The sequence below is a fragment of the Spinacia oleracea genome, chromosome 6, assembly GCF_020520425.1.
Source record: "Spinacia oleracea cultivar Varoflay chromosome 6, BTI_SOV_V1, whole genome shotgun sequence".
NCBI classification, from domain to species: Eukaryota; Viridiplantae; Streptophyta; class Magnoliopsida; order Caryophyllales; family Amaranthaceae; genus Spinacia; species Spinacia oleracea.
In genome coordinates, this window is record NC_079492.1 from 99,038,872 (window position 1) to 99,110,960 (window position 72,089).

General features: G+C 39.4%; 1 protein-coding gene across 31 annotated transcripts; it reads left to right on the forward strand.

Moving 5' to 3' along the window:
* Positions 1-26,605: 26,605 nt before the first annotated feature.
* On the forward strand, positions 26,606-55,504 carry LOC110804527 (uncharacterized). Of its 31 annotated transcripts, XR_008923348.1 has the most exons (9): positions 26,606-27,803; positions 30,443-34,311; positions 36,962-37,012; positions 53,114-53,954; positions 54,038-54,196; positions 54,282-54,599; positions 54,682-54,823; positions 54,898-55,005; positions 55,088-55,504. XR_008923348.1 is itself a non-coding variant. In XM_056831470.1 (5 exons), exons 1-5 carry the CDS (start codon positions 27,008-27,010, stop codon positions 44,695-44,697), a joined length of 561 nt encoding a protein of 186 aa, XP_056687448.1. In that variant the 5' UTR covers positions 26,606-27,007; the 3' UTR covers positions 44,698-45,462. The 31 variants fall into 31 exon arrangements, 12 of the variants coding, with proteins under 12 accessions (XP_056687448.1, XP_056687446.1, XP_056687451.1 ...); XR_008923350.1 differs by lacking the exon at positions 36,962-37,012; XM_056831470.1 differs by lacking the exons at positions 53,114-53,954; positions 54,038-54,196; positions 54,282-54,599; ... (1 more) ...; positions 54,898-55,005; positions 55,088-55,504 and adding an exon at positions 44,657-45,462 and having other exon boundaries at positions 26,606-27,254; positions 27,693-27,803; positions 34,201-34,311.
* The last annotated feature ends 16,585 nt before the right edge of the window (positions 55,505-72,089 follow it).

A 72,089-nucleotide genomic window follows, 5' to 3' on the forward strand; every position in this document is an offset into this window, starting at 1 on the left:
GGTTCATTTAATCCGGTGATCTATTACATGTCATTGGTGTGACCTTATAGGTTCAGTCAAGAGTAAGTTGTGAGCCTAATATAGATTAGAACTCACTGATCGGAAGCATTGCTCCAGCTAGCTGTTCCGATCACTTGATCTTACTGAATTAATTGTTCGCAATTAATCCGAACCTTGGTATTAGACTTAATGCACCTTGGGTAAAGGATACATTTCCTTCAGTCTCCCACTTGTCATTCAGACAAGTGTGCATCCACATTCCTTTGTCGCTTAGTGTTACTTGCTGAACATAAGGTAAGATCCAAACCATCCTTATTAGGTCCAGAAGTGTTTCTCGGATTACAGAGCTCAACTGTTAAACTTTTACAGAAGGTTAAGCCTTAACCATTCTGAGCACGGCCATGCATTTTCACAGTATCTAACTCTCCAAGAGGCCTTGTTACACAACAACACCATATCCTATCAAAGATAGGAGGACAATCCATTCTTGCAATCTATGAACACTCACTTTGATTCATAGTACGCCCAATAATTGCTTTTATAGCCTCCTTTTACGGTGCGACGTTTTGCTAGCATTAGAGAGAACTAATTCTCAAACGAGAAGACATAATCACTCATGTTCTGAGGAATGGTGCTAATCCCCATTAATGAGAACTACTTATGACATGACTTTAATCTCTTAAAGTGTTCTCATGGTCAATCCGACACAAGATCCAATAAGTATCTATGCAAAAGATTCTGACATCCACTTAATCTAGTTCAAGAAACCGAACTACAAATCTACTTGCAATCTAATCCTTCATAAGTCATTGGTCGTCAATCTTTCAATGACCTATAGGGATCCTTTGCGACTTCAATATTCAAGTTCACTTATGGGTGTTTATTTGTTGAAGAATGCATCTTGACATCCCATTTGAATGTTTTGAATCACATTGACTTATCATTTAATACTAAACCAAATTAATTGATATGAAATAATAAATTTCATAAATATGAAATGGTTAAACCAATTGTTTTAAACACAACCATTCTACAATATTCTTGATTCCCATGGTGTCTACATGTGCATTGTGCTTCGCTTGTGGCAACGGTTTAGTCAATGGATCCGCAACGTTGTCGTCAGTTCCAACCTTGCAAAACTCGATTTCTTTCCTTTCAACGATTTCTCGAAGTATATGAAATCGCCGCAGTAAGTGCTTGGACTTCTGGTGGCTCCTAGGCTCCTTTGCCTGGGCAATGGCTCCGCTATTGTCGCAATACAAAGCCATTGGTCCTTTAAATGAGGGGACAACCCCAAGTTCTTCGATGAACTTCCGAATCCAAAGAGCTTCCTTTGCTGCTTCTGAGGCAGCAATGTACTCGGCTTCAGTTGTAGAATCCACAACAGTGCTTTGCTTAGCACTTTTCCAGCTTACTGCTCCGCCATTAAGGCAGAACACAAAACCAGACTGTGATCTGAAATCATCTCTGTCGGTTTGAAATCTTGCGTCCGCATAACCCTTAACAATCAACTTATCTGTACCACCATAGACCAGAAACTGATCCTTAGTCCTTTTCAGGTGCTTTAGGATATTCTTGGCAGCAGTCCAATGCACCTCACCTGGTTCTGACTAGTACCTACTCGTTGCACTGAGTGCGAACGAAACATCTGGCCTTGTATAAATCATAGCATACATGATGGATCCAATAGCCGAAACGTGTGGAATTCCACTCATCTTTCTACACTCATCAGATGTCTTGGGACACTGAGTCTTGCTTAAAATGTGCCTTGTGTCAAGGGTAGATGGCCTCTCTTGGCTTCCATCATATTGAACCTAGCTAGCACTTTGTCAATGTAAGTGCTTTGGCGTAGTCCAATCATCCTCTTAGATCTATCTCTATAGATATTGAAGCCCAATATGTATTGTGCCTCTCCTAAGTCCTTCATTGAGAAACACTTTCCAAGCCAACCCTTTACAGACTCCAACATAGGAATGTCGTTTCAAATAAGTAGTATGTCATCTACATACAAGACTAGGAATGCAATTTTACTCCCACTGACCTTCTTGTATACACAAGATTCGTCCTGATTCTTGATGAAGCCAAACTTATTGACTGCTTCATCAAATCGTTCAAACTCCTTAATACCTGCTTTAATCCATAAATGGATTTCTTAAGCTTGCATACCTTTCCTTGGTTCTTTTGATCGACAAAACCCTCCGACTGTGTCATAAACATAGTCTCTTCAAGAACACCATTCAAGAAGGAAGTTTTGACATCCATTTGCCATATTTCATAGTCATGAAACGCGACAATCGCAAGGATTATCCAAATAGACTTAAGCATAGCGACTGGAGAAAAGGTTTCATCGTAGTCAACGCCGTGAACTTGCCTGTAACCTTTTTCTACCAATCTATCCTTGTATTTGTATACAATTCCATCTTTGACTTTCTTCAATTTGAAGACCCATTTGCATCAGATAGGTGTAAACGCATCCAGCAAATCTACCAAATCCCAGACTTGATTTTCAGACATGGAGTCTATCTCGGATTTCATGGCCTCTAACCATTTAGTGGAGCTTGGGCTCGTCATAGATTTCTTGTAAGTCATAGGTTCATCACTATCTAATATGAGAACGTCTAAGTTTTCAGTGAAGAAGACGCCTGTCCATCTGTCCGCCCGAACCTTAGTTCTATTTGACTTACGAGGGGCAACAACGTTTTGAGGAACTACTCCCACTGGCTCTTCTAAAAGCCTTGGAGGTTCTTCACTTTGAACTGCTTCTAAAGAGTTCTTAGTTCGTTGTTCGTCTCGAATCTCTTCGAGGTCTATTATTCTCCCACTTGTCAATTTGGAAATATGATTTCTTTCCAAAAAGACACCGTCACGAGCAACGAATACTTTGTTGTGTGACTTGTTGTAGAAGTAATACCCCTTTTTGTATTTTAGATACCCAACGAAGAAACATTTGTCAGATTTTGGTTCGAGCTTGTCCGAAATTAATCGCTTGACATATGCTTCGTAACCCCAAATCTTTAGAAAAGACAACTTTGGAAGTCTCCCAGTCCATAATTTGTATGGAGTCTTTTCAACAGCTTTTATCGGAGCACGATTCAGTGTGAGTGCTGCTGTTTGCAACGCATGTCCCCAAAATTGTAAAGGAAGTTCGGCTTGACCCATCATTAACCTGACCATATCGAGTAAGGTCCTGTTTCTCCGTTTCGACACTCCATTCCATTGAGGTGTCCCCTGAGAAGTCAATTCAGAAAGAATACCACATTCTTTTAGATGGTCATCAAACTCGTGGGTAAGATATTCACCTCCTCGATCTGATTTTAGAGCTTTGATTTTCTTGTCATGTTGATTCTCTACTTCATTTTGAAATTCTCGGAATTTCTCAAACAATTCAGACTTGTGTTTCATTAAGTAAATATAGCCATATCTACTGAAATCGTCCGTAAACGTTATGAAATAGCTGAACTCACCTCTAGCTATCGTACTCATAGGCCCACATACGTCCGTATGTATTAGCCCTAGTAGTTCGTTTGCTCTTTCTCCCACCTTTGAGAAAGGTCACTTTGTCATTTTGCCAAGTAAACAAGATTCGCATTGATCAATCTTCTCTAAGTCGAATGATTCTAGAATTCCCTTCCGTTGAAGTAATTCCATATGCTTTGTGTTTATATGTCCTAATCGACAATGCCACAGATATGTGAGATTGGAATCACCAGTTTTAGCCTTGTTAGTATTTATGTTATAAATCTGTTTGCTCGTATCTAGCACATATAGACCATTTTCTTGTTGTGCTGAACCATAAAACATTCCATTCAAAGCAAAAGAACAACTATTGTCTTTAAATTGAAAACTAAAACCTTTAGAATCCAAACTTGAAACGGAAATGATGTTTCTGGTGATACTAGCTAGGAACATAGTAACAGTTTTCTAGTTTCAAAACAAAACCACTAGGTAAAGAAATAAAATAAGATCCTACGGCTAATGCAGCAATCTGTGCTCCATTTCCCATGCGTAGATCCATCTCGCCTTTATCAAGCCTTCTACTTCTCCTTAGTCCCTGCGAATTGGAACATAAGTGTGAGCCACAACCAGTATCTAATACCCAAGAAGTAGAACTAGTAAGATTACAATGTATAACATACATACCTGAAGTAGAAGGAACGTTCCCGTTCTTCTCATCTTCCTTTCTCTTCAAGCAATCCTTCTTCCAATGCCCCTTCTTCTTGCAGTAGAAGCATTCAAAGTCGGCAGGAGAACGAGTCACCCTCTTCTGTTTACCAGAACTTGTGCCGTTAGACTTAGGTGAGGGCGTAGCCTTGCCCTTACCTTTCTTGCCCTTTCCCTTGCCAGATTTCTTGAAGCCCTTGCCCTTACGCACCATAAGCACGTCGTGCTTATTCTCTTGCTTGAGAGTCTTTTCAACGGTCTTCAGTATACCGTGAAGCTCAGTAAGAGTTTTCTCCATGCTGTTCATGTTGTAATTCAACTTGAACTGATCATATCCACTATGAAGCGAATGGAGAATGATGTCAATAGCCATCTCATTTGAGACGTCAAAATCTAGAGCTCTCATGTTCTCAAAGAGTCCAATCATTTTAAGAACATGTGGGCTCACTGGTTCTCCTTTCTTGAGCTTAGTCTCAAGGATCAACCTCTGAATCTCGAATCTTTTGATTCTGGCTTGGTCCTGAAACATGTTCTTCAACTCCGAGATGATTTGGTAAGCATCCGAGTTAATGAACGTTTTCTGTAGTTCAGGATTCATGGATGCAAGCATCACACATTTGACATCCCTGTTGGCCTGGATCCAACGGTTAAGGGCGGCTTGAGTCACCTCCGGCCCAGCGGCCTCATGTAACTCTTCCTCGAGGATATATTCTTTTTCCTCATGCATTAGAACTATTTGTAAGTTCCTTTCCCAGTTGAGGAAATTGTTGCCTTTCAACTTCTCTTTGTCGAGAATTGAACGCAGGTTGAACGAGTTGTTATTGTTTGCGGCCATTTAATTACTACATTTGAAAAGAATTTGCAATAAATAACCATTCATAACTTAATAACTTTAAAATAAGTGCTAGCATGCAATTATTAAAGCTATTAAACATTTCATTCATGCAAAAGCAAAAACATGGTCCATAAATGAATGAAACGATTCCAAGACCCTAAAAGTCCTAAATCCTTAAGCAGCTTTTGCATGTCTTAAGTCTTTTAAGATTCTAGGTAAGAAAAACCTATTGCTAGTAATCTCCAAATTACTCTTGGTTAATAAATTAATACCATAATTTATCCCATTGCCACAACATAATGCCATTGTTGTTTGAGTTGAAACCACAATCAACGTGTTCCTTTGGGATACCTTACCATCTAAGTCAACTAATATAGCACCTCGCTTTGGCATAAACCTACTACGTTAGATCCTTAGATTTTTGTAAGTGCTTGATTTGGAAGGCAACTTTTGAACTCAATATTACTTTGGACCTAGTTGTTTCTATGTTGGTTCGATTATTTAGTGAACTAAATCTAATCGAGCATACAAACAACGCATTCATGCATAATATACATTCATTCAATATATAAAAGCATAAATAAAATTGGTGAACTAGTATGACCCAAAACTCTTGTGTTGAAGCATCCAATCTTCTTCACCATCTTGTTAGCTTGGCATCGTCTTGAATCTTCATTCAATGCTAACTTAAAGTTCTAAACTAGAAATACTTGAAATAATAAAAATTACATCAAAGTTTCAATGGTTCGCATACCATATTTAAAACTTTACATTCAAAGATAGAACGTTTCGCAGACCGTATTTAACTATCCTAGATTGGCCATACTAGTCACTTGGAGTACCTGCATTACATAAAATATACATTCTATGCATTCACCCATTCGTATCCTAAAACGAATGACCCATTTAAATATGCAAGTATTTACGTGAATTATTTAAAATTCACGTTCACATAAACGCGTTCTAAAAGATCAATCAATTTCCAAATTATTAATCCTTAGAATTTAATCTAATTAAAATTTATTTTAATTAAAATAAAGCGACCTACGAAAATAATGAAAATAATTATTTCATTTTAATTTCATTAAGCGACTCGCACTCAAACCAATAATTATTCCGGATAATTAAATATTTAAATATTAAATTAAACTCACGGCCCGGCCCAAGTTAAATAAAATTATTATTAATTATCCCGTTAGCCATTTTAGTGCAAATACATATTTTAAAGCCCAACGAAACGAAAAATGCCCAAAAAATGCAATGCGGGCTAGGCTTGCGCCCAGCCCAGCACTGCCTCATGCTGTGTGGCCTACGAGGCACATGAGCACGTCGCCCATGCCCCCGCAACCATCGCACACACATACCGCAGCCTTGAGCTACTGTTGCCCTTGCTTGCTCGCAGCTCGCAAGCCAAGGCTCGCTGCCTTGCTTGCTCACTCCGCCCAGCGCGCGCAGCATGCAGCTCGCATGCTGCTGCCCGCGTTGCTGTGGCTCGGCAATGGCGATGCAGCCCGCGTGGCTACGACAAGCCACACGTCCACACACCCTTTGAGTTCGTGGCTCCGAAAAATAACGACTTTACGATTTAATTAATTTTTAACAACAATCCGATTTTGTTAATTTTATTAAATCTAGGCTAAGTTTATTCAAATTTTAAGAACGAATAATGTCAACAACAAAATTTGAACTTTTGATAATCGAATCTAAAACTTTACATCGTTCTAAACATTTAAATTTCAGATTTTACCAATTTGGTTTAAGTGTTGATTAAAATTAACGAATCTAATCAAAATTTTAATCCAATAATTTTTAAAATCTTCCACTTTACATGAAATTATATTCCCTTTCCCAATTAACCAAATTTCCAGATCTAAATTATTTAAAAAATCAATTAGCGATCTAAAATTTACGAATTCGGGGAAAGCAAAATTAGGGTTTATACTTAACATTTATGGCCGAAATTATTACCATAATTTTAACATATACTCAAAAGAATTGTGTCAAAATTTCAATCAATTCCGAGTAGTTTAGGTCGACCAATTAATTGAAGAACTTTTCGAATTTGTTAATTTTAATTCGTTAATTAACAAAAAACGCCCAAAAACACATACTTCGAGGCCTTCTTTTGCAATTTCGGTCGCATGAGTTGATCTTAGAAAATCGTTTTCAATCACATTAAGGTCGGAAAAGTCGAAATTGCGAAACTTTTTGAATTCAAAATTGATTACACGATTCATCCAATAATCCATAATAATTCAAAAAATTCAACAAAAAATCCAAAAAATTCGACAATATGCAAAAAAAAAAAAAAAACATGCTAAAAAATGCTTTGAATACATAAGGCTCGTGATACCACTGTAGGGGAATACAGTCAAACATACATAACATGTGCGGAACATCCCCAAAGCCAGAAAACATGTATAAAGCACAGATTAAACATACTTACATTTGAAGCGTGTTTTCCCGAGTATAGTATCAACGAACACAAACAAATAACTCCAATTATTGTTCCTCTATTTGGTACACCGACACGTTCAGATCCGTCTTGATGATTGTAGCTTAGACAACGTTCAAGAGTGTTTGCTTTTTCGGGAAGAACAGTTTTGAGTAGAGAGCAAAACTAAACGTACGTAATTTAGAATTAGGTTTTGGATTATGGAAAAACTGATTGGGGTGTGTGAAATATAACCTAATATTATATTTAGTGTAACCGGCCAAGACACAAGGCCTTGACCGGCCACACTCACACACACCGCACGCAAGCCCCTGCGCATAGCGCACCGCAGGCCGAAGCCCACATCGCAGCGATGGGCCATGGGCCTCGTTGCTTGCTCGCTGCTTCCTGCTGTGCTTGTGCGCGCACTCTTGGCCACACGGGATGGCTTGCTAGCGGCTTTGTGTGCGCGTATGATCGATACGATTATTCGTTTCGCCCAGCTTACAAATATTCGCGATACGATATACAATTCTGATGAAAGGTCGTATCGTATAATACGTTTTTCCGAACTAATTCCCGAAAAGCTATTAAATGAATTTCCGATTCATTTAATCCGGTGATCTGTTACATGTCATTGTTGTGACCTTATAGGTTCAGTCAAGAGTAAGCTGTGAGCCTAATATAGATTAGAACTCACTGATCGGAAGCATTTCTCCAGCTAGCTGTTCCAATCACTTGATCTTACTAAATTAATTGTTCGCAATTAATCTGAACCTTGGTATTAGACTTAATGCACCTTAGGTGAAGGACACATTTCCCTCGCACAAGACAAGCGTTAGAAATAGGACAGAGTCTTCCTCCGTGCGGCTTGACGACTCTAATCTTTGTATTGTATTGCTTTTCCGCCTTTGACTTAGAACAGAGCTTGACATCGAAATTTTTTGAATTTTGCATTTTGAATTTGGATGTTTGAATACCCGGAGTGAATCTGCTAGGCTTTTGTACTTGATTGAAACGTCGTTCGAGGCTTGAACCACCAGGGAATATACCCACTTGGGAGAAGATTTTTTTAATGACTCTTGGATTTTGAATTTATTTGATTTTCCCGGAGCTTGGGTCCACTGGTAGTAGAAAGCTTAAATCCGCATATTTTTTGGACTTTGTATGCTCAAGATATTTATTTGCAAGTGCTGATGGAACAAATGTACACACGTATTTATCGGAAAGGAGCTTGATTCGACGTTTGATGCCTGGTGCCGAAAACTGTAGCAGCAAAGTACGTACAATCCGCACGGAGGACTGCGCCAAGATTTCGCGTGCGCTGACAGCTAGGGCCGGCGCCTGGCTATATTAATTTTTCTTTTCTTCTTTCTCTCAAAGTTCGAGTGTTTCTCTCCATTCGATCTTGTGGTTTTTGCATTTCCTCTACACTTGTCCATGTAAGTATTTCAAGTTTTGCTTTTGAAAATACCTTAGGGTTGCATGTAGGGTAATTTGTTGTACGTGAAATGTTCTTGTGTTGTTGATTTTGTACTTATATCTTGAAAATGTTGAATTTTGTGGAAATGATGGCATGTTGAAATGTAGATAGTAGTAGGTTTCTTGTACTTTGTATGGAAATTTTTTGATAGCCACCTCGAACTTGAACTGTTGGAACTTTGTATAATGCACATTTGAACTTTGTACTTGGAACTTTGCATTTAGGAATTTGTAGATGATGACCTCACTGGGGCCTTTAAGTGTCTTGTATGGGAATAGGCTTGGATAGCCTAGGCGTCGGTGTAAATCTCAAATACCTGCTTCGGCACGGATAGCCTAGTTGTTGGTGTAGAACTTGAATACCTGCTTCGGCATGGATATCCTAGGCGTTGGTGTAGAACTTGAATAGTATCTTAAAATAGGATTCCCTGGCTAAGCTCGTATTGCCACTGGGGCTGTTTTGGGTTTTTCAAATTTTGTACGGGCTAGTATGAGATAGCCCCATGATTTGGATGTTGACTTTGTATTTGAATGCTTCTAGAATGCCTCGCCATACTCGGAGGAAGCTAGCTGATTGCTCGAGCAGTCGAGCAGTTACGGAGGATGCTTCTTGAAGGAAATGTGTCCTTCACCCAAGGCACATTAAGTCTAATACCAAGGTTCAGATTAATTACGAACAATTAATTCAGTGAGATCAAGTTATCGGAACAGCTAGTTGGAGCAACGCTTCCGATCAGTGAGTTCTAATCTATATTAGGCTCACAGCTTACTCTTAACTGAACCTATAAGGTCACACCAATGGCATGTAATAGATCACAGGATTAAATGAATCGGAAATTCAATTAATAGCTTTTCGGGAATTAGTTCGGAAAAATATAATATACGATATGACCTTGAATCGGAATCGTATATCGTATCGCGAATATTCGTAAGCCAGGAGAAATGAATAATCGTATCGTACGACAGTGATTCGTCGTGCACGATACGATAAATAATAGCCGTAAGGCGTTCGTCGCGAATACGAGCCACAACGGAGCTGCCGGCCCATTGAGCCAAGCGCGCATGCGCGCAAGGCCCAACGACCCAGCAAGCTCGCGTGTAGCAAGCAGCCATCCCGCAGGCACGAGTGTGGGTGCAGCGATATGGCAGCAGCGAGCAGAGCAGCGAGGCCCACGACCCACTACTGTGATGCTCGGCTGCTGGTTAAGGCCTTGTGCCTTGGCCGGTTACACACAATATTACCTAAGGTTATATTCCACACTCCAAGTTAGTTTTTCCCAACCCTAAACCTAATTCTCAAAATTACGTACGTTTAGTTTTGCTCTCTGCATTAAACTGTTCTTCCCAAAAGCAAACACTCTTGAGTATTGTCTAAGCTACGAATCTCAAGACGAGTCTGAACGTGTCGGTGAACCAAATAGAGGAACGACGGTTGGAGTTCTTTGTTCATGTTTGTGAATCATAAACTCGGGAAAACACGCTTCGAATGTAAGTTTGCTTAATCTGTACTTTATAAATGTTTCCTGGCTTTGGGGATTGTTCCGCACATATTATATGTATCAGAGCTCTATATTTATTTAATTGTATTCCTCTACAGTGGTATCATGAGCCTTATGTATGAAAGTACTTTTTAGCATGATTTTCATGTTTTTGTATGCTGTCGAATTTTTTCGGATTTTTGTTGAATTTTTCGAAATATTGTGGATTATTGGATGAATCGTATAATATGTTCTGAATTCAAAAAGTTTCGGAATGTCGATTTTTATGACCCTAATCTGATTGAAAACGATTTTCTAAGATTAACTCATGAGAACAGAATTGCAAAAACATGCCTCGAAGTATGAGTTTTTGGGCGTTTTTGTTAATTAACGAATTAAAATTAACAAATTCGGAAAGTATTTCAATTAATTGGTCGACCTAAACTACTCGGAATTGATTGAAATTTTTCCCTACTGTTCTTGGATATATTTTAAAATTATGGTAAAATTTTCGGCCATAAATGTTAAGCATAAACCCTAATTTCACTTTCCCTAAATTTGTAATTTTTAGATTGCTAATTGACTTTTTAAAATAATTTAGATCTGGAAATTTGGTTAATTGGGAAAGGGAATATAATTTCTTATAAAGTGGAAGTTTTAAAAAAACTATTGGATTAAAATTTTGACTAGATTCGTTAATTTTAATCAACACTTAAACCAAATTGATAAAAATATGAATTTTGAATGTTTAGAACGATTTAAAATTTTAGATTCGATTATCAAAAATGTTCAAATTTTTATTGACATTGTTCGTTCCTTAAATTTGAATATTGTTAGCCTAGATTTAATAAGTTTTGCAAAATTGGATTGTTGTAAAAATTAATTAAATCATAAACTTGTTATTTTCCGAAAATAAAAACGATGAATTTGTTAATTTTGTGAAAAATAACTAATGCAAATATGGTTTCGTGAAATTAACTTTTTTTAATTAGTTGGTTCGTATGGCACGAACGAAAGGCACGAACAAGGGGTGTGCGGTGCGTGTGGCTCGTCGTATCCCATGTGCGCTGCCTCCCCGCAGCACAGGCGCAACAACGCGGGCAGCCAGCAAGCGAGCTGGCGTGCCGCGCGAGCTCTCCGAGAGAGCGAGTAAGGCAGGCAGGCCTTGGCTTGCGAGCAGCAAGCAAGCAACACAATACTACGTTGCCTTGCGGGCAGCACGAGCACAACAGCAAGGCCACGAGCAGCAATGGCTGCATGGTGTGCGATGGGGCTTGCGGGCAGGGGCGATGGGCCTCGAGGCCTCGTAGGCCACGACGCACATGGCAGTGCTGGGCTGGGCGAAAGCCTAGCCAACATTGCACAATATTTGGCTATTTTGTTCGTGGGGCTTTAAAAATTAATATTTGCATTAAAATGGCTAACAGAGATAATTAATTACTTATTTTATTTAACTTAGGCCGGGACGTGAGTTTAATTAAATATTTAATTTTAAATTATACGAAATGAAATAATGGTTTGAGGGGAGCCGCTTAATGAAATTAAAATGAAATAATTATTTTAATTATTTTCGCAGGGCGCTTTATTTTAATTAAATTAAATTTTGATTAGAATAAATTCTAAGGATTAATAATTCGAAAATGATTAATTTTTTAGGACGCGTTTATGTGAACGCGATTTTTAAATAAATCACGTAAATACTTGCATATTTAATTGGGCCATTCATTTCAGGATACGAATGGATGAATGCATAGAATGAATATTTTATGTAATGCAGGTACTCAAAGTGACTAGTATGGCCAATCTAGGATAGTTAATACGGTCTGCGAACCATTTTATCTTTGAATGTAAAGTTTTAAATATGGGCTGCGTACCATTGAAATTTTGATGTAACTTTTAATTATTTCAAGTATTTCTAGTTTAGAACTTTAAGTTAGCATTGAATGAAGATTCAAGACGATGCCAAGCTAATAAGATGGTGTAGAAGATTGGATGCTTCAAGACAAGAGTTTTGGGCCATACTAGTTCACCAAGTTTTATTTATGCACTATATATTGTGATTGAATGAATATATTACGTGTGAATGTTGTTTGTATGCTCGATTAGATTTAGTTCACTAAATAATCGAACCAACATAGAAACAACTAGGTCCAAAGTAATATTGAGTTCAAAATTACCTTCCAAATCAAGCACTTACAAAAATCTAAGGATCTAACGTAGTAGGGTTCCGCCAAAGCGAGGTGCTATTTTAGTTGACTTAGATGGTAAGGTATCCCAAAGGAACACGTTGATTGTGGTTTTAACTCAAACAACAATGGCATATGTTGTGGCAATGGGATAAATTATGCCATTAATTCATTAACCAAGAGTAATTTGGAGATTACTAGCAATAGGTTTTGCTTACCTAGAATCTTAAAAGATTTAAGACATGCCAACGCTTCTTAAGGATTTAGGACTTTTAGGGTCTTGGAATCGTTTCATTCATTTTTTGACCATATTTTGCTTTTGCATGAATGAAATGTTTAATAGCTTTAATGATTGCATGTTAGCATTTATTTCAAAGTTATTAAGTTATGAATGGTTGTTTATTGCAAATTATTTTCAAATGCAGTAATCAAATGGCCGCAATCAAAACAACACTCAAAGTAACCGAAACTCTGGATATAAAATTTAACCTATCAAACTCTCTTGATTGGGAGAGGAAGCTTCGGCAAGTCCTCATGTAACAGCCCTGATTTTAAGCAGTTCTTAACATGATATCAAGAGTAATTATCGTCTTAAATGTGTCATTAGAATTTTTCTTAAACCTAATTTGAGATTAAGATCTTGAATTTTTCTTTAAACTGGTGAATGAATTTGAAATTTTTATTAGTATATTTAAGCTAGTTTTCGAATTGATTCTCGAATTTTATCTTGAGATAAATTTTTGGAAATGTTTTTTTTAAAGAGTTTATATTTTGTTAATTCTAAATTAATTTATTTAAACTCAATAATTTAAATGGAATTATGATTTCTACTTTAAATCAAATTAGTGATAATATAATATTTTATTTTTAATTAAAGGAATATTCTCCAAATTAAATCAATTAAAGCTTGTTCAAGTTGAATTAAGTCAATTTAATATCCCCATGCCAAATGTTCCATACCCATTATAGAAAGGTGAGTCATCAAATAAAACCATCAATCTTAAACCATCAATCTTTGTAAAACCATGGGCTTAAGAAAAAGAAAGAGGAAACTAAACCTCACTCATTTCCTCTCTCCCCCTTGCCCGTGTTTTTCCTTTCCCCTTTTCTTCACCCTGACTTCCTCCTCTTCACTCGACTCTCATCTCATCCTTCTCGTCACTCTGCTGCACCACCACACCTCCACCAATGTGCTGCTACTCCTCTCCTTCCCTGTCGATTGTTGTTGGTATCCTTGTGGTTGTTGTTGATCTCGCGCTACTCCGTTGCTCTCCTCTTCTCTCGTCCTCACTCTGAGCCGCCGCCGAAATGGTGGCCACCAATCCATCACCACTCGCACCCCGTCATCGATTGGTAATCGATTTCAGTTTCTCCTTCAATTGATTTAGTTAATTTTGAATTAAAACCCCAAACCCTAACTAATTTATTTTATTATTTTCCTCTCTTTGGGCGACAATTTCATGCTCGTCGGTCCACTCGCCGGAATGTCGCTCTCCTTTGTCGTTGCCTTTGTTGTTGGTGTTAATGATCTTGTTTTGATGCTGGTGATGTTGCTTTACTCACTTTTTCCCTCTCTCTTCTGCGCTGCCAAACTCACCGGAGCACCACCTCCGTGGCTTTGCCGGAGCTGCTGCTGCTGCTTCTCCCCTCAATGTTGTTGTCATTGTTGATCTTGTTCACATTGATTGCTTCTACGCCAATATATTTCTCTAATGGTATGAATCCAAGCCCAATTTAGTTTTTTTTTTAATTGAGCCAATTCAAATTCAACGATTTTATTATAGAAATTTGATTATAATTCATTTCTCATTTTGATGATACATAAATGGTTTCAACAGTTTAATTCCAATTTGATTTTGATTAATAATGCTTCAAAGTTAGATAAATAAAATTTCTGTAACTATATAATTTCATTTGAATCTTAACTTGAAAAATCCAATTTGATTTTACCTAAAAGAAAAACAAATCATGTTTTATGATTAGATTTGAAACATACTTTGAAAATTAAGCAAAGAATTCAATAAAGTTTCTAGTTGGATTTTAGTAAGTAGTTAATTGATTTGTGTCTTTATTTGTTGAGATGAATTGTTAGAGAACGATTGAGAAGAATTGAATTAAGGAGTTAAGCAGGGATTGGTAATCAAAATCTTTAGTTCTTGGAGTCTATGTGTTGGTGATTGAAGGTACAAATCGTCCAACCAACTTCAATGTTTGAAAATATATCTTGTGTTTAAGTATTATGTATATACATATGTATAGATTGAATGTTGTTTTGCGAATTGAATGTTATTTTGCGAATTAAATTGTGTTTTGCAAAACTGAATTGTTTTTGCAAATTGATTTATTTCTTTGCAAATTGAATTTGATTGTAATGCTTTTAAGAATCATGTTTCTGTTAAAAGAATGTTTGTGTCAATGAGAACCCAAGTGAGAGATGGTTTGAGTTGAGGCATGCATTGAGCGGCTTGGGAATTGAGTTCATTGAGTATCTTGAGGTCGAACTTGGGAATCGTGAGATATGTGAAAGAGTCAAAAGGTTAAGGGAGTGTCAAGAGTTAATCATAAGTGAATGCGTTAATGATCAGGTAGAAGTCCTTGCATAATGAAAGTAGTCCTACTTGAGTTTCAAAGGAGTTAGAGGTTTTTGTGTTAAACTACATAAGAGATCCTAAAGTAAGATTTAGTGGAATCAAAGATATCACTTTTAATTTTAAATTCTTGTTTTCAACGAAGGTTTATGTTTTCTTTCAACTGGGTCATACTTTTTTTTCATTTCTTAAAGGACATATGTTTATCTTAATCAAGTGTTAATAATAAAAGAATTCTTTTAAAGTAGTAAATGAGAATCTCTAAACTATTTTAAGTATAACCAAAAATCGAGTTTTCAACGATTCTTGAATGATTCGTTTCAAGGGTTTATAATCATTCCTAACAAGCCATATTTATTTTAGAATTTCTTAAAAAGTCACATGTTTTTCCTAAAACTATATATGAATTATGGAACTTAAACTAGCTTGAACAATATTAAAGTGTTTAATGAACTTAAGAGTTGGAACTATTATACTAAAGATGTTTTCAGCTTTGTTTTAAGTTCTTTAAATACCAATAGTTTTTAAATAAGTAAATCATTATCAAGTTTTTAAAAGAGTTTATTATAAAGAATAACAATATGCTTTAAAATAAATAATCAAATTTTCATATTTTTGTAACCTAATAGTTGAAATCTATTGAGAGGACATTTCAATGAATACTAAAGATTATGTTTGAGTAATTATGTTTTATGTCAATGTCTATAGACACATTTCAGGCACACTAAGCTATTAAATAATGAATGCGGATTCGAGGAAAGTATAGCCTATTGATAACCTTGGGATCTTAAATGAGTGTCACTCACTAGCAGTCAATTATTAATCAATGGTCTAAGAGTATAACTAAGGGTATGATTCTAAGTTAAAAGGGGATAGTTGAGAAGTGTGTCCAAATTTAATTAGATCATTACAGTTTGATTAAGAGTAAGAGGAAGTGTCAGCAAGTCTAAAAGATTGATATTTAATTAGGTTGAGGATTCTTTCTGAAAAGAAATTGAGTTGAAATATAATAAGAATGAAGCTAATACATGAGTAAAGGAATGCGAATGATATTTTGAGAACGAAATTGCATAAATTGGTAATAAAATGCTTAAGTAGGGGAAAGTAGCGCTGTATGTGTTGCATAGTGCTCACATGCATCGGTGATGAAAAACATTGAAAGCGAGTTCTACAATTGTAGACTCGTAGTTCGGCGGGATAGACCCGTTAAAGCGGCTTGGCCGTAAAGCGAGTGCTACAAAAGTAGACTCGTAGAAGCGGGATAGACCCGTAGTTCGGCGGGATAAACCCGTAGTTCGGCGGGATAAACCCATTAAAGCGGCTTGGCCGTAAAGCGAGTGCTAGAAAAGTAGACTCGTAGAGGCGGGATAGACCCGTAGTTAGGGACATATCCTAGTTAAGTCTTTCAAGCGTATGTTTATCAGGAGGGTGACGACCCCCACCAAATAGAGACAGTTGGTCATAGCGACCCCTCTCTATTCGTGTTCACTTTCCCTAACAGTAAGCTAATATGTTGTGATTAAGTAAGCTATTATGTTGAGATTAAGTTGCGTGTTTTCGCATTGAGTTATAAATTTCTTATGAATATCTATATCTACATTTGTATTGTGTTATGAGAACTTAATGAAGAGAATTATATGTCTTTGGCAATGTTGTACCAATGAGTTTCGCATTGAGTTATGAACATATGTATATGTTGAGTTTCGCCATGCGACACAAAAGATGGTTGAGGAAATTTACTTTTATGGAAATACTTAGTCTATGTTATGAGTAATAGACGAGCAAGGTTATGGTTGAAAAAAAACTAAGAGTATGGTAAAAACTCGATGAATCTTAAGTTGTGAGTCTAATTAAGTGATGTGATTGTGAATTTAGAAACTATCTATGATGGTAAGTAAGGTATGAAGTTATTGCGAACATTATTATTGTATTTCTTTCCAAATTTTTGTTTGAATGGTAAAGATTTCGTGAAGTCGATTTCAATGAAGTTATAACGTTTTATCAAGTTATGTTTTCCAATTGAGTTTGATAAGCGAAGTTGCTTTTCAAGACAAAACATAAAAACGAAAACTAAAACTATTTTGAGCCACCTATCAAATGTATTTTAGGTTGGATGTGTGTACTGGGATTTCCGCTGATTTTGTTCAATGAACCTGTCTTGGTGGGGGTAGAGTTTAAATGTTTTGCAGGTAGCGAGAATCGAGTTTCAGTTCAGGTTCAAGGTGCGCAGAGTCCTCCGGATGTCTTATATGTTTCAAGGCGGGTTTATGGATTCTCCAAGTGTATTTAAGTCTTTTCAAATTTGGTAATGGATTGTATTATTCCTTTCTAGAGCTTTTTGGTTTATTATTTATGGATTATATATCCTTGTTGAGTTTGGTGACACCTTGGTGATGTCTTGAGAAATGTTATATGTTGGAATGTTGTAATTGAAGCAGGTGAAAGAAAATCTGACGTAATATCTTAGGTTGTCCATATTTAGGGGAAGTGCTGCCGAATTTTTTTTAATAACTAATTAATTTAAGGTCTTGATTAGTGTCACTGAGATAGGCTAAACCCGTGATTAAATCTTTGAAGTTGTTTGAAGAGTTAAAGTTTGTTTAGCAGGGTTTAAAGTTGAAATTACGTTCATTTTGTTTAGATTAAGTCTAAGTGTGTTTAGAAAGCAGCTCGTTAAGGGCGGGCTGTTACACCTCAGGTGGAACAACATTGAATATGTTGTTGACAATCCCATCCCCAGCTATTACTCAAAGGATATGACTCCAGAAAAGCAATGTGCGTGGGTGAGCCACATGTCGCTAGTGATGGATCTTATTCTTGGCTCAATCCCCAAGGATTGGATTGCAAGGTTCATTGCATATGAGCCATGGGCACTCCTAAGGCATCTTAGGGATATATGTCGTGGTAGATTCGAACATGGTGGTTAACATGTCGACCAAAATGTCTTTGAATTGGTACATTCATTTGGGGATCTAAAGCTTAATGCTCCACTGGGTTGTTGCTTTGACGTCGAAAGACAAAAGGCAAGGGAAAGGGTCATTGATCTTAAAATGACAGAAGGAACACCAATTAAGGCTCATACAAAGAAAATGGTTTGGCTTCTTAACCGCCTTGAGCTACTTGGTAAGCCATTCCCAGATTCTGCAGCTGCGGGAATACTTTTGAATTCTCTTCACCCTGGTTATAAGAAATTTAAGCTACTCTATTTCTCCAAGAAAAGGGAAAACACTGTTAGTGAGCTAATCTATTTGCTTAATCAATATGAATTGGACTTTGTAAGTGATAAGCAAGCGTCACTAAAAGTAAAGAGTTTGAAAATCAAGAAAAAGGTTCCGGGGAAGATACAAAGACAGGGTGCATCTCCAGCTACTCCAGGAGGGAAAGTGGCGCCCTCCAAGAGGAAAATGAAGAGGGATCGTTCTCCATCTACATCGCAATTCTTCAATTGTAATGAAATTGGTCATTACAAACGAAATTGCCCCAAACTAAAGGAAGAGAAGAAGGACGGAAACGTCGCTTCTCCTTCAGGTATGTATGTTATACATTGTAATCTTGGTAATTCTACTTCTTGGGTATTAGATAGTGGTTGTGGCTCACACTTATGTTCCAATTCGCAGGGACTAAGGAGAAGTAGAAATCTTAATAAAGGCGAGATGGATCTACGCGTGGGAAATGGAGCACGGATTGCGGCATTAGCTGTAGGATCTTATTTTATTTATTTGCCTAGTGGTTTTGTTTTGGAACTAGAAAGCTGTTACTATTTTCCTAGTATCACCAGAAACATCATTTCCGTTTCAAGTTTGGATTATAAAGGTTTTAGTTTTCAATTTAAAGACAATAGTTGTTCTTTTTCTTTAAATGGTATGTTTTATGGTTCAGCACAACAAGAAAATGGTCTATATGTGCTAGATACGAGCAAACACATTTATAACATAAATACTAAAAAGGCTAAAGCTGGTGATTTCGATCTCACATATCTGTGGCATTGTCGATTAGGCCATATAAACACAAAACGCATGGAAAGACTTCAAAGGAAGGACATTCTAGAATCATTCAACTTAGAGAATATTGATCAATGTGAATCTTGTTTACTTGGCAAAATGACAAAGCGACCTTTCTCAAAGGTAGAATAAAGAGCAAGCAAACTACTAGGGCTAATACATACGGATATATGTGGGCCTATGAGTACGAAAGCTAGAGGTGATTTCAGCTATTTCATAACGTTTACGGACACTTTCAGTAGATATGATTATATTTACTTAATGAAACACAAGTCTGAATCGTTTGAGAAATTCCGAGAATTTCAAAATGAAGTAGAGAATCAACATGGCAAGAAAATCAAAGCTCTAAGATCAGATTGAGGAGGTGAATATCTTAGCCACGAGTTTAATGACCATCTAAAAGAATGCGGTATTCTTTCTGAATTGACTGCTCCGGGGACACCTCAATGGAATGGAGTGTCAGAACGTAGAAACATGACCTTACTCGATATGGTCAGGTCAATGATGGGTCAGGCCGAACTTCCTTCACAATTTTGGGGACATGCGTTGCAAACAGCAGTACTAACACTGAATCGTGCTCCGCCAAAAGTTGTTAAAAAGACTCCATACGAATTATGGACTGGGAAACTTGCAAAGTTGTCTTTTATAAAGATTTGGGGTTGCGAAGCATATGTCAAGCGATTAATTTCAGACAAGCTCGAACCAAAATCTGACAAATATTTATCGTTGGGTATCCAAAAGAAACATAGGGTATTACTACTACAACAAGTCCGAGAACAAAGTATCCGTTGCTCGTGACGGTGTCTTTTTGGAAAGAAATCATATTTCCAAATTGACAAGTGGGAGAATCCTAGACCTCGAAGAGATTTGAGATGAACAACGAAGCAGTTCAAGGTGAAGAACCTCCAAGGCCTTTAGAAGAGCCAGTGGGAGTAGTTCCTCAAGATGTTGTTGCCCCTCGTAGGTCACATAGAACTAAGGTTCAACCGGACAGATGGACAGGCGTCCTCTTGACTGAAAACTTAGATTTTCTCATATTAGATAGTGATGAACCTATGACCTAAAAGAAAGCTATGACGAGCCCAAGCTCCACTAAATGGTTAGAGGCCATGAAATCCGAGATAGACTCCATGTCAGAAAATCAAGTCTGGGATTTGGTAGATTTTCCGGATGGGTTTACACCTATCGGATGCAAATGGGTCTTCGAATTGAAGAAAGACAAAGATGAAATTGTATACATATACAAGGCTAGATTGGTAGCAAAAGGTTACAAGCAAGTTCATGGCGTTGACTACGATGAAACCTTTTCTCCAGTCACCATGCTTAAGTCTATTCGGATAATCCTTGCGATTGTCGCGTTTCATGACTATGAAATATGGCAAATGGATGTCAAAACTGCCTTCTTGAATGGTGTTCTTGAAGAGACTGTGTTTATCACACATCCGGAGGGTTTTGTCGATTAAAAGAATCAAGGAAAGGTATGCAAGCTTAATAAATCCATTTATGGATTAAAGCAGGCATCAAGGAGCTGGAATAAACAATTTGATGAAGCAGTCAATAAGTTTGGCTTCATCAAGAATCAGGACGAATCTTGTGTATACAAGAAGGTCAGTGGGAGTAAAATTGCATTCCTAGTCTTGTATGTAGATGACATACTACTTATTGGAAACGACATTCCTATGCTGGAGTCTGTAAAGATTTGGCTTGGACAGTGTATCTCAATGAAGGACTTAGGAGAGGCACAATACATATTGGGCATCAAGATCTATAGGGATAGATCTAAGAGGATGATTGGACTAAGCAAGAGCACTTACATTGACAAAGTGCTAGCTAGGTTCAATATGATGGAAGCCAAGAGAGGCCATCTCCCCATGACACATGGCATATATCTAAGCAAGACTCAGTGTCCCAAGACATCTGATGAGCATAGAAAGATGAGTGGAATTCCAAACGCTTCGGCTATTGGATCGATCATGTATGCTATGATTTTTACAAGGATGGATGTTTCGTTCGCACTCAGTGTAACGAGCAGGTTCAAGTCAGAACCAGGTGAGGCACATTGGACTGCTGCCAAGAATATCCTAATGTACCCGAAAAGGACTAAGGATCAGTTTCTGGTCTATGGTAGTACAGATGAGTTGATTGTTAAAGGCTATAGGGACACAAGCTTTAAAACCAACAGAGATGATTTCAGATCATATTCTGGTTTTGTGTTCTGCCTCAATGGCTGGAAAAGTGCTAAGCAAAGCACTATTGGAGATTCTACAACTGAAGGCGAGTACATTGCTGCATCACAAGCAGCAAAGGAAGCTGTTTGGATTCGAAAGTTCATCGAAGAACTTGGGGTGTTCCCCTCCATTAAAGGACTAATGGCTTTATATTGCGACAATAGCGGAGCCATTGCCCAGGCAAAGGAGCCTAGGAGCCACCAAAAGTCTAAGCACGTACTGCGGCGATTTCACATACTTCGAGAAATCATTGAAAGGAAAGAAATCGATATTTACAGGTTGGAACTGATGAGAACATCACAGATCCATTGACTAAACCGTTGCCACAAGTGAAGCACAACGCACATGTAGCAACCATGGGAACCAAGCATGTTGGAGAATGGCTTTAATTTTCTAAGTTTTGTTTTAGAACATCTGTTAGATCTGTGTTTAAAACAATTGTTTTAACCATTTCATATTTTTAAAATTTTATTTTCGTATTCATTTAACTTGGTTTAGTATTAAATGAAAAGTCCAAGTGATTCAAAACATTCAAATGGGATGTCAAAATGGATTCTTCGACAAAGAAACACCATAAGTGAACTTGAATATTGAAGTCACAAAGGATCCCTAATCCAGGTCATTGAAAGGTGGACGACCAATGACTAATGAATATTAGATTGCAAGTAGATTTGTAGTTCGGTTTCTTGAACTAGATTGACTGGATGTCAGGATCTTTTGCATAGATACTTATTGGATCTTGTATCGGATTGACCATGAGAACACTTTAAGAGATTAAAGTCATTTCATAAGTTCTCATTAATGGTGATTAGAACCATTCCTACGAACATGTGTAATTATGATTGCTCGTTTGAGAATCAGTTTGCTCTAATGCTAGCAAAACGTCGCACCGTAAAAGGAGTCTATAAAAGCAGTTATTGGGCGTACTATTTATCAAAGTGAGTGTTCATAGATTGCAAGAATGGATTGTCCTCCTATCTTTGATAAAATTTGGTGTTGTTGTGTAACAAGGCCTCTCGAAGAGTTAGATACTGTGAAAATGCATGGCCGTGCTCAGAATGGTTAAGGCTTAACCTTCTGTAAATGTTTAACAGTTGAACTCAGTAATCCGAGAAACACTTATGGACCTAATAAGGATGACTTGGATCTTACCTTATGTTCGGCAAGTAACACTAAGCGACAAAGGAATGTGAATGCACACTTGTCTTAATGACAAGTGGGAGATTGAAGGAAATGTGTCCTTCACCCAAGGTGCATTAAGTCTAATACCAAGGTTCAGATTAATTACAAACAATTAATTCAGTGAGATCAAGTGATCGGAACAGCTAGCTGGAGCAATGCTTCCGATCAGTGAGTTCTAATCTATATTAGGCTCACAGCTTACTCTTGACTAAACTTATAAGGTCACACCAATGACATGTAACAGATCACCGGATTAAATGAATCGGAAATTCATTTAAAAGCTTTTCGGGAATTAGTTCGGAAAAACATAATATACGATATGACCTTGGATTGGAATCACATATCGTATCACGAATATTCGTAAGCTAGGCGAAACGAATAATCGTATCATACGACGGTGATTCGTCATGTACGATACGATAATTAATTGCCGTAAGGCGTTCGTCGCAAATACGAGCCACAACGGAGCTTCTTGCCCATCGAGCCAAGCGCGCATTCGCGCAAGGCCCAACGAGCCAGCAAGCTCGCGTGTAGCAAGCAGCCAGCTTGTAGGGACGAGTGTGCGCGCATCGATGGGGCAGCAGCGCATCGAGCAGATCAGCGAGGCCCATGGCCCATTCTTGTGATGCTTGGCTGCTTTGTGGGCTTCAGCTGCTATATGGCTTCGGTGAGTGTAAGTGTGTGGCCGGTTAAGGCCTTGAGCCTTGGCTGGTTCCACACAATATAACCTAAGGTTATATTCCACACTCCAAGTTAGTTTTTCCTAACTCTAAACCTAATTCTGAAAATTACGTACGTTCAATTTTGCTCTCTGCATTAAACTGTTCTTCCCAAAAGCAAACACTCTTGAGAATTGTCTAAGCTACGAATCTCAAGACGGATCTGAACGTGTCGGTGAACCAAATAAAGGAACAACGATTGGATTTCTTTGTTCGTGTTCGTGAATCATAAACTCGGGAAAACATGCTTCGAATGTAAGTTTGCTTAATCTGTACTTTATACATGTTTCCTGGCTTTGGGGATTGTTCCGCACATGTTATATGTATTTAACTGTATTCCCCTACACTTCTGACAATGAGGCTGTTGAGATGGAGGCGCTTCCTTCAAGCATGACCCCTCGAGGAAGGTCTACTTTCGATGTTTGTGGCTGGTGACCGACAAAGCTTGTATTCCATCTGAGACATCATTTGTCTCAGCGGCCACGAATCGGTATGGTATTCCTTGTACTCTTCTTTTGATTTTGTAAATTTGAATTGGATCCATTTATACTAACCTGCCCGTTTTATAGACCGATAGGACGGTGATTCTGGTGTTTTGGTTGCAAGAGGACCTCTTGGAGGCTTTTCAGACCATTCATGCAGCTGACGAGGATGCCCGAGGCATTTGCACGCGGGCCGGCTTCACCACCTTATTGGGAGGCGCTAAGAGGTTTTGAGGGAATGATGGGCGTCAAAGTCCGGACACATGCTCTCTTGGAGTGGTGGTGGAAACCACTAACACGTTCCAGATGTGTTGAGGGGAGATTACTATCACTCCCTTCGAGTTTGCCATGATCATTGGCCTCCCGTTTTCTGAGAGGGAGGTTGCTTTTGTCTCCAGATTGACCTCGAGATCTATTGGCGTCAGGGATTTGATAGTCCCTATCGTAGATTTGATTGCTGATAGCGACATCGCTTCTTTTGTGGGCGTGATATTGATGGGTATTGGGATGGCTGGCACCACAACGGAGCAGAAGGTTCGACTTTTTCCTTCTGGTGCTCATATGCCGGATGATCATCCCCGGCAGGAATAGTCGCGTGTTGGTGCGCCACTTGGAGTTTTTAAGGGGCTTGCAGGCTGTCTCGGGGCTCAGCTAGGGTAGCTTGGCGTATAGCCACATTTTGTACGAGATGAAGAATACTCCTAGGACTGCTTTGGAGAGCTTAGTTAGCATAACGGCCCTGTGCAGAGTGCTGGAGGTTGTTGAGGCTCCTTGAACTTGTATCTTGTACTTGTACTTTGTAGTTTGTATCTTGCACTTTGTTCGCATAAGACTGACTGGCGTCTTGTTTGCTTGAAGATTTGGGCGTATGAGCATTTCCCTGGCTTAGCGCCTTCTCGCCCTGGAGTTGTGGCTTACCTGTTTGCTACTTCTTCGAAGGGAGCGGAGCACACTAAGGTGAATGTAGCGGAATTCAGCAGAGCTTTGCGGGTCACACCTTTTGAGAAGGTACATTTGTACTTTATAGAGCCTTGAATAAGTTGTATTTTGTATATTGAATGAGCTGTCTGCTTTGTAGGTGTGTTGGCGCCCTTTTTGGGATGTGCCCATACCCGCCCCGAATGTTCGAGCCTACTCCATGTCTGAGCAACGGGTGCTGATTTTGGGGGTTTATCGCCCCATGTGGTACTTGGGTGAGCGAGTGATTCTCCAGCATAGTACTACAGATCGGCTTGTTCCTCTAGACCCTCCAGAGTCTATAATGCTGAAGGCTGCTGATGCTATTCGAGCCTACCTGGATGTTGTGAAAGCAGGTGTTGAATCTCTCCCTTGGCCGAGATTTGTAAATAGGGCTGGCAGCTACAGAGACTTCTTTCCGAGGCTTGTTGCGGCAGTTCGTTTCTTGCCACCGGTAAATTTTGAACTTGAATCTTGTATTCTTGTATTTCTTTGTATTCTTGTATGAATAAAATCTTGTATGTGTGTTGCAGGTCGAGGAGATCGACCTGGAGGACGTTCCCTATGCTGAAAGGGTCCTCCGTTATGAGGGCTCGAACGGGGAGCAGGTAGAGTTCCTTGTTCTAGGGACCCCTCCCTTAGAGCGGATGGCGGCCAATGCCCTTCCGGAGCACTATGCAGCGGTGAGTGATTTTGTATTCCTTGAAATTGTTGTATTCTTGAATATAGAAATTGACTTTGAATTTTGTATATATGCAGGCGCCTCGGGCGAGAGTGCACCGTTGGATGGTTGTAATTGATTCCCTGGAGAAGCATTGTGTCAAGCTGACCAGGAAGCTTGTTGGTCGAGACCGAGCTGTGAGTTAACTATATTGGTTTGCTTGTATTTGAAATTTGCACATGGATATCTGATATTTGAACTTTGAACTTTGTATAGGAACGTCAACGGGACCTTAGAGAGTCCGAGGATAGGTTTCCTCGGACTGGTGCTTCGACAGAGCAGACTGGGCAGACCCTGGGTCTAGGCCTTGGCTCCAATGCTGAGAATTTTTGGAGGCGTTCAGATGCTGATATGAGGGATGCTCCCTCTTCTTCTACCCAGGCTGGTACGTATTCGTACTCATTTTGAGATGCAGGCGGTTAGGTGCCTTTTGTGACTCATCCTGTTGGTAACTTTGGAGTGAGCAGTTCCCAGCCTTGCGAACCTGACTTTGGTGCATTGGCCTGGGCTCAATTCCAGGAAATGGAGCGAGTACACTTGTTCGAGGAGATGGAGAGGCGGCGCAGATTTGCTGCGGCCCAACAGTCTTATCAGTTCTTTTCCCGTCAGCAGGGACCTCAGCAGTTTCTTTGTACACTTCGCATTTCAGAGTAGGAGCGAACTACCCTGGGAGTTGTACATGAGCCAGAACAGGGGCAAGGTGTAATATCCTTGATTTTAAGCAGCTTTTAATATGCTATTAAGAGTAATTATCGTCTTAAATATGTCATTAGAATTTCTCTTAAACGTAATTTGAGATTAAGATCTTGAAATTTTGTTAAACTAGTGAATGAATTTGAGATTTTCATTAGTACATTAATCTCGTTTTCGAATTGATTCTCGAGTATTACCTTGAGATAAATTTTTGAAAATTTATTTGTTATAAGAGTTAACATTTTGTTAATTCTAAATTAATTTATTTAAAGACAATAATTTTAATGGAATTGGGATTTCTACTTTAAATCAAATTAGGGATAACATATGTATATAAAAAAAATAATAATAATAAAAATTTCATTGTTAAATTAGTTAATGAGAATTCTATTTAAATAATTAAGGTTTTTATACTTAAGCTTGTTTGTATAAATCTGAGTGTGTAAATGATTGTTTTATTATTAAATGAATCATGAACTTTTTCCTCTCCTCTCAATCTCCTTCACTTTCCTTCTCTCTCCTCACCGACATTGCCTCACCTAACCTTCGACACCCTCCTCTCTCTGTCCTGAGCCGCGCACCACCACCGCCTCCACCGTACTCCGTTCTCCCTCGTCGATGCTTCTGATGGTGTGTGTTGCCTGGTTGCTGAATTGTTTCTACCACCTTCTTTAGCTCTGCCTCCCTCTCGTGCTTTGCGTCACCGCCGCCACCGACGGTGGCGTTTCGGGATCTCCATGCTTGCTGCACTACTTGATTGGTAATCTCTTAAACTCTTGTCACTAATTTAAATGAATTCAAGTAAAACCCCCAAATTGAAGAAACCCTAACTTTCTTTTAATTTTCTCTTTCCTCTTGTTATGGTGCAACGACCACTCCATCGCCGCTGTCGTTGCTGTGTTGGTGCCTTGGTGGTGTATTGCTCTTGGTCTTGGTGTGGGGTTGCCCGACCTCCCTACCCCTCTCTTTGGCCTCGCCTCTCTGCTCACGTGAGCCGCTGTGGCCCTGCTCCTCTGCCGCCGTTGTTGTTGCTGCTTGTCGTTCTTGTTTATTGCTTCCTTGATTGTTGGTTCCTTCCTCCTTCCTGCGATTCCAACTTCCTTGAGGGTATAAATTCAAGCTCACTTAAGCCTCCATTTATTTATTAGTTGTACTAATTTTATGGAAATAAATTGTTTTGATAAATTATTTCTATTCTATAGAATTGAACTCGAGTATGTTTGGCAAGAAAAGTGAGAAACTCAAGTTAACATTTCATACTTTAAAGGATTTTCTAAATACTAATGTAATTAAGATTTCAAGTTTTGATTATATATTAACTAAATAATAATTTTAAGTATTTTAATAAATTGTCATTGAACTATAGGTTTCAAACACACGCCCTGTCAAATAATTTAATTTGGTTTTAATTAAAATCAAGCTAAGTCTAGGATTAGTTCTAAAAATGAGTTTTCACAATTTAATTAAAAGTTTTCTCAAGGAAGCTTATTAGCTTCTTGCTCGGTCTAGATTAATAAGGTATTAATTCGTGTTTTGTTTGATGAGGTGACTTGTTGAGGAAGATGAACCAGAAGGATGTAGTTGTGGAATATAAGTGGATAGGTGGGGATAGTGATCGAATGTGTAGCTCTTGGATTTTATGTGTGGTGATTCCAGGTACACATCGTCCAACCATCTTCAATGTTGAAATCATATTTTAAGTCTAAGTATTATGTGTATATATGTATATGTATAGATTCTGAATTGCGCTTTGCAAATTTAATTATGCTTTGGAAATTGAATCGTGTTTTGCAAATCGAATTGCGCTTTAAAAATTTAAGTTTGTTTTATGAATTGAACTATGTCTTGCAAATTGAATTGCGCTTTACGAATTTAAGTATGTTTTATGAATTGAACTATATATATGTCTGACAAATTGAATTGTAATGATTTAAGAATCTTTATTCTTCTAAATGAATATTGGTGCTATTGGGAATCCAAGTAAGAGATGGAAAGGTTGAGAGGTTTTGCGACTAGAATAATTGAGTTCAACAAGGGGTCTTGAGTTGAATTTGGGAATAAATTAGTGTCATGGTTAATCATGAGGTATGTGAATGAGTCAAAAGGTTAAGGGTGTCTTCAATAAGAGTTAGTCATAATTTGAATACGTTAGTGATTAAGCAAAAGTCATGCGCATAATGGACGGAGTCCTACTCAAGTCTCTAAGGAGTTAAGGTCTTAATATTAAATCGTATGGTAGATTTTGGAATAAGATTAAGTGCAATCAAAGTTATAGTTTACTAAGTTCAAAAAGATTTGTTTTCAAGGAGAGTCTAATTTTGACCCAATCGAGGTATACTTGCCTTGAGTTTCTTAAAAGATGCTTGTTTTCTTAATCAAGGATTAAAAAAAAAAAATGAGTTTCTAACATGGAATATGACAAGTTCTAAACTATTTTTAAATAAAACAAAATCGAGATTTAAATGAATCTTTAGCGAGTTATTTCAAGAGTTATGATAATTCCGAACAAGCCATCTTATTTTGAAATTTTTCTAAAATCGCATGGTTTTCCTTAATTTATGAACTATGAAATTTAAACTAGTTTTGAAAAATGTTCAAGTATTTTAGTGAACTTAAGAGTTAGAAGGGCTATAACTAAAGACGTTTTAGTTCTGTTTTGAATTCTTGAAATGAGAATAGTTTGTAAATAAATAAATCTTTAACAAGTTTTAAAACGGAGTTTACTATAAAGATTAATGATGTATCTTAGAATAAATGATCAAGTTTTCATACCTTAATAACCTATGAATTGAAGAATAACTAGTGGACATTTCTATGAATAATAAAGTTATTTTGAATAGTTGAATTTATATAAACGTTTCTAAAACACATTTCAGGCACACTAAGCTCACCTAATTGAACTTAACTATTATATTTAAATCATACTACGAGCCAAAGTAATATTATATTAGAGTCTCAAGTTGATTTATGTTTAAGGACGTTACCCTCTTAAGGTCAAATTGTGAGTTTGTTGGTTAAGAAGTTTGATCAAAAGAATAAATCAATAAGAGTGAATTCATGTGTTAACTAGATCTTACGGTGTGAGTGGTTTAAGTTCAAAGAGTCACCGAATTTGAGGATGATTTATTAATTAAGATATTCTTCTGAGAAGGGAATTTATTGAAATATAATGAGTAAGAAGCTAGTATATGTTTAAAGAGCGCAAATGATATTTTTGAGAGCGAATTCGGATAAATTGGTAATAAATGCTTTAGTAGGGGAAAGTAGCCGAGTATGTGTGGCGTAGTGCTCACATGCATCGGTGATGAAAAACATTAAAAGCGAGTGCTACAATTGTAGACTCGTAGTTCGGTGGGATAGACCCGTTAAAGCGGCTTGGCCGTAAAGCGAGTGCTACAAAAGTAGACTCGTAGAGACGAGATAGACCCGTAGTTCGGCGGGATAGACCCGTTAAAGCACCTTGGCCGTAAAGCGAGTGCTACAAAAGTAGACTCGTAGAGGCGGGATAGACCCGTAATTAGGGACATGTCCTAGTTAAGTCTTGCAAGCGTATGCTTATCAGGAGGGTGACGACCCCCACCAAATAGAGAGACAGTTGGTTGAATAACCCCTCTCTATTCGTGTTCACTTTCCCCAACAATAAGCTAATATGTTGTGATTGTGTAAGCTATTATGCTGAGTTTGAGTTGTGTGTTTTGGCAACGAGTTATAAATTTCTATGAATGTCTATATCTGCATTTGAATTGTTATGAGAACTTTATGAAGAGAATTATATTTCTAGGGAAATGTTGTACCAATGAGTTATGAATATGTGTATATGTTGAGTTTCACCATGCGACACAAAAGATGGTTGAGGAAATTTACTTTTAGGGAAATACTTAGTCTAAGTTATGAGTAATGGATGAGAAAGGTTATGGTTGAAAAAAGACCAAGAGTATGGTAAAAACCCGATGAATCTTAAGTTGTGAGTCTAATCACGTGATGTTATTGTGAATTTAGAAACTATTTGTGGTGGTAAGTAAGGTCTGAAGTTATTGCGAACATTACTATTGTATTGTTTTTCAAATTTTTGTTTGAATGATAAAGTTTTCATGAAATCGATTTGAATGAAACGTTGTATCAAGTTATGTTTTCCAATTGAGTTTTGATAAGCGAAGTTGCTTTTCGAAACAGAACATGCAAACTAAAACAAAATAAAATTATTTTGAGCCACCTATCAAATGCAGTTTTAGGTTGGATATGTGTACTCAGATTTCCGCTGATTTTGTTCGATGAACCTGTCCTGGTGTGGGCAGAGTTAAAATGTTTTGCAGGTAGCGAGAATCGAGTTTCAGTTTAGGTTCAAGGTGCGTAGAGTCCTCCGGATGTCTTATATGTTTCAAGGCGGGTTATGGATTCTCCAAGTATATTTAAGTCTTCCGATTTGTTAATGGATTGTATTATTCCTTTCTAGAGCTTTTTGGTTTATTATTTATAGAATATGTATCCTTGTTGAGTTTGGTGACACCCTGGTGATGTCTTGGGAAATGTTGTATGTTGGAATGTTGTAATTGAAGCAGGTGAAAGAAAATCTGACGTAATATCCTAAGCAATGTTTTAGGTTGTCCATATTTAGGGGAAGTGCTGCCGAAATTTTTAATAACTACTTAAGTTTAAGGGTCTTTATTAGTGTCATTGAGATAGGCTAAACCGTGATTAAATATTTGAAGTTGTCGAAGAGCTAAAGTTTGTTTAGCAGGGTTAAAGTTGAAATTACGTTCAGTTTGTTTAAATTAAGTCTAAGAGTGGTTAGAAAGCAGCTCGTTAAGGGCGGGCTGTTACAGGTGATATCAGAGCCATGGTTGATTTAGGGTGTGTCGTGATCTCCACATCACGGAAAGTAATTTGGGAATAGGTTTGGTGGTTTGATTAAGGGGTAAGGATATATGACTTATATTTGGGATGATTGGCTTGATTGTTGAATTCTTGTGGAATATTTGGTTATCAATGTACTATTGTCGAAATCGAATTAGGCCAAGATGGTCATATGCAATAATTTTGAGCTAGGAGACATAAATACGTCTTAGAAATATGTGAATAAAGAGACTTGTTGGAGAAAGTGCATAGTGGATTCATTAAGCTCGATTTAGATGTCAAGATGGAATATTGTGAGATAGTGATTGGAATAAATAACTACTTAAGGAGTTAGAGACTAAACGTTCCAGGCTACCAATTGAGGGTGTTAAATAATGAAGTTCTTAAGTTTGATTATGGGAAGTCAAATGAGTATCTAAGTGATTTGGCGTAGAAAACTATTAGGTAAGATAAGGATAAGGTTAGATAAGGATAAGGTTATAGGGAGATAATATGAGCAAAAGTTTAAAATAAGGATATTGAAAGGGGAATATAATGGCAGTAGAATTTGGAAAAATGTAGACTACTGGTTTGAGAATTATTTTGAATTGAGAAAGGTCATGTATCGAAATTCAATCTAAAGAATTCTAAATTTGTAGGGGTATCGAGGAATTTTATTAGAAACATGAGATAGAACTTGAAGATTCTAGTTAAAAGAGATGAATTTGGTTCGTGGAATGGTCCCTTGAAGGTTTAAAAATTTGATGTTAAGTCGTGTATTTTGGAACTCTCGTGGTCTTATTTGGTCTTATTGCGTATGGAGGATCAGAATTGAAAGATAAGTTATGAGCATAGTAATGTGTTAGGATTTAAGTGAAAGATTTAGAATTTCAAATTGTCTACTTGTTCATTTATTTGATTTTTTGCTCGCTTATATTGTGCTCGTGTATTTAATTTAAGTTATTAGGAGTGAAGGTCAAGTATAGATAGATTAATCTTAGGAATTAAGGTCGTGGAGGTTTCAGGCGAGGATTGCAATTGAGAAATAATATTAGCTGAAATCGTTGGAGGTGTTCGTCAAAAGATTCTTCTAAAATTTCTATTCGACTTTTAAAAGTGGGAATGAGTTTTAAAGAATATTTAAAATCATTCAAAACCTAGTATTTTTCGAGTTTCAAATTGTTTAATTGTGGTTGAGTTGAATTTCCTTTAATATCGACTTTCCATTCGAGTATTCCTAGTATTTTTGTTCTTTCGTAAGACTACATTTCTCCTTCACACTCTCAAATAACTCCTAGGACATTAAAATCATTGAAATGCCTCCCATTTTGTAGTACAGATTCAAATTCGAAGCCTCAAACCTTATGTGATTCCTCACATTAGCTTCCCATCACCATGTCATCTTTAACAACCTCGATCATCAAATGAAATCCTATTGAAAGCTTTGTACTCATATTTGTGGAATGGTTGTCCCCCGCCAAAATCCTCTTCCTCATTGAATGTTTGTTCAGTGGCTATAAGCGTTGAACATCCTAATTTTAAGTTTCTATTATAGAATAAGAATTTTACTTTGATTACTAACCTTACGATTTCGAACTTGTGATTTTAAGGATTATAATTTTATTCTAATAATTAGTTTTATGATTTAAAGTTTCGCGGACGAAACTTATTTTAAGGGTGGTATAGTGTAATATCCTTGATTTTAAGCAGCTTTTAATATGCTATTAAGAGTAATTATCGTCTTAAATGTGTCATTAGAATTTCTCTTAAACGTAATTTGAGATAAAGATCTTGAAATTTTGTTAAACTAGTGAATGAATTTGAGATTTTCATTAGTACATTAATCTCGTTTTCGAATTGATTCTCGAGTATTACCTTGAGATAAATTTTTGAAAATTTATTTGTTATAAGAGTTAACATTTTGTTAATTCTAAATTAATTTATTTAAAGACAATAATATTAATGGAATTGGGTTTCTACTTTAAATCAAATTAGGGATAATATATGTATAAAAATAATAATAATAAAAAAAATTTCATTGTTAAATTAGTTGATGAGAATTCTATTTAAATAATTAAGATTTTTATACTTAAGCTTGTTTGTATAAATCTGAGTGTGTAAATGATTGTTTTATTATTAAATGAATCATGAACTTTCTCCTCTCCTCTCAATCTCCTTCACTTTCCTTCTCTCTCCTCACCGACATTGCCTCACCTCACCTTCGACACCCTCCTCTCTCTGTCCTAAGCCGCGCACCACCACCGCCTCCACCGTACTCCGTTCTCCCTCGTCGGTGCTTCTGATGGTGTGTGTTGCCTGGTTGCTGAATTGTTTCTACCACCTTCTTTAGCTCTGCCTCCCTCTCGTGCTTTGCGTCACCGCCGCCACCGATGGTGGCGTTTCGGGATCTCCATGCTTGCTGCACTACTTGATTGGTAATCTCTTAAACTCTTGTCACTAATTTATTTGAATTCAAGTAAAACCCCCAAATTGAAGAAACCCTAACTTTCTTTTAATTTTCTCTTTCCTCTTGTTATGGTGCAACGACCACTCCACCGCCGCTGTCGTTGCTGTGTTGGTGCCTTGGTGGTGTATTGCTCTTGGTGTTGGTGTGGGGTTGCCCGACCTCCCTACCCCTCTCTTTGGCCTCGCCTCTTTGCTCACGTGAGCCACTGTGGCCCTGCTCCTCTGCCGCCGTTGTTGTTGCTGCTTGTCGTTCTTGTTTATTGCTTCCTTGATTGTTAGTTCCTTCCTCCTTCCTGCAATTCCAACTTCCTTGAGGGTATAAATTCAAGCTTAATTAAGCCTCCATTTATTTATTAGTTGTACTAATTTTATGGAAATAAATTGTTTTGATAAATTATTTCTATTATATAGAATTGAACTCGAGTATGTTTGGCAAGAAAAGTGAGAAACTCAAGTTAACATTTCATACTTTAAAGGATTTTCTAAATACTAATGTAATTAAGATTTCAAGTTTTGATTATATATTAACTAAATAATAATTTTAAGTATTTTAATAAATTGTCATTGAACTATAGGTTTCAAACACACGCCCTGTCAAATAATTTAATTTGGTTTTAATTAAAATCAAGCTAAGTCTAGGATTAGTTCTCAAAATGAGTTTTAACAATTTAATTAAAAGTTTTCTCAAGGAAGCTTATTAGCTTCTTGCTCGGTCTAGATTAATAAGGTATTAATTCGTGTTTTTTTTGATGAGGTGACTTGTTGAGGAAGATGAACCAGAAGGATGTAGTTGTGGAATATAAGTGGATAGGTGGGGATAGTGATCGAATGTGTAGCTCTTGGATTTTATGTGTGGTGATTCCAGGTACACATCGTCCAACCATCTTCAATGTTGAAATCATATTTTAAGTCTAAGTATTATGTGTATATATGTATATGTATAGATTCTGAATTGCGCTTTGCAAATTTAATTATGCTTTGGAAATTGAATCGTGTTTTGCAAATCGAATTGCGCTTTAAAAATTTAAGTTTGTTTTATGAATTGAACTATGTCTTGCAAATTGAATTGCGCTTTACGAATTTAAGTATGTTTTATGAATTGAACTATATATAAGTCTGACAAATTGAATTGTAATGATTTAAGAATCTTTATTCTTCTAAATGAATATTGGTGTTATTGGGAATCCAAGTAAGAGATGGAAAGGTTGAGAGGTTTTGCGACTAGAATAATTGAGTTCAACAAGGGGTCTTGAGTTGAATTTGGGAATAAATTAGTGTCATGGTTAATCATGAGGTATGTGAATGAGTCAAAAGGTTAAGGGTGTCTTCAATAAGAGTTAGTCATAATTTGAATACGTTAGTGATTAAGCAAAAGTCATGCGCATAATGGACGGAGTCCTACTCAAGTCTCTAAGGAGTTAAGGTCTTAATATTAAATCGTATGGTAGATTTTGGAATAAGATTAAGTGCAATCAAAGTTATAGTTTACTAAGTTCAAAAAGATTTGTTTTCAAGGAGAGTCTAATTTTGACCCAATCGAGGTATACTTGCCTTGAGTTTCTTAAAAGATGCTTGTTTTCTTAATCAAGGATTAAAAAAAAAAAAGAGTTTCTAACATGGAATATGACAAGTTCTAAACTATTTTTAAATAAAACAAAATCGAGATTTAAATGAATCTTTAGCGAGTTATTTCAAGAGTTATGATAATTCCGAACAAGCCATCTTATTTTGAAATTTTTCTAAAATCGCATGGTTTTCCTTAATTTATGAACTATGAAATTTAAACTAGTTTTGAAAAATGTTCAAGTATTTTAGTGAACTTAAGAGTTAGAAGGGCTATAACTAAAGACGTTTTAGTTCTGTTTTGAATTCTTGAAATGAGAATAGTTTGTAAATAAATAAATCTTTAACAAGTTTTAAAACGGAGTTTACTATAAAGATTAATGATGTATCTTAGAATAAATGATCAAGTTTTCATACCTTAATAACCTATGAATTGAAGAATAACTAGTGGACATTTCTATGAATAATAAAGTTATTTTGAATAGTTGAATTTATATAAACGTTTCTAAAACACATTTCAGGCACACTAAGCTCACCTAATTGAACTTAACTATTATATTTAAATCATACTACGAGCCAAAGTAATATCATATTAGAGTCTCAAGTTGATTTATGTTTAAGGACGTTACCCTCTTAAGGTCAAATTGTGAGTTTGTTGGTTAAGAAGTTTGATCAAAAGAATAAATCAATAAGAGTGAATTCATGTGTTAACTAGATCTTACGGTGTGAGTGGTTTAAGTTCAAAGAGTCACCGAATTTGAGGATGATTTATTAATTAAGATATTCTTCTGAGAAGGGAATTTATTGAAATATAATGAGTAAGAAGTTAGTATATGTTTAAAGAGCGCAAATGATATTTTTGAGAGCGAATTCGGATGAATTGGTAATAAATGCTTTAGTAGGGGAAAGTAGCCGAGTATGTGTGGCATAGTGCTCACATGCATCGGTGATGAAAAACATTAAAAGCGAGTGCTACAATTGTAGACTCGTAGTTCGGTGGGATAGACCCGTTAAAGCGGCTTGGCCGTAAAGCGAGTGCTACAAAAGTAGACTCGTAGAGGCGGGATAGACCCGTAGTTCGGCGGGATAGACCCGTTAAAGAGGCTTGGCCGTAAAGCGAGTGCTACAAAAGTAGACTCGTAGAGGCGGGATAGACCCGTAATTAGGGACATGTCCTAGTTAAGTCTTGCAAGCGTATGCTTATCAGGAGGGTGACGACCCCCACCAAATAGAGAGACAGTTGGTTGAATAACCCCTCTCTATTCGTGTTCACTTTCCCCAACAATAAGCTAATATGTTGTGATTGTGTAAGCTATTATGCTGAGTTTGAGTTGTGTGTTTTGGCAACGAGTTATAAATTTCTATGAATGTCTATATCTGCATTTGAATTGTTATGAGAATTTTATGAAGAGAATTATATGTCTAGGGAAATGTTGTACCAATGAGTTTCCCATTGAGTTATGAATATGTGTATATGTTGAGTTTCACCATGCGACACAAAAGATGGTTGAGGAAATTTACTTTTAGGGAAATACTTAGTCTATGTTACGAGTAATGGATGAGAAAGGTTATGGTTGAAAAAAGACCAAGAGTATGGTAAAAACCCAATGAATCTTAAGTTGTGAGTCTAATCACGTGATGTTATTGTGAATTTAGAAACTATCTGTGGTGGTAAGTAAGGTCTGAAGTTATTGCGAACATTACTATTGTATTGTTTTTCAAATTTTTGTTTGAATGGTAAAGTTTTCATGAAATCGATTTGAATGAAACGTTGTATCAAGTTATGTTTTCCAATTGAGTTTTGATAAGCGAAGTTGCTTTTCGAAACAGAACATGCAAACTAAAACAAAATAAAATTATTTTTAGCCACCTATCAAATGCAGTTTTAGGTTGGATATGTGTACCCAGATTTCCGTTGATTTTGTTCGATGAACCTGTCCTGGTGGGGGCAGAGTTAAATTTTTTTTCAGGTAGCGAGAATCGAGTTTCAGTTCAGGTTCAAGGTGCGTAGAGTCCTCTGGATGTCTTATATGTTTTAAGGCGGGTTATGGATTCTCCAAGTATAATTAAGTCTTCCAATTTGTTAATGGATTGTATTATTCCTTTCTAGAGCTTTTTGGTTTATTATTTATGGAATATGTATCCTTGTTGAGTTTGGTGACACCCTGGTGATGTCTTGGGAAATGTTGTATGTTGGAATGTTGTAATTGAAGCAGGTCAAAGAAAATATGACGTAATATCCTAAGCATAGTTTTAGGTTGTCCATATTTAGGGGAAGTGCTGCCGAAATTTTTAATAACTACTTAAGTTTAAGGGTCTTTATTAGTGTCATTGAAATAGGCTAAACCGTGATTAAATATTTGAAGTTGTCGAAGAGCTAAAGTTTGTGTAGCAGGGTTAAAGTTGAAATTACGTTCAGTTTGTTTAAATTAAGTCTAAGAGTGGTTAGAAAGCAGCTCGTTAAGGGCGGGCTGTTACACAAGGGACCTGTCGCGACTGTGATTGTATCTGAGGATGATTCGGACTGATCTTGCATGGTTGCGAGATCTAGCTTTGCCCTGGGTAGGTTGCTTTGTATGTGGGATTTTTGTATTGATGCTCGTATTTTGTATTTGTATGGATATTTGTATGATTGGAATTTGGATTTTTTATGGTTGGATTGTGTATTGGTTTGAATTTGTATTTTTTATGGTTGAATTTCGTATTGGTTTGAATTTGTATTTTGTATGCGTTGTGTGTGCATTTTGAAATTTGTGGCTACATGTATGCATGCAAAAATGAAAAAAATTGCCCATTTTTTCGGTTGTATGTACCCACTATAAGCCCCCACTATGACTGAGGTTTTTTGGTATAGAAAAAGCGCAAGTCAAAGTATATTCGACTTTTTCTCATGCAGATGATGACTCGACTTAGTACGCCGATGTAGGACTAGTGTAGACACCGAAATCGTGTCTCCCAATTGGGATGATGAAGATACCATTATCCTTGCTAGGTGGTTGGAACAACTCCGTGCGGAAGTCCAAATTGCTAGAATATATTCCAAAATCCAAGAGCCAAAGTCCAAACCCCGAGGCCGTTCCCATTTCGAAACTCGTCAATTTCCGAAAACCAATTTCAAAATCCAAGTACAATCTCACCCAATGGACCACTCCATCGGTTTTATAAGGCCTTTTCCAGTCAAAATGACACTAAGCAATCCAAATTCGGGAGCCGACCCACAATACCGAGCAAGTAGGGCCTCGTCCCGTAAAACCGAATTCAAAAAACGAAACGACTAGTTTTTAGTCGCAAACTTCCTTAATCCCCAAGCAAGACTACGTGCCAAACAACGTACAATTCGTACAAAGGTACGCCCACTACAAGCAAAACACAAGGACGACATCTTCATCCTTGTTTGGCAGCTTCTGTGCCACGTCAGCAGCGCCTGGCGCAGCTGCTGCTGATGAGCGACATTTATGTCGCTCTTAGCTTAGGATTTTAGTTCATTTTATTAGCGTTTTATTATTATTTTTTCTTAGTTTTATCGTTTTTAGTTCGTTTGTTGCTTTTTTGCATTAATCGTAACATTTTCTCGTCTTGCGCATATTTTAGTCGTTTTTGCTCTAAACGTGTCTTTTGTCCGCATTCTCATTGCGTAAGAGTCGTTTTGAGTATTAGCGTATTAATAATGTGTTATTATTCTTGTCAACGAGTTATATGTTTTACGATTTGTAAAAATGTTAAACGAATTAATATTTTGATTTTCGATTATTAGTAAAATGTGTTGCGATTTTCTAACAGCTATACGTAGTTTCTAATGTGCAGAGACGAGCTTCTAATGTGCAGATATACATGAGCGATACAACAACAATAATCAAGTAGAATAGAAGTGCACAAATAGCCCACCATCAGCAGCACTCGAGAAGTACAACAGCTACACGAAGTATCTACCTAGCTGCTGTTGTTTGAGCTTTGTTGCTGCTCACAAAGTGCACGAACAGCAGCCTCGTGGACTCATTTCCACAAGCCTTGAAGTGCCTTGATAGCAGCCACAACACTGCAGCAACACGAGCAAGAACAGCCACGCTGCACTCGAATAGCTACAGCACGAGCAGCCTTGTTCACTTGCTTTTGCAGCAGCCAAAGTCGTGCTTTACAACTGCTCTTTAAGCTCACCAACGAGCTCCTTTGCATTGCCTTGAGAGCAGCCTTGTAGCTCCATGATGACAACAGCAATAGAGAAGAATAGCAGCCATGTATCACAGCAGAACATCACAGCAACATCACGAGCAGAATTGGCAACTACGGTGTTGTGCGATCGAGCAAGTCTGATGTGCGATCAAGCAGCTTCTGTGCGAGCACACAGCTCTGCCCGTGCGAGCACAAAAATCTGCAAAATTGATGCAGTGGCTCAGTGGTATTTGGTGTGAACGCACAGCTTCTTTCGTGCGAACACAGGGCTACGCGGGATTGCTAATATAAATAGAAAATCGCAGCTTTATTTCGAATAAGTTTTGACGTAACTTTCATTTCTTAGGATTAGCATAGAATTCTAGGGAGAGAATTAGATTAGGGCTTAGATTAGAGGTTAGGATTAAGATTCATTGCTTCAAATTCTTCAATTCTTAGTGAATTCAATCATCAAATTTCAGATTTCTTTTCTCTTGCCTTTGAGCTTTGTTCTTCATTTTGTTCTTCAAGTTCGATGCAATTTCTACAATTCAAGGTATAATTCTACTTTTCTTTTTGATTTGTTCTTTAATTATTTAATTGCTTCATTAATTTCGTTTATGCTTGATTTCATTGTTGAATTCTTAAATTAGTTTCATGTTTTGAATGTTCTTGATTTTTACCCCAATTTTGGATGTTTGAATTTTCTGATTTTCTTTAATTCAATTATTTTCTTTAATTTAATTAGTTTCATGATTAGGATTAATGTTAGTTTAATTTTGATGTTAATCATACTAATTGAGTAGTTTAGTCTAGAGGTTAGGGTTGAAGCCTTGGGATTGAATTTGGTGAAATTTTGGGGAAATTCATGATTGATGTTGTGATTAAATGTGATTTGGTGATAGGATATCCATGACTAATTGAGTAGTAGTTGAAAATACTAATTGATTAGGATTTGATTGGAATGCATAGTTTAGGTTTGGCAAGACATTGTGAGCCTATTTTATGCAAGTGAATAGTAGTTCCTTTTATATGCAAGTTGTCTAGTTTAGGATTAGGCGAAAGCTCTTCCATAAATTAGATGCTTCGCGTGCTCCATCCGCGAGGTGGAAAGCACGTCATTCGATTCTATTCCCCTATACACCAAGTTGTTGCATAATCATGATTGTTTTGACCTTGTTCTTTCTTTGATTCAATTTCCATTGCCGATTCCCGAAGTCTCTAGAATCTCTTTATTTGTTTGCATTTCGTGCTTTTCATGCTTTCATTAGATTAATTCAAAAACTCCTTTTCCATCCGAACTAGCTTTTGAACGCATTAGATTGAAACGTCAAACATATTCATTCTCTTGGGACGATCCCTATACTTGCCTCTATAGTCAATATAGCCGGTTAGTTAGGAGTTTATAAATTTTGTTTGGTCGGGTGGTTTTCTTTTCAACGACGGAAAAACACCCTATCAAAATGGCGCCGTTGCCGGGGATGACATCATTGTTTGATTTTTCTCTCTAGTTCATTAGTCTAGTTCATTTTCTTTTCTTTTCATTTCCATTTAAAAATCAAAAAAAAAATGTCAAGAGTGTTCTATATTCCTCAAGTTGTTCATGAACCATTTTGGATGTACTATAATAGAGTAAGTGCGGTGATTGAATATCGTTGCACCCATGGAACTGTTAATGGTTTAACGGGATGGGACTTTTTTAATGCCATATATTATGGAGTGAATAGGGAAACATTTGAGATTCTTCAATCCAATTGTAATGGAGAGCTTCAACACATGCATTGGAGAGATGCCATGCCTTTCTTTACGTGGTTTGCTAGAGTTCAATATTTTGAATCTCATGCTTATTCTCGTGATCTTTCGCATCCTTGCATGAATGTTAATGATTTCCCTCATGCTTCTAATGCTAATGCTCATGATCTTGATGACAACCATTCTCCCCATGTTGATTCTCAAAACTCCTTGCATTGTGAATTTTCCAAATCTTGTCCGTGTCGCAATTATATTGATGATGATGATTATGATTATGATTATGATTCATGTTATGCTAAGGATGATAATCAATCTAGTGATGAGAATGATGTTGAAAATGGTGAGGTATTGAACTTAGAGGTTGTTCCTCTTTCCCCCACCTCCCTTCCCTTGAGCGAAAGTGACTCTCACCCCATTGATGATTGCCCATTGAATATTGAGAATGATTTGGTTCATTTGGGATGTCATAATTCTATTGAGGATGTCATTGAGTGTGAAGCACCTAATTTGGTGGTTTTGGATGATTCCGCGATTTATAATGAAGTTGATGGATGTGAATTTGGTTGAAAAATCCCTTGTTGAGATTTCTTGTGCTCCTTGTGATGTGAGTGAAGTTATTTGTGAAACTTGTGTTCCCACTCCCTTCCCTCATACCCCTTTCCAAATCAAGAAACTCGAGATTTATCCTTCCTTTCTCATCTCACTTCCTTATTTTCTCCGAACCCCGCCACTTGAGGATCTCCCACCCTCCATTCATTCCCCTATGCCATGTTTGAACAATATTAAGGAAATTGGCTCTCTTGCCACCCAAAAAGAGTTCGTTGAGGAGCATGAGGCTTCTCTTTTCCCTTTTTCTCCTTCTCCTTTTGATTCTTCTTCTTATTTCCTTATTTTTCCTTTTGATTTTTCTTACTCTCGGCACCCCACACCCCGTAGGCATAGAGTTGCATTTTACTTTGTGCTTGCTTCTCTTTTGACTCTTGCCTACTTGTTACTCTTGGATATGTTTGCCATTGGATATGACAAACTATTGCGATCGTTGTCGGGGTACTTACTAGAGGTAAAAGGCGTCAAGCTAATGACGTAAAAAGAGCGCTTCTCGGGAGGCAACCCGTGGGTGTTGGCCATTTGGGCCATGTTTACTAATTTTTCTTGATTTTTGAAGTTTTTGTGCCTACAAGCTTTAGTTGATGTGGAAATCTTTGCATCCATCTTTGCCATGTCCGACTATTCTTATTAGTGAGTTCGTTCGTTATTACGGTTCTTTGCGGGACTAGCTCCCACGACATTTCCGGTAATATCATTCTAACTCTCTTGCATTCTTTGGGGTCGGGCATCATTTATATATGCGGGGCATTGGTTGGATGGGTAGTTGTGCCCCTCCTAGTTTCGTTTTAGGCCTTGAGGACATGGCCTAATTCAAGCTTGGGGGGAGATTCTATTGTTTACTACTTTGATCTCCATGTGATGGATTGCTTGATTTTGTGAATATTTCGGATTTTGTGCATATTTCTTGATTAGTTTCTTTTATTTTCTTTATTTTTCCTTTTCTTTTTACTTCCTTTTCTTTTCCTTCTTTTCTTTTTCATTTCTTTTCTTTCTTTTTCCTTTTCGATCTTTGTCAAGGCAAGTTTTTCTAGGTTTCTTAGGCATTATTCTTGATTTGGGCGTAATAAAAATGGAACTTGTAGTTTAGAATGCTTTTATTCCTAACTGGTAGATATTTGCACAATTTTCAATGTTTGGGTCGAATCTAGGATTTAGGTGTTAAGAAAGTTGGTTAGAACTTTGGGTAGCATGAGTCTTCAACCCTTGGTTTGTGGTAAGACGATGTCGTTCTCTCTAGTGACTTGAAATCGGAGAGAGTGGTATTTTCTCCCATTTGTGAGGATCTTATTCACATTAGCCCAAACACATTGTATACATATATTGAGTGGCATGGATCCTTGGCATTGACTTTCTTATCTCCCGAATTTGACCTTGTCCTTCCCAAGACCGCGACCGAACTACTTTAGGGGACGATGGAGGCATTTCTTTCGGTGACTATTTTTCTTTTTAGTTTAGGACTTTATTTTCTATTTTTCTCATATATTTTTGTTTGCACTTGCCCCCTTGCTAAGCCATTTAAGCCTTTCCCCTTCATTTCTTATAAGCATATTACAAGCCTATTAGCCTTTGTTTTATTTTCACCCTTAGAAGTGATAGTGAAGCTTTGAGATATGATGCTTGGTGGTTTTGAATTATTATGCAAAGTTGAGGAATGATTGATATTGGTATGAATGGCAAAGTTTGGGAAATGTGTTGTAAATAGTGAATAAATAAGCAAAAGCAAAAAGAGAAAGGGAAGTTTTGAAAAAGCCAAAAACAGAGGAAAAACAAGGCAATGAGAAAAGTTTCATTTGAAACACAATAAAAGAGAAAATCGAATCAAGAAAAGTTCAAAAAGAGTTTTAGTTTAGTTTTGTTGTTGAATAAGCTTGGGGGTACCCCAAATAAGTGGTATGAGTTTGTTTTGGTTCGATTTGCTTGAGTTGAGTTTATTCATTGCGCTTCACTTTAGGTTTGAGCACCAATTACCAAATTTGTTCCACACCTTACCCCTAGCTTACGTTACACCCTAAAAAGTCCTCTTGACCCTTTTGAGTTGAGTTTTTGTCGGTGGAGGGAGGATTTGGTCAAATTTTTGGAATGAGATTGTCATGCTAAGATGTCGGGTAACCTTTTCTTCTCCCTTGCAATTCTTGTTTTCCGGCGCCTTCGCGACGTCATGAGAAACTATTCTTAAGGGTGGATGGGATCTAGAGATTTGACGTGGTATGCTCGGCTGAAGGGGAATTGATAAGTGCGAACCCTTAGTTCTCTTTGCTTCGCATTTGAATTCTTCACTCGACCTAGGATAGGTGTTAGTGTGCATTCGTTTATTGGTTACTAATATTAGCATTCTTTTGTGCTCGTTCCATAATAAAGGCCATTTTCTTGAATTTTGTAGTTTCATTTTTCTTTCTTTTCTATTTCCTTTTCATTTCTTTCTTTTTCATTTCTTTCTTTTTCTTTTCTTCCTTTTTCTTGGTTTGTTTTCCTTTTTAGGTCTTGCCTTGATTCAAATTTTTGGAAGAGTTATGGGTGGTTCTCTTTGGAAACCCTTGCGAGATCCCACTCGCCCTCATGAGCGATTGTGGGGTTTAAAGAGCTTGTTGCATGTGCTTAAATGCAACTGTGATTCCTACGAAAGTGAGTTAGTGTGCATTCTTGTAGTTCTTATTTTCGTAATTTTGATTTTGAATAAATAAGCTCATTCTCCTTCGCGTTTCTCATTCTAGCTTTGCTTGAGGACAAGCAAAGGTTTACCTTGGGGGAGTTTCATGAGCGACATTTATGTCGCTCTTAGCTTAGGATTTTAGTTCATTTTATTAGCGTTTTATTATTATTTTTGCTTAGTTTTATCATTTTTAGTTCGTTTGTTGCATTTTTGCATTAATTGTAACATTTTCCCGTCTTGCGCATATTTTAGTCGTTTTTGCTCTAAACGTGTCTTTTGTGCACATTTTCATTGCGTAAGAGTCGTTTTTAGTATTAGCGTGTTAATAATGTGTTATTATGCTTATCGGCGAGTTATATGTTTTACGATTTGTAAAAATGTTAAACGAATTAATATTTTGATTTTCGATTATTAATAAAATGTGTTGCGATTTTCTAACATGCTATACGTAGTTTCTAATGTTCAGCGACGAGCTTCTAATGTGCAGCTATACATGAGCGATACAACAGCAATAAGCAAGTAGAATAGCAGTGCACAAACAGCCCAACATCAGCAGCAATCGAGAAGTACAGCAGCTACACGAAGTATATATCTACCTAGCTGCTGTTGTTTGAGCTTTGTTGCTGCTCACAAAAGCCTCGTGGACTTATTTCCAGAAGCCGTGAAGTTCCTTGATAGAAGCTACAACACTCCAGCAACACGAGCAAGAAAAGCCACGCTGCACTCGAATAGCTACAACACGAGCAGCCTTGTTCACTTGCTTTTGCAGCAGCCAAAGTCGTGCTTTACAGTAGCTCTTTAAGCTCACCAACGAGCTCCTTTGCATTGCCTTGAGAGAATCCTTGTAGCTCCATGATAACAACAACAATAGAGAAGAATATCAGCCATGTAGCACAGCAGAACATCTCAGCAACAACACGAGCAGAATTGGAAGCTAGGGTGCTGTGCGATCGAGCAAGCTTGATGTGCGATCGAGCAGCTTCTGTGCGAGTACAAAACTCTGCCCGTGCGAGCACACAAATCTGCAAAATTGATGCAGTGGCTCAGTGGTATTTGGTGCGAACACACAACTTCTTTCGTGGGAACACACGGCTAAGCGGGATTGCTAATATAAATAGAAAATCGCAGCTTTGTTTCGAATAACTTTTGACGTAACTTTCATTTCTTAGGATTAGCTTAGAATTCTAGAGAGAGAATTAGATTAGGGCTTAGATTAGAGGTTAGGATTAAGATTCATTGCTTCAAATTCTTCAATTCTTAGTGAATTCAATCATCAAATTTCAGATTTCTTTTCTCTTTTCTCTTTCATTTGAGCTTTGTTCTTCATTTTGTTCTTCAAGTTCGATGCAATTTCTACAATTCAAGGTATAATTCAACTTTTCTTTTTGATTTATTCTTTAATTCTTTAATTGCTTCATTAATTTCGTTTATGCTTGATTTCATTGTTGAATTCTTGAATTAGTTTCATGTTTTGAATGTTCTTGATTTTTCCCCCAATTTTGGATGTTTGAATTTTCTGATTTTCTTTAATTCAATTAGTTTCTTTAATTCAATTAGTTTCATGATTAGGATTAATGTTAGTTTAATTTTGATGTTAATCATGCTAATTGAGTAGTTTAGTCTAGAGGTTAGGGTTGAAGCCTTGGGATTGAATTTGGTGAAATTTTGGGGAAATTCATGATTGATGTTGTAATTAAATGTGATTTGGTGATAGGATATCCATGACTAATTGAGTAGTAGTTGCAAATACTAATTGATTAGGATTTGATTGGAATGCATAGTTTAGGTTTGGCAAGACATTGTGAGCCTATTTTATGCAAGTGAATAATAGTTCCTATTATATGCAAGTTGTCTAGTTTAGGATTAGGCGAAAGCTCTTCCATAGATTAGATGATTCGCGTGCTCCATCCGAGAGGTGGCGAGCACGTCATCCGATTCTATTCCCCTATACACTAAGGTGTCGTTTGGTTCGCACGGGGTAAACGGAATGGAATCAAGAATGGGATAGAAGGGGAATGGAAATCATTCCCTTTGATTTAAAAAGTTGTTTGGAATGATTTTATTCAATTTTTTCCATTCATCATCTCTCACCACTCCGACCGCCGCCAACAGCCTCCCACCAACCGCCCCCACCTCTGTCGCCGCCCCCTCCTCTCTCTCCCCTCTGTCGCCACCCCTTCTTCCCCCCTCTCCCCTCTGTCGCCGCCACTCCCCCTTCCTCTTCCCTATGTCGCTGCCACTTCCCCTCCCCTATGTCGACGTCGCCGCAACTTCCCCTCCCCTTTGTCGACGTCGCCGCCACTCCCCCTCCCCTCTGTCTACGTCGCCGCCACTCCCCCTCCCCTATGTAGCCTCCACTCCTCCCTCTCCCCTCTGTTGTCACCCCTCTCCCTCCCTCTGCCGGTGTGAATGTGTCGGTGGGGATAGTCGTTGACGGTGGTCGGTGACCCAGAAGGTAGCCGGAAGTTGGTGGTCGTGTGGTTGGAGGTTAGATCTAGGGTTAGAGGGGAGAGAGAGAGGAGGTGGGGGAAGTGAAGATGGGAAAGGGAATGGAAAAGTCTTGGGGGGGTGGGGAATGAAGGTAGAGGGTTTTGGGGTAAACTCAAAAATGAAAAAGGGTAAAGGGAATGATAAAAGAGGCCTAACAAACAATAACAAAGGGAATGATTGCAGCCCATTCTCTTTCCCCTTGATTATTACCCCCAACCAAACGCCCCCTAAGTAGTTGCATAATCATGATTGTTTTGACCTTGTTCTTTCTTTGATTCAATTTCCATTGCCGATTCCCGAAGTCTCTAGAATATCTTTATTTGTTTGCATTTCGTGCTTTTCTTGCTTTCATTAGATTAATTCAAAAACTCATTTTCCATCCGAACTAGCTTTTGAACGCATTAGATTGAAACGTCAAACATATTCATTCTCTTGGGACGATCCCTATACTTGCCGCTATAGTCAATATAGCCGGTTAGTTAGGAGTTTATAAATTTTGTTTGGTCGGGTGATTTTCTTTTCAACGACGGAAAAACACCCTATCAAAATGGCACCGTTGCCGGGGAATGGCATCATTGTTTGATTTTTCCTATTTAAACCCCTAATTTTCAGCATTTTAGGGGAGGCAATACACAACCATAACGTCGTAATACAAAAATTGCTTCTCAAAATCCAAAATACAAATCTTCAAAAATCCCATACAAATCTCAAATTTCTAAGCAATTGGGAGCTCCAAGTGGAATTCTAGCCTAAACCTAACTAGGTATTTCCGAATCCCAATCCTAATCTACTATGTTTCTATAATTTCCCTTTCAAAATGATTAGTAAGGTTGACACTTTTATTGTTAAAAGTGTCACTTACAACAATCACATACTCTTACAAAATCAATACTTTCTATGATACAAATACAAAGTTTCAAGATTCAATGTCTCAAATCCCCTTTTCAACTTTCAAGTTCCTATTCAAATCCCCTTTTCAAAAAAATCAAAAGTTCCAAATCCGATGTCTCAAATCCATGGCGGCGTAATGCCGGAATTTTCAAATTCAAAGCTTCATATTCTATACAAAATGCATCTTTTCCATTTCCAAGCTCAAATTCCGAATCAAATTCGATTTTCAAATTCATCTTCAAACTACAAAAACTCTTGCCTTCCATGGATTCCATGATGTTTAAGGTTGTTTGTAATCACTTCCTTAAACTAGAATCTTTTTCAAAACGTGGAGTAATCAAAGGTGAGGCCTTTTTAATGTTTAAAGGTCTAATCTTTGAGATTCAAGACTCCATTTTTCAATATACAAGTTCAAGTTTCCAAAATTTCAAGATTCAATGATGTTTAAGGTTGTTTGTAATCACTTCCTTAAACTAGAATCATTTCAACCCATGGAGCATATCAAAGATGAAATCTTTTCAACATTAAAAGATCTAATCTTTGAGATTCAAGACTCCTTATTTCAATATACAAGTTCAATGTTCAAAATTCAATATTTCAAGTTCAATTTCTATGTCCAAAATCTAAGACACTTTGGGTTGAGCAACTTGACCTAAAGTTTAGATTTTTAAACTTGAATCCGTGTCGGACGCACTTATTCTTATGAAGTCGTTTGGAGTTCGGATCTCAAATTCAATAGTACAATTTCAATATCGCATCTTTCGATTATGCACTTCAATGTTGCAATTTTAATAATGCCTTTAAATATTGTACCTTTCAATTCCGCACTTTCTATTTATGAAACTTTACTTGCCTAGTCCTTCTAGGCAATGTTGTTTCCCACCTAGTCCCTTTCTAGCTGGTGATGTATTTTACTAATTACGCACTTATTTTCTATTGTGATGTTGCTTTACTTGTTTATCGCTTTCATCACCTCACATGCTAAATACAAAATACAAGTTAAACCACGCTTAACAAAGATAACTTTTTGGACAAGCCGGCCTTAGGTTCCCTTAAATTAACCTTAAAGAGAAGTGGTCACAATACAAAAGTAGAAATTCTATTTGTGCAAGTTCAAAATTCAAACCCACATAGTGTCATGACTAGGGTATTTTCGAAAATGTTATATGCCATGCATTTGAATATAATTTCTAAGGTTCGCGGAATAAGCATCTCGTTCCCTTGCCCTGATCTCACCCATCCGTTTCTAAGATTCAATGCCTTATCCGAATAAAGTCAATTTTGGTCTTTCCAAACGGGACCCTTAAAAAGGTTTGGTGGCGACTCCTTCGTCATCCAAAAATAACAAAAGCCTTGCGTAGGGGAAATACAAACTTTTCCAAAAGCGGAAGAAAACCCCCCTACAATTAGAATGCTTGAATTTTGGACAAAATAAGCCGAACTTGACCCGGGTGCTGATTTTAACCGATTGAATTTGCGCGATTTGCGGAATTTTTTAGCTTCTAACCCGAAGGATTGAGATGAGTACTTGGTACTAAGAAATGAAGAAAGGCGTGCCTGTTGCCTTAAAGTTGGCGGTTGAGCTTTATACTTCGGGCAGGTCCTGCGCCTGGCGCCTGCGCTGCGCTATGCGCTAGTGGTACTTTCAAGTACCACCATAAATGCTGGCTCTTGTATAAATAGAGGGCTTTGCAATTCAGTTCATTGCACCTCTTCATCTTGTTCTGATCCGCTTTCTATTTCTTCCACAAAAGGAAAATGGATGTTTCCTTTGAAACTGCCTTGAACTCTTGGCTTAGTTCGTTTGGCAAATTAGAGAAAAGGGAGCTTGATGCTATGCATCTTGGTGTGCTTGCATCCTCCCGGTTTGTAAAGCTCAATTCGTACTTTCTCCGTGCTGTGGTGGAGGTTTGGGACCCGGCGAATCATGCATGTCTTCCGCTTTGGCACCAATGAGGTATGTCCCCTCCCTGAAGAGTTTAGTGCTATACTCGGATGGCCCCTTATGGTAGACACTTGCTTGCCTAGTGTTGAAGAACACTTCTTTTCCACTTTATAAAGATATTTGGATCTTGAGCCCTCACTTTTGAGTGCCATTGTATACGGGCGAGGGGTGAATTTGTCCCTCTTCGTTGCTTTTTTTCTAGAACAGACGTTCCCCAGGTCTGCCGTTTGAGGGCTTGAATTTTCGCCTCTTCGCTCATTTTCTCTTTTCGAAGAATGGGCTTGGTGTGAGGGGGCGAAAAAGCACGAGGCTAATGCGTGACCTCGTCCCTCGTGGGTGTGACGATTCTTTTTATTCAACCAAGTGAAATTGGATTTACTGTGAGTATACACCCAATTGACTAGTAATATAGGAGTCGCCATTCAGTTTTTAACGACAATGAGAAAAACTGACAAAACCCGGTTATCGTGACATAAAGGGAGTGCAATTATGTTTGACCACGACGGCCGTAGGTTCCCTTGTGATCCCTGGTGTGGGGATCTCTCAACATACACCCGCAAGGTAGAGATTGAGGGTTCGGGGGACTGTAACTACCGAGAGGAGTACTCGCTCGTCGATAACTCCAGAGGCAGGATATCCTTACTAGCTCAGCATAAATAATTGAAGGGACATGCGTTAACTATTAAACTAATCTAAGTTGATTTTAGCAATACGCAACATATAATACTAGATCGATCGTGATTATCTGATTTAAATAGTATTAAGGGACCTAGCATGATAATCCAATTTCCCAAAAATATTATATTTGTTAGGCGTGATAGAACAATCAGATTTAGTTAGTTTAACAGTTCATAAAAAGGGCGAGGAAAGCAATTAAATCATCGAAAAGGGACACATTACGACGCACCCTTGAGAGGTGCGTCATGGTTCTCAGAAAACTAACCACTTTGACTTTGCTATTTCTCCTTTTTATTTAACGAATCTCAAATTATGGGACAAGATACGTTATGTTCGATTTATGGATCGATTGCGACAGAACGCGTGAACAATTTCGCAGCGTGAGGCTTAGGCTAAGGGTTGGAGTCAATACTTAGAATATGAATTGTGTGTTGTTTTCACGTCGAATTTGGGGCTGTATTTATAGGGAAGAGTTCGTGGAAAGATAGAATTGCAGAGTTCTAATCCACAAATAATTAGGAAAAAACACGTACCCAGGTATTTTCAGCGCCCAGGCCTGGGCGCCGAAGATTTTGGCGCCCAGAGCCAGGCGTTGAAAACAGGGTCTGGGTTGTTTTCTTAGTCAGATTCCGATTCCTGAAATCCGTAGTGTTTGAGACTTAATCGAGTCTTTTAGTGCGTATCAATTTCATGACGGAATACGTCTGGGCCCGTTACGAACTCTAGGCTCGTTAGGATTTTAATTAATACGTAACTCTTATTTTCGAATCATATTAGGAATAGGATTCTCGCAGTTTTCTATCTCATTTAGGATTTTTGTTGGAGTGCAACACCTAATTCTGACAGGTTTTTATCTTTTATGACTTGCCACTTTTAACAGCTGCCCATTACGGCAGTTACTATTTTTAACAGGTTTCCATAAATAGCAGGTTTCTATAAATAGCAGGTTTCGGGTGAAATGAAAAGGGGAATTGAGATGCGTTGTCAAGTGGAGATTTATGTTTTCATCATCGAATCTTTCCCTTTCGGGAATGGGGACAAAAGTAGGTGTCTATAGTTAGCCCCCACTTTGACTGAGTCTCGGGATGAGACGATGGTCAAAGTATTAGACGGAGTGCGTCACACAAGCCATGGTGTATGTGACCTGTTTTGCGAGGGTCTCACGAGCCCCCGAGTGATAACATTTGACTTAAGGGTCATCACTTGAAATGTCGACATATCCCTCACGTGTCATTGGGATTTGTCAACGGATAGTATAGAATACTCCCTCACTTTATCATTGGAAGTATCTTAAGAGGCGTAGAAACTCCCTCACTTTGTCATCGGGAGTAGCTACAGATGTTTTCGAAATCAAAGCTATAAAGTGTAATTGGGCCTGGCCAAGCCCAATCACGAGGTAAAAATGTTTTTTAAAGATTCTCATTTTTATGGCTAGCTAAACGAGAAAACCCCCTTGTTTTTATGGGACGTAAAACGAAGGAAAATCCAGCACATCGCTCTTTTTTGGAAAAAACGGAAAACCAATCCTTTTAATTTTTGGAAAAGGGAAAACCAGAAAAAGTTATCGCTGCAGTGACTAAGGACCTACGCGACTTGTGACGTAGCCCCGCCGGCTAAAGATGGCGAGCCTGTCCGCTAAGGGTGGACGCCCCGTCCGAAAAAGTGGACGAATCTTGTTTTTGAATATTTGAAAATAAGGACCTACGCGGCTTGTGACGTAGACCCCGCCGGCTAAAGATGGCGAACCTGTCCGCTAAGGGTGGACACCCCGTCCGATAGAAGTAGACGAATCTGTTTTGAAATTCGTTCGTGTTTATTATATTTTTTTTTGAAAATAAGGACCTACGTGGTTTGCGCCGTAGACCCCGCCGGCTGAAGATGGCAAGCCTATTTCATTTTGTTTTCGAAGATTCTATTTTTCGAAAACTGAGGACCTGCGCGGCTAGTGACGCAGACCCCGCCCGCTGAGGGTGGGCGAGCCAATTTTGAATTCCTTATTTTGCCTATGTAGAAGGGCTTTATTGATTACAACCTGTTGGTGGGTCGCAATATTTCCTGATCAGGTGTGTCCTATAAGTGGGTCCACACTGTGTATATTTTTAACGATATTGCAAAATACCGTTCTTGGGAAAGAAATATCAAGATAACAGATATTTTACACAAAATAGGGGATCGCGCGTGCCCGACAGCGAATATTCGCTGTCTGGGAAGCATTTTCAGCGCCCAGCTCTGGGCGCGAGAATTTCTAACGCCTAGAGCTGGGCGTTGAAACTGCGAAGGGGAGACGGGTCTTTAAATTCGCGTATCGTCTCTTTCCTTTCCCATTTCCACCATTTTCGCTCAAGCTCCTCATCTCTTTCAACTGATTTCTTGCTCGTTTTTTCACTTTTCTTTACGAATTCTATTCCAAATCACTTCCTAATCTTCCCAATGTAAGTAAATTTCAGTAATATTGAGCTTTTTTGTCGATTTCAGTATTTTTGTCAAGTATTTTTATGCATGAAATTGATTTGGGGGTTTTTGATTTTGTGCCCCTTTCCTTCAATTAGATAGTTGAAAATGTTCCACATAACATGTTAATTAGTTTGTGCATGTTTAATTTTCGCAAGTATGTTGATTCTTGTTGAATTTGGGCATTTTTATGCTAGCCCCCAAGTATACCTACGACCCTAGTGTTTTCTTACAACGTAGGTGTTTTTGGTATATTGCTTGCGTTCCTCATAATTCATGAATGACAAATTATGGAAGAATTTTCATTTTGTTGGAGTTAATTGAAAATTTTTCACTTAGGGATTTTTTTTGCTCGATATGAACTTAGTATCATGTCTTAGGGAACAAAAATTGTATGACTCCATTTTATGAGTGGAATGCACTCCTTTAGTGATTGGTGTGGGTGCCAGTTTTGTTAAAGGTATAATGCCTTATTGTATTATTGATTAGCATGCCTGACGAGTCGTCACCTCCTTCTGGTGGCCACGAGGAGCGTGGCATGACGCGTCAGTCTACTGGCGCGGGTCCCCTATGGGTGGGTCCTGAGCTCTACGACAGTCGTGATCTGCACTACGACCTAGAGCACCACGTGACTTCCCGCCTTCACGCGAGGAGAGAGACCACGGTTCCCGGCTACGGCGCAGCGACGAGTGAGACCGTTTTTAGTTTCCTGAGCTCGGACGCCCAGGCTTTGGTGAGGGCGAGCTCACTGTTTCCGGTGGTCGAGACCTTCTGGGAGATACTGCGGCTTAACATCTCCCTGTCCTTTCTGCGGTCGTTCATGAGGTGGTGGTGGGATACCACCAACACCTTTCACTTTCCTTAGGGTGAGATGACGATCACTCCCGAGGACTACAAGGCTTTGACGGGCTTGACCTTTACAGGGATCCCCGTTCGTCTAAGGTCCGATGGCCCACTGCCGACTGTTGCTGAGGGTACCAGGCTCCTGGGCTCGTGGATGGGCATGAGATTGCCTTCGTACCAGCCCCGTGGGATACCTTTTGCTGACCTGATGCGGGCCCTGGAGCATGGGGTAGAGGAGTCGTCTTCGAGACAGGCTCGACTGTTCTACCTCCATTTTATTACTTCCACTTTTCTATCGGGTCCGACTGACACTTTTGACCCGAGGTGGATAGGCATGGTGGAGGACGTGTCTACACTGGGTGACTATCGCTGGGGCAATTTGGGCTATGCGACGCTCGTCGGCCAGATGAGTTTGGCGGTGCGTGACTCGGACCCGAGTAGACGTCACTTTGTCATTACATTAGCGGGAGTGCCGCCTTTGATCGAGGTATGTGCCTAGACTTTCTTTTGTTTTCTCGCTTTTACCGGGCCTCTTTTTTATTGATTTTTTATTGTCTTTTCTTTTTGCAGCTGTGGGCCTTTGAGCACTTACCTTGGCTGGCTCCCTGAAAGGGGCAGAGGCCTTTGGAGTACCCTGTCGGTCATCGTTGGGGTTGGAAGAAGAAGCTGACAGTGCGTCCACCGCCCGATACCGTGTGGGATCTCATTCGGGACGGGAACCCTGAGCATGTGCAGAATCTTACCCTCCATCTCGTATTTCGTCGTTCTTTTTATTTTCTATGTGCGAGATCTGATCGTGTTTGTACAAAAACAGGTGGTTTGGACCCCATGGCTCTCTTTTAGGGGTACTTATGCTTCGGTCAGGGATAGTTATGCCCTGAGCCAGATGCGGGTCTTGTTCGTTGGCCGCCGGGACCCTGTCTGGTACCTGGGAGAGCGGGTACGTATGCAGACGGTCGGGGCTTTTTCGGTGCCTAGGCCTCCGCCTGCGACCATGCTGTCTACTCGTTCGAAAGGCGAGTCGTGGAGGGTCCACTCGAGGACTGGCGTGCCGGCGACGGAGTTGGTGAAAGAGGGAGCTAGCTATTATCATTTTATCCAGGCTTCTCTTCGTCTCCCGGAGCCTGGCGCTGTAAGTTGCCCTCTCTTTTCGTATTGATTTTAGTGTTTTCATGCTCGTGCCCATGTGTTTATGTCTACCGTGTTTTGTGCAGGAGTATCCTGACCCTTCGTTGGGGGGGATGGGTGCTTCCCGATGCTCGGATCCCGTATACCGGAGAGAGTGGATCCGAGATTGTGGAGACTTTCCCGGAAGACCGGGTTTTCCATGCTCCGCTCCCTGAGGGAGTACAGGCGGTATGCGCCTTTTATTTGTGCACTCTTCTTATATATTTCCTTTTTTTCTTTTGTTACTAACATTCCTGTTTCAGGTTCCGGCCCGTACGGCCAACGCGATGGTGGGGGTGATCAACCAGTTGAAGTCCGCGTTGGTTCGGGCCCGATCTGCACTTTCTTGCAGGAGCCCCCACTCTACTAGGGTAATGTGCCCTCTTTTTTCTTTTGATCTGTACCTTTTGTTTGGCTTTCTGTTACTCACCCTCTTTTTGTCTTTTCTTGTAGACGGGTGCTGGACGAGCCGGGGCCGACGACGCGGGTCCCTCGGACGGGGGACACGGTCGTGAGAGAGAGAGGGCACGGCACTTGCCCCTACGGCATCGCCGTTCCGACGCGGGGGTGAGTTCTTCGGGGGAGAGGTCCGGGCCGGAGCGTAGGTGACGTTCCGTGTCGGTGGCCCGAGAGCCTAGCTCCGAGTTGCAGTCACAGCCTCATTTTTGGGGTGATTCTGGCTGGGGGCCCTCATACCACGGGGAGTGGAGTGGATGGACCGGCGAGGCTTGGAGACATGAAGCCGATGACGAGTCTTAGGCTTATCTCCTGTTTTGTATATATTCATTCTTGTATTCCGCGTGTATATATATTTTTCGCGATTTTTTTTGGTGCAAGAATGTTTTGAGCCTTCCGTGGGCTTTGCCTTAACATATTATAGTAATATTAGCTTTCTAAACCGACGACGAATTTTGAAAAGAGAAAGAATTCCGTAAAAATAATGAGTTCATACAAGAGTGCACACATATTTTTAGACTAACCGAGTACTTGGGGTATTACATATGCATGTTCACTATTTTTCATTTTTTGCCGACTCGTGCCATACTCCTTTGTTGGGCTTGTTTCTGAAAATTCTTGTGGCTTTGTTTTTCATTCTATTTGGTCTTGCCCGTGCATGGGTTAGGGTATAGTGCCCTTTGCAATATCCTTTCTTCTTAATGCGTTGCATGACTTTATTATTTTTTAATTTTTATTGGACCGAATCCTTGATAAGGATTGCCTACGTATCATGTCAGAATCAGGTCGCGCATAGTTCTAGCTTTTTGAAATTTTTGAAAGGGTGTTCATTACACGTCTGCTTCCCCCCCAAGTGTTCGTGGTTCTTTTGATGGTTCGAAAAAGGAGTACGAACACTTGCAGAAGCGGGAGGATAGGTGGCAAGAGAGAATGACGCCCATTCACGGGCGCAGGAAATATCGGCGCCCATGCCTGGGCGTGAAAAATAACAGCGCCCAATCCTGGGCGTTGAAGTTTTGTCCTTCGCTTTTTCTACTTTATCGAGTTTTATGCCGTTTGCTTAGAGTAATGTGCAGAATGCTTGCTTATGAGTCTTAACGTGTTTTATTAGATGCCTTAAATCCGGACTGAATTTTATTAAATATAGTACTTTTTCAATTGTTCTAAGTTCGTGAGGTTAGCGAATTCCGCTCCATCTATGTCAGCTAGTTGGAATGCTCCGCCAGGTAGGATGGTCTTTACAAAATATGGTCCTGTCCAGTTAGGCCGGAATTTTCCTCGAGGGTCCGTAGTAGGTGCGCGGACTTCTTTTAATACAAAATCGCCTTCTTTGATATTTCGAGGTTTGACTCTTTTGTTGAATTGTCTTGCGGCGCGCTTTTGATACACTTGCACGTGATGTAAAGCTCTCAACCTCCGTTCGTCTAAAAGGACGAGCTCGTCGTACCTAGCTTGAACCCAATCAGCCTCGGGTAGCTTGCTTTCTAGGACGATCCGGAGGGAGGGAATTTCCAACTCGATCGGTTGAACTGCTTCCATTCCGTATACCAAGGAGTAAGGTGTTACTCAAATGGAGGTGCGGATTGAGGTTCGATAGCCCCATAATGCGAAGTGTAATTTGTTGGGCCAATCCTTATAATTTTCGGCCATTTTTTCGATTATGACTTTAATATTTTTGTTGGCCGCCTCTACCGCGCCGTTCATTTGCGACCTGTAGGGAGAGGATTTATGGTGTTTGACATGATATTTTTCGAGCAGGTCTTGGACTTCGGCCCTAAAGTGGGAACCTTGGTGACTTATGATTTCATGTGGAACCCCGTATCGACAGAATATGTTCTTTTCTAGGAATCGAGCGACATGTTTGGCCGTTAATTTTGCATAGGAGACTGCCTCTACCCATTTAGTGAAGTAATCAATTGCGACTACGCCTGTTGGTGTTACCTTGCCGATTATATCTATACCCCAGGTGGAAAAGGGCCATGGAGAAGTGAAGGTGTATAGTTCTGAGGGAGGCAAATGATTAAGGTTACTGAAGATTTGGCATTTTGGGCAAGTTTTTACAAAGTGATGGCAATCGGTTTCCATAGTGGTCCAATAGTACCCTGAGCGGGATATTTTTTGGGATAGCATTTTTCCTTTAATATGGGGTCCGCACACGCCGTTATGGTATTCTTCCATTAGTCTTTGGGCTTGGTTTTGGTGGACACAAAGTAACTTGATTTTATTCGGCGTGTACTTGTACAGTTCTCCCAGAATTATGCTATATTGTGAAGCGAGGAGGCGTAGGGCCTTTTGTGCTCGCGGGGAGGTGTTTGGGGGGGGAATTCCCAACTTGTTTTGTAACGAAGGATGTCCGTATACCATGGTTCTTCTTCGGTGTTTTCAGATTCGGAGTCTATGGCACAACAATAAGCCGGCTCTTTCCTTCGCTCGACCCGAAGGGTCATCCCGTCCCATTCATTCGGGATGTTGAGCATTGAAGCTAGCTTCGCTAGTGCATCCGCGAATTGGTTGTCGTCTCTTGGTAAGTACGTATACTCGACTTTTTCAAATTTCTCAACTATTTGGTCTAAGTGAGCTTGATATTTTGAGAGACTAGTGCTTCGGACCTTCCATCTTTTGGATATATGGTTGATTATTAGGGAAGAATCCCCGAAGACTTGTAGATGTTTGACTCCGAGGCTAACTGCGGCCTCTAGCCCGACTATGCAGGCTTCGTATTCGGCGGTGTTGTTTCTGGCCTCGAAGTCAAGTTTGACGGAAATTGGTATATGGGTCCCTTCGGGACTGACTAGGAGAACTCCGACGCCGCATCCTTTTTGGTTGGACGCGCCATCGAAGTATAGTGTCCAACAGTCGTCTCGTATCATCAGAAGTTCCTCGTCAGGGAGGAGGTAAGCTTCCGTGGTTTCCTCATTCGTGGCATGCTCGGCCAGGAATTCGGCTACCGCTCTTCCTTTGATTGTTTTTTCTGGCATGAATTTTAGGTCGAATTCTGAGAGCATGACTAGCCACCTGGACAGGCGACCATTTAGGGCGGGCTTTTCGAACATGTATTTTAAGGGGTCTAGTTGTGACACTATATGAATAGTGTGGGCCAATAGGTAATGTCTGAGTTTTTTGGATGCCCAGACGAGGGCGAGGCAGGTTTTCTCAAGTTCTGTGTATCTCGTCTCGTACTGTATGAACTTCTTGCTCAAGTAGTAAATGGCTCGCTCGGATCCATGTACACACTGTGAGAGCATAGCTCCCGCTGCAGTATCCGTGACGGTTAGGTATAGGCGTAAAGGGATTCCAGGCAAAGGCGGGGAGAGGACGGGTGGTTTGCTTAGGTATTCTTTGATTTTATCGAAGGCAGTTTGGCATTGTTCATCCCATTCGACTTTTTCTTCTTTTCTTAATTTTTTGAATATTGGCTCACAAGTCATAGTAAGCTTGGAAATGAACCTACTAATGTATTGCAGCTTTCCTAGGAAGCCCCTTATCTGTTTTTCAATTTTTGGTGGGGGCATTTCGGTAATAACTTTGATCTTAGATGGGTCAATCTCGATTCCTCGCGTACTAACAACATATCCTAGCAATTTTCCCGAGGTTACCCCGAACACACATTTTTGTGGATTTAGTCTCATGTTATATTTCAAGATTCGGGTGAAGAACTTTTTAAGTGCCGGGAGGTGACCGTGCCGGTCTTTAGATTTGACGATCATGTCGTCCACATAGACCTCGATTTCTTTGTGTATCATGTCATGGAGTAACGTGGTGGCTATTCTTTGATAGGTGGCCCCCGCGTTTTTCAAACCAAAAGGCATTACAGTGCAACAATATGTACCCCAAGGGGTAATGAAAGTTGTTTTTTCCATGTCTTCTTCTGCCATGAGTATTTGGTTATATCCGGCGTACCCGTCCATAAAGGAGAGGAGCGCGTGCTCTGCGGTGTTGTCTACTAGTATGTCAATGTGAGGTAGAGGGAAGTCATCTTTGGGACTGGCTTTGTTGAGGTCTCGAAAGTCTACGCACATTCGCACTCGTCCATCTTTTTTAGCTACGGGGACAATATTGGCCACCCATTCTGGGTAGTTGGAGACTTTTATAAAGCCGGCGTCTAATTGTTTAGTGACTTCTTCTTTTATTTTCAAGGCTATCTCTGGTTTGAGCCGCCGTAACTTTTGTTTTACTGGCGTCATTTTGGGATCTAGCGGAAATTTATGCTCAGCGATTTCTCGATCTATTCCTGGCATGTCTTTGTAGGACCAAGCAAAGACACCCTCAAATTCCCGCAAAGTGGAGATTAGATCGGTCTTTTCAGTGGGAGTTAAAGTGAGGCCAATTTTAATGATTTTAGGATTTTCTTCTGTTCCAATATTTACCGATTCTGTGTCCTCAATTATAGGAGTTTTGAGTTCTTGTTCACTTACAGCTTTTATTAGTTCGGTATATTCCTCTTCTGGCTCTTTTTCGTGCTCATTAGTGGCGAGACATTCTGCATTATTACTTAGATTTTTAAGCGGCATATACTCAAAAGTTTTGTTTATCTTATTAAAGTCATGAAGCATTACATCAAAAAGATCTCCCGGGGTAGAGATTTCCGGGTCTAAACCACTTTTGGGAGGGGTTACAATTTCGCTAGGTTCGGACTCGGAGTCAGACTCGGATTCAGACTCTAATTCTTCGTACATCGGACCCTCTCCCGCAGATATCTTGAACTTCATCCCATGAGCATTAGTCCATTTGAAAGTCTTGCGCCACCCTCGTTGGATTTGGTCATCTTTTGAGGGTGATGGAGCGATCAATTTAGTAGGATCGAACACTTCATGTTGAAGATCTAATGCCATAATTTCCGTTTCATTCTTCGCTTTTTTCATTTCTAACCCAAACAATAGCCCGAAAGCATGTGAGTTGGGGAGCGTTTTTGGCATAGCACGATTCTTTGGGGTGAGTGGCCTTTGAGAACGTAAAGGGTCATGTCCCAGAGCATGCATCTCTTGGGTTTGTGCGACCTCTAGGTATAGATGTTCGGAATATGCTTCTTCCATCGCGTTCCTTGATGGCTATCACGGGCAGGTATTCAGGGGCCCTGCATTATTGTTGTGGAGTAGGAGACACATTAGTTTGTTTCGTGAGTCGGTTTTTTAGACATCCTATGACTACCCTTAAGTCGGACTAGTATATTTGGACTGCTATGTGTGCACTTTGAACTCTTTATATTTTCGAAAATCTTTGCCTGTGTGACATTCATAATTATTTGCATGTTTGATTTTTAGTGCCGAGCATTGTCGTCGTAGGAGGCCTAACAACGACGCAAAGAGTTATTAATTTTTTTCGAGTCGCTTTTGAAATCGAGTGCTTTTCTTACGCCCTCGTAGCAATTCTTTTTACGAACATTTTTTGTGCTTTGTATTTTCCTTTCGCGTGGGTACCGAGGCTGCTGCGCCTGAAGGCCAAGCAGCAACTTCAGCGCCCAGCGTCGGGCGTGAGAAATTCTGGCGCCCAGCCAGGGGCGTTGAAAATGCGTCCCTGGCTGATTCTCGTTTTCTGTTTGCGTCTACTTTTGTTTATGCGACTTCGATTTGCGTGCTTGCCTAATAACGTCCTTTACGCGTTGTGCAGCGTTTTGTGGGATTCTTTACAGGCCATCCCGAGCGTCACTTTTTTTGTGGCGATCATTCGGGTTTGCGGAACACGTATGTCGGTATAACTCTTTGGCAAATTAGTCTATGAATGTTTTGGCAATTTTTAAGGTCGTTGGATTTCTAGGATAGTTTGTCACACACAATCACATATTTCGGTACACATAACTAACATTCATCATGAAGCGATAATAACATGTCATGTAGTTTATGATAGGCTTCTTTGGGTAGTTATTTGCGCCTGGCTTGGTACCGCTTCTATCGTAGATCCAACACATGCCCCAGTCGAGGTAGTGTCTTCAACAGACGAATTTCGCTCAAGAGGCCAACCCGCAAGTGCAAGCCAAGGGGGCATGCAGGCGAGAGGGACCTAATGAGCGAACGATTGGGTTCGGGATAGGTGTACTACCTGCACAAGTACCGAGTGGGCAACATGCGCGGCGTATGCACCCCCCTATTGGCGAAAAAAGGTATCCTTAGTCCCAACTCCCGAGGGAGACGAGATTCGTTATGTTGTTCTGCCCGTTCACATTAATATGCTGATTTTCAGGTCGTCCCAACTTGATGGGGAAATAAACGCGCGGTAGGATCATTTCACCCTTCGGCTATTTTGATTACCTAAAAGCACGAGTATTTCCTTCACTATCCCCAGTGGAGTCGCCACTGTGAGGGGGTCGAAAAAGCACGAGGCTAATGCGTGACCTCGTCCCTCGTGGGTGTGACGATTCTTTTTATTCAACCAAGTGTAATTGAATTTCCTGTGAGTATACACCTAATTGACTAGTAATATAGGAGTCGCCATTCAGTTTTTAACGACAATGAGAAAAACTGACAAAACCCGGTTATCGTGACATAAAGGGAGTGCAATTATGTTTGACCACGACGGCCGTAGGTTCCCTTGTGATCCCAGGTGTGGGGATCTCTCAACATACACCCGCAAGGTAGAGATTGAGGGTTCGGGGGACTGTAACTACCGAGAGGAGTACTCGCTCGTCGATAACTCCAGAGGCAGGATATCCTTACTAGCTCAGCATAAATAATTGAAGGGACATGCGTTAACTATTAAACTAATCTGAGTTGATTTTAGCAATATGCAACATATAATACTAGATCGATCGTGATTATCTGATTTAAATAGTATTAAGGGACCTAGCATGATAATCCAATTTCCCAAAAATATTATATTTGTTAGGCGTGATAGAACAATCAGATTTAGTTAGTTTAACAGTTCATAAAAAGGGCGAGGAAAGCAAGTAAATCATCGAAAAGGGACACATTACGACGCACCCTTGAGAGGTGCGTCACGGTTCTCAGAAAACTAACCACTTTGACTTTGCTATTTCTCCTTTTTATTTAACGAATCTCAAATTATGGGACAGGATACGTTCTGTTCGATTTATGGATCGATTGCGACAGAACGCGTGAACAATTTCGCAGCGTGAGGCTTAGGCTAAGGGTTGGAGTCAATACTCAGAATATGAATTGTGTGTTGTTTTCACGTCGAATTTGGGGCTGTATTTATAGGGAAGAGTTCGTGGAAAGATAGAATTGCAGAGTTCTAATCCACAAAGAATTAGGAAAAAACACGTACCCAGGTATTTTCAGCGCCCAGGCCTGGGCGCCGAAGATTTCGGCGCCCAGAGCCAAGCGTTGAAAATAGGGTCTGGCTGTTTTCTCAGTCAGATTCCGATTCCTGAAATCCGTAGTGTTTGAGACTTAATCGAGTCTTTTAGTGCGTATCAATTTCATCACGGAATACGTCTGGGCCCGTTACGAACTCTAGGCTCGTTAGGATTTTAATTAATACGTAACTCTTATTTCCGAATCATATTACGAATAGGATTCTCGCAGTTTTCTATCTCATTTAGGATTTATGTTGGAGTGCAACACCTAATTCTGACAGGTTTTTATCTTTTATGACTTGCCACTTTTAACAGCTGCCCATTACGGCAGTTACTATTTTTAGCAGGTTTCCATAAATAGCAGGTTTCTATAAATAGCAGGTTTCGGGTGAAATGAAAAGGGGAATTGAGATTCGTTATTTTATAGGAGAAGCGTTGTCAAGTGGAGATTTATGTTTTCATCATCGAACCTTTCCCTTTCGGGAATGGGGACAAAAGTAGGTGTCTACACTTGGCAATGCCAATGGCGCTATCATAGAGATCATAGAGATTTTTCTGGTGGAAAAGACCCCATGCCGCTTGCAATCGGCGAGACACTGTTGGGCCTTGACATGATGAAATCAGACCCGTCTACCATGCTTTCAGGAAGCCCGATTTTACTTCAAGTCAGGATCTGAAGTTTCTTGTATTTTAAAATTCGGTTTTTTCATGAAATGCCCCTGAGGTTTCACGAAATTCACCAAATATCCCTGCGTGTTTCAAAATACATAGTATACCCCTAATTTTTTCATACTGTTCACCAAATACCCCTATTATAACTTTCCGTTAGTCCTCCGTTAAGTCATGTTTATAATTCACTAATTGCACCTATATATAAACTTTTTGCATAATATACACCTATTTGTAAAGTTCTTTGCACCAAATACCCAAACTGCCTTTTTTCTTTTCTCTCCATCCCTTCTTTCTCTTTTCCTGATCCATCTTCTCCAGTACTCCTATTTGCTTTGTCAGTTTTCAACGGGATGATTGTCCTTGCAAATGTGTGTTTTAGTGTTGTTGTGTTGGTGCTTTTGATGCATAAATCAAGGTTGTTTTTAGGTGTATACAAAAAGGGTCCAAGCTTGGTAGTTAAATTTCTAAATCACTACATTGATGATGCCATATACGAAATACTCTGTATTAGGTAACTACTCCATCATAATGAAGCATATTCAGTCCAACTAACGACTAATCCATATTTTACGCTTTGCAACAAATCTTTCATCGATTTCATTGCTATAATCATAATAGATTAAAACCCGACTACAATATCAACAAAAGAACACGAGATCTATATTTAACAACAAAGATCAAAAGATTTATCAGACATGCAATTATAAGAAAACACCATGTCAATTTGATTCAAGCCAACAATACAAAACACCCCCAAATTACACTATTAATGGTAGAAATTATATACAAATTGAAATGGAAAATGAATAAAAACAATTGGAACCATCAACAATTGGAAAATAATCGCCCACAAATTGGACTGAGATTGGAGATACAAGAAGGAAGAACCCAGAAAAGAACATACGGAAATGTAGATTGGAGAAACTCGCGTTCATCGCCTTCCTCCGATTCACCGCATTATCCATCTTTAAAATTGCAAACCCCAAAAAAATCAAATTGGGTAAAAAATTGAAAATTGCAAACCCAAACAAATTATCCATTATATCACCCACAAAACTGCACCAAAATCTAGAAAAGTCATCCACAAATATTATGGAAAAGCAGTCCCTAATTTGCAGAAAAATCGAACAAAATTAAACTCCCACAATCCCTTTTCGGTGCTTGTCAAGTGGTACTTCGTGGGATGATGAGAAATGGGTTGGAGAATGCAATACTTTTAACCGGTTCCGCCATCGTCGCGAACGCCTGACACGCCGCGGTGAGATCCGCTCTCATTGGCGACCGACACGGGCTGACCGGAGGTGATAGCATGTCGGATAAGTCGTCGCTTGAACTGATATTGGAGAAACAAGAAGGGCGAACCCACAGAAGAGGGTATAAGGTTGAATTCGGATTGGGATGCGGATATGAATTTGTGTTGGGTTAGGCTAATCAATGGGGTAGAAATATTTGTTTTTGTGAAGAGAGCAAAAATGGCAGAAGAAGAGAGGAGAGAGAAGAAGAAGAAGAAGAAGAAGAAGAAGAAGAAGAAGAAGAAGAAGAGAGAAAGATGGGTCGAACAACAGAGAGGAGAGGAGAGAGAAGAAGAAAGAAAGAGGAATTTTTTATTTTTTTTTTAAAAAAAAGGTTAAATGTAGAATATTGGGTGAGTAAGGGTATAAAGGTAAACTAACGTTAACGGAGCACTAACGGCCGTTAAGTCTAGGGGCATTTGGTGCACTTTAAGTTTAAATAGGGGTATACTATGTATTTTGAAACACGCAGGGGTATTTGGTGAATTTCGTGAAACCTCAGGGGCATTTCATGAAAAAACCGTTTAAAATTTTGTATTTGGTATTTAGAACATTGAATTTTGAACTGCTTTTTGTATCTTCCCCAAGGTCTGGCTTATGGAGAGGCTCATGTTGGTGGCACCACCATAAAACATGACGACCTACAATAGAAAAGGGGTTCACTGTGCGGCCCATGCTGTATGGCCGGCTTTATTTGGATGAATGGCGCTGCGTGCTTTCGGAGATTGGATCATCCATCAGGTGGGTAGTTCCGTGGTGGGGAATTGCTGCCATAAGGCATGCACCTGGTTCTACTGTTTTGAGGGTGCCTAGCCTTTCTGCATTAGTCTTTTACTCTTCAGCTAGAGTGATGAGACAATTGAGGCAAGAGGTTCCGGATTGTGATATGGAGCATCTGAAGCCTGTTGTATTGAATAACGACCGTCTTGAACTCTCAAGAGGTATTGGGCTATCAAACCGTTTTTGAATATTCAATTCCCATCCGAGCCTGCTACTCTCTCTGCGGGGTATGTTGTATGGATGAAAGGTCCAAGCCAGAGAGACGCTTCTTTCTCCGATTCCGTGGGAGCTAGAGGTTCCAGGGATAGACGTCCAGCATCAATTGATTATGAGGAGGGTGACGGGAGCGTGGTCCGTCCGGTGCTTGACCAATCTGAGTCCAGAGGAGGTTCGTCATCCTCCCCCCTTGGAAGGTTAGCTATTTCCTTCTCCCGCCGCTTGGGCAAGGGGAAGATGGATGAGTGATTGCAAGAAAGGGAAATAGGATAGTACTCAAGGCGTTAGGGCTCGAGAGCATAGTCTCCCAACCCGGGCTCTTTGTAGGCTTGAAGTATTTCGAAGTTGTATTTGTAGGAAATAAGTTTGTGAGTATGTTTAGAAACTGTGTTTGATGATATGTTTAGTGGAAGTAAAAAGGCTTGAAATGACTTTGCTTCACTTGATCCTGACCTTGTAATCGAATTAGCATGAATTAAGGAGTTTAGAGCCGTTTGAATAAAAGTCTTCGAAAATTTGCCAAATTTCGCTTGAACATGCTTTTTATTCGCACATTTGGAATGAGAACAATAACAATTGAATTTTGATTTTTGAACTTGATTTGATTTTTAGGATGCCCTTAATTGAGGAAACTTGAATTTTTTGAATATTAAGGTGGCTGGGCCTCGGAATGGGGTTGCATATGTGTCCCGTTAAGGAATCAGGCTGAAAGTAGTTCTAACATACAGAACTTTTTGAAAATTGAACTTGAATTTGAATTTAGACATAGAAATTCTTGAGTTGATCCAGGTTCGTCAAAGAACGGAACTCAGTCCCATCGACATCTATTAATTCGACTGCTCCCCCGGAGAGGATTTTCTTGACAATGTATGGCCCGACCCAGTTGGGTCTAAATTCTCCCCTTGGTTCCGTGACACTCTTGCGAAGGGCTTTCTGGACAAGCTCGCCTTCTTTGCTGTTTCGGGTTCTGACCCTTTTCTTGAAATGTCTGGCCACTCGGCGCTAATAGACTTGTTCATTGTAAGCGTCTTGAAGCCGACGCTCATCGAGCATGACTAGCTAATCATATCTTGACTGTACCCATGCAACTTCTGGGATTTTGCTTTCGAGGACTATACTTAAAGAACGTAGTTCTAGCTTAATAGGTTGTACCGCTTCCATTCCATAGACTAATGAAAATGGAGTTGCTCCAAGTGAAGTGCAAATTGAAGTTTGATACCCCCATAATGCAAAGTGTAGTTTTGGGGGCCAGTGTTTGTAATTGGTTGTCATTTTCATGATGATGGTCTTGACATTCTTGTTAGCTACTTCGACTGCCGCATTTGTTTGTGGGCGATACGGCGAAGAGCGGTGTTGTTGAATTTTGTACTCTGTGAGTAGGTCTTCACATTCGCCTTGACAGTGGGTCCCCTGATCACTGATGAACTCATGAGGAACACCGTATCTTCATATGATGTTTTCTTAAATGAATTGGGCCACTTGCTTGGAAACCAATATTTTGAAAGATCTGGCTTCAACCCATTTGGTGAAGTAATCGATTGCAACTAGTATGAATTCATGCCCCCTAGTGCCTGTTGGAGTGACTTTGTCGATAACGTCGATACCCCAAGCTGAGAGTGGCCATGGTGATGACTGTGAATATACCAAAGATGTAGGAATGTGCTTCAGGTTCGCACATTTTTGGCAAATGGGACACTTTTTGACGAAGAAGTAGCAATCCCGCTCGAGAGTGGTCCAGTAGTACTGAGCTCGAATGATTTTAAGGGCTAACATCCTCCCTTTCATATGAGTTCCACAGACCCCATCATGTATGGTGTCCATGACCTTTTGTGCCTTTTTTTATCAACACATCGAAGATTGAGGCCGTCAGGAGACCTTGCATAGAATACCGCCTTCTAGAATGAAGTTTGTTGATTGGAGGAGCAAAGCCTTTTGATTCTTGTCAGAAAAATGAGGCGGATATTCGGTACCGTTGAATGTATGAAAACCAAGATTCGTCTTCCTCAGGCTCGACATCGTCAATAGCGTGGACGTATGCTGCTTCTTGATGGGTTTCAATTGTGAGTGGAATTTCTGCCATGCCGTTCGGGATGTTGATCTTTGATGCTAGTTTTGCCAGTACGTCGGCGAACTGATTCTCTTCCTTGGGTAGGTATGTGTAACGAAGCTCTTCAACTTGTTCGGACAGCTTCTTAAGGTAGGACTGGTAAAGGGCCAAGCTTTCGCTTCTGACTTTCCATTTGTCGGAAATTTGGTTGATGATTAGGGAGAGTCCCCATATACTCGAAGTTTCTGCACCTAATGCTAAGGCGGCTTCCAGACCCATGATGCAGGCTTCATACTCGGCCGCATTGTTTCTAACATTGAATTGTATCTTTGCAGAGATCAGAGTGTGAGTGCCGTCAAGAGCTATTAGGATTACCCCGACACCGCATTTGCATTGATTAGAGGCACCATCAAAGTGCAACAACCAGTTGTCGTCATTTGTCATTAGAATTTGCTCATCGGGTAGGTCGTAACTTTCTTCCTCTACTTCGATAGGACAATCGGCCAAGAAATCAGAGACCGGTGAACCCTTAATAGACTTTTGAGGAATGTATTTTAGATCATATTCAGCCAACATAACCAACCATGTAGACAACCATTTGTTGAGAGTCGGTTTTTCGAATAAGAACTTGAGAGGATCTGCTTTGCAAAATACATGCACTGTATGGGAGAGCATGTATTGTCTGAGTTTCTTTGTGGCCCAAATCATGGCGATACTGAGCCTTTAGAGTTGATTATATCTGGTTTCGTACTCGAGTAGATTCTTGCTCGAATTGTACACGATGTTTTCTTTGTCTTTGATTTCTTGGGCGAGCATAGCCCCAACTGCTGAGTCAGTCGTTATAAGATAGAGCCTGAGTGGAGTACCCGGTATTGCTTGTTTCAACACTGGAGGATTTGAAAGATAGCCGTTGTTGGTGTTAAATGCATGTTGACAATCTTCGTCCCATACCTTAGGCTCACTCTTGTGGAGTTTTCGAAACACTGGGACACAAATCATAGTGAGCTTTGAGATGAATCTGCTGATGTATTGTAATTTGCCAAGGAACCCCCGAATTTCATTTTCATTCGCTGTCGGTTTCATATCTAGGTTGCCCTTTATCTTGAACGGATCAGCCTCGATGCCACGAGAACTGATGACATACCCGAGCAACTTGCCTGACGTTCCCCCGAATGCACATTTTTCAGGATTGAGCCTCAAATTGTATTGCCTGAGTCTGTTGAAAAATTTTCGAAGCATTGTTGTTTGTTCATGCCGCTCTTTGGATTTGACGATCATGTCATTGACATACACCTCGATTTCCCTGTGAATCATGTCACTCGTGATGGTTGTGGATGTTCTTTGATAAGTAGCCCCTGCGTTCTCCAGTCCGAACGGCAAAACTGTGTAGCAATATGTACCCCACTGAGTGATGAAGGTTGTTTTCTCCATGTCCTCCTCTTCCATGGGAATCTGGTTGTAGCCTGCATACTCGTCCATAGAAGAGAATAAGACATGATTTGTTGTGTTGTCGACAAGAATATCGGTGTGTGGAAGCGGAAAACCGTCATTAGGGCTAGCCCTGATCAGTTCTCTGTAATCGACGTACATTAGAACTTTTCCATCCTTTTTTGGATCTAGGAGGACATTTGCAATCCATTCTAGATACGTGGACTCTCGAATAAACCCGACCTCTAGCTGCTTAGAGACCTCATCTTTAATTTTGAGGGAAACATCCGGTTTCATGCGACGGAGTTTCTGCTTGACGGGCTTTGAACTTGGAATGAGGGAAATTGTATGCTGACTGATGCTTGAATCAACCCCTAGAATATCATGATAAGACCATGCGAAGACGTGGACGTACTGTGAAAGTAGCTTGACCAGATCTTCCCGCTCTGCTTGAGATAAAGTTAAACCAATCTGAACTAGTTTTGGATTACTGCTGTTAGAAAGGTTAACTTTTTCCGTTTCCTCAATTATGGGCGTCCTGTTTTCATGATTTTCAATAGCTTTTAAGATTTCATGTTCAGTTTCTTGAGAATCAAATTTTTTTGAATTAGGAATGTGTTTTGAGGTTGGACTTGAAGAGTACGATGAAATTGAAGTATTATTGAAATTAGCAATCCTTACATGGACAACTTTGACTTGAAGTTCGGCCTCTAAGGGCAATTGATTGATGCAAGACTTTAACCTTAGACTCTTGGACTCTTCACTAGAACTCGATTCAGCTTCATCCTCGGTCTCAGACTCCCTCACAATAGGTCTTTCGCCCACAGTCATCTTGAACATCTTGCCATTTGGAGCAGTAATCTTGAGAGAATTCCTCCAACCGTTGACCACCTTCTCGCTAGGAGCAATAAGCTTGGATGAATCAAAGTCTTCAATTTGAGTGATCATTTGGACTATGACGTCCTTAGAGATGATGGGTGCTACTTCTTGGCCGAACAAAAGACCAAAAGCTGATGAATCAAGGCATTCAGGGATGACCTTGTCTTGTATTGGAGGGGCATATTCGAGGAAGTGGCAGTCTTGAAAGATCTCGAACCCGGGGTAGATAATCCCTTTTGAAGCATCATAGAAAGGTTCCGGGAAGTCAAAGTATAGTTCATCTTCTCCTTCCTTCACAAATTGACCATTGAGTGTGCGATGATGGGGGTGTAGCTTGAATGGATCATTGCCTGCTCGCCCTTTGCTTGGCTTCTTGCTGCTTGTTGTCCTGTTTAGTTAGCTTGTATCCCAGACCAAAGCAATTAGTCTGTCCCGTGGTCTTGTAAGGAGATTTGATGGGTGATAACATAGTGGTGCCCAAGAAGCGTCCACGTTTGACCATTATGTGCCTGGCCATGGGATTCATTTTGGATTCGATAGCTCCTACTTTAGCACTGAATCCCCAAAGGTCTTCGTCACTGTCATCATGCTCTATTAGTATCAGGGCCTTCTCACTTGTCTTGGTTCTCGGATGTGATGCATTCAGGGTAATGATATTCCCCTTGACCTCTATTCGAACTTTCTGATGGAGTGAAGATGGCACTGCTTTGAGATCATGGATCCAAGGTCTACCCAAAAGGAGATTGAAGCTTGCTTTGATGTTGAGCAGTTGGAAGTTTACTTTGCGCTCAATTGGACCTGTTCGTAATAGAAGGGTGAGAGTTCTCATGGCTTCCCGACGAGTGTTGTCATAGGCACGAACACCTTGGGAGGAGCTAGAAAAGTCACTTGGAGTGAATCCCAAGTTTTCAGCAGTGCGGAGTGGGCACACATTAATGGCAGATCCATGGTCTACTACAGTCATTGGAATAATTTTGTCTTTGTACTCAACAGTCTTATGGTGGCTTGCTCCCTCAGGTGGGAGGTCTTCAGCTATGAAAGTGATCCCTTCCTCTAGATTTGCTAGCAATCCTACCACTTCATCAGAGGTAACTTCCGGAGTGATGTTCATTTGACTAGAGCATTGATCAGGGAAGTGCGATGCTCAACAGAGGAAGCCATATGTTGTCAAATATTAACCTCTGCTTTTGTGCGTTTCAGTTTCTTGATCAATGGGTTCTCCTCAATGAGTTGAGGGGTACTAGTTGTTGGGATAGCCCTGTTGATTGGTTCTTGAATTCCGTCGGACCGAGTCAAAACCTGAAATTGTTTTCTGCCTTGGTGTCCAAGTACCAATCTGCGTTCACAACCTCTTGACACTCATCATCAGAGATGTTCTCAATCGGAGGGTTATGGTACAAAATTCGTCGTCGCTAGCCCATATCCCACATATATCTTCTTGAGGAAGCCCAGTGATGAACCCAGATTCCGAATCTTCGCTTGTTGCATCAAGTTGCATAGGGTTAAACATTGGTTCTAGGTTATCAAGATAGTTCATTGGGGTACGAGAAATTTCTTCCACCTCGAAAGGGCCCACGACATTGAAAAGAGTTTCTTAATTGTCTTCGAGAACACTTATGCGAGCTTCAGCTTCTTCGACATGGTCATAGAGCTCAGCAACAGCCGCTGCCACTGAAGTCATTTTGAATTGTATTCTGAGAGAATGAGTCCGAGCACCTATGAGACATATGTATTGAGTTTAAAACTTGTACTTCCCGACACATGATATGATATGCATGCGGATGAATGATACCTAGAATGACTCTAAGTGCCACTAAGAAGATTCGGGATATTTGATATTGTACTTGTATTTGGGATTTTCAACCCATGGGGAGATATTTTAGAGGAGTTTCAACCTATTGGATTTTGTTCTTGTATCGGGATTTGCAACCCGTTGGAAATGTTTGTAGAGGAGCTTCATTCTTTTGTATTAAGTGAAGACTACCTAGGAGTTTTGAAATGTTCAAGAGGGAGTTTCAATCAGACATTCGAACTTGGAATATTTTAGGGGAATTCCAACCCGGCTATAGAACTTGGAATATTTTAGGGGATTTCAACCCGGAAATAGAACTTGAAATATTTTAGGGGAATTTCAACCCGGCATTAGGACTAGGAATATTTTAGGGGAATTTCAACCCGGCAATAGAACATGGAATATTTTAGGGGAATTTCAACCCGACAATAGGACTAAGAATATTTTAGGGGAATTTTAACCCAGAAATAGAACTTGGAATATTTTAGGGAGATTTCAACCTGTTCGGAAATTGAATTTGTATTATTCAAAGGGATTTCAACCCATTGGAAATGTTTTTGGAATTTGTATGGGGTTTGTATTATCTCAAGGGACTTTCAACCCGGAAATTGGATTTTGCATTATTTCTGGGGATTTTCATCCTG

Bases quoted from the DNA above. Each gene is read 5' to 3' on its own strand.
- LOC110804527 (XM_056831466.1), top strand. From the start codon at position 40,728: ATGTCAAGAGTGTTCTATATTCCTCAAGTTGTTCATGAACCATTTTGG.